This window comes from Aegilops tauschii, chromosome 2 (genome assembly GCF_002575655.3).
Source record: "Aegilops tauschii subsp. strangulata cultivar AL8/78 chromosome 2, Aet v6.0, whole genome shotgun sequence".
Taxonomy (NCBI): domain Eukaryota; kingdom Viridiplantae; phylum Streptophyta; class Magnoliopsida; order Poales; family Poaceae; genus Aegilops; species Aegilops tauschii.
The window spans coordinates 27901916-27974004 of NC_053036.3; the positions used below are offsets into that span (position 1 = coordinate 27901916).

Consider the following 72089-nt stretch of genomic DNA (forward strand, 5'->3'; position numbering starts at 1 on the left):
AGACGAAAGAGGGGATGCCTTCCGGGGCATCCCCAAGCTTTGGCTTTATGGTGTCCTTAGATTATCTTGGGGGTGCCATGGGCATCCCCAAGCTTAGGCTCTTGCCACTCCTGGTTCCATAATCCATCAAAAATCTTTCACCCAAAACTTGAAAACTTCACAACACAAAACTTAACAGAAAATCTCGTGAGCTCCGTTAGCGAAAGAAAACAAAAGACCACTTCAAGGTACTGTAATGAACTTATTATTTATTTATATTGGTGTTAAACCTAATGTATTCCAACTTCTCTATGGTTTATAAACTATTTTATTAGCCATAGATTCATCAAAATAAGCAAACAACACACGAAAAACAGAATCTGTCAAAAACAGAACAGTCTGTAGTAATCTGTAACTAATGCAAACTTCTGAAACTCCAAAAAATCAGAAAAAATAGGAAGACCTAGGAAATTTGTTTATTGATCAGCATCAATTGGAATCACTATTTTATCACGTTCTGGTGATTTTTAACAATTATTTTCGTGAACAGAAAGTTTCTGGAAATTACAGCAAGATCAAATAACTATCATCCAAGAAGATCCTATAGGTTTAACTTGGCACAAAAACTAATTAAAACATAAAAAACACATCTAACCAGAGGCTAGATCAAAGATTTATTCCTAAATAGAAGCAAAAATCAAAAAACTAAAAATAAAATTGGGTTGCCTCCCAACAAGCGCTATCGTTTAACGCCCCTAGCTAGGCATAAAAGCAAGGATAGATCTAGGTATTGCCATCTTTGGTAGGCAATCCATAGGTGGATCTCATAATAGATTCATATGGTAATTTTATTTTCTTCCTAGGGAAATGTTCCATGCCTTTCTTTAATGGAAATTGGAATCTAATATTCCCTTCCTTCATATCAATAATTGCACCAATCGTTCTAAGGAAAGGTCTACCAAGAATAATAAGACATGAAGGATTCCAATCTATATCAAGAACGATAAAATCTACGGGCACATAATTCCTATTTGCAACAATAAGAACATCATTAATTCTTCCCATAGGTTTCTTAATAGTGGAATCCGCAAGGTGCAAGTTTAGAGAGCAATCATCAAAATCACGGAAATCTAGCAAATCGCACAAAGTTTTGGGAATAGTGGAAACACTAGCACCCAAATCACATAAAGCATAGAACTCATGATCCTTAATCTTAATTTTAATAGTAGGTTCCCACTCATCATAAATTTTTCTAGGGATAGAAAATTCCAACTCAAGCTTTTCTTCATAAGATTGCATCAAGGCATCAACAATATGTTTAGTAAACGCTTTATTTTGGCTATAAGCATGAGGAGAATTTAGCATGGATTGCAACAAGGAAATACAATCTATCAAAGAGCAATTTTCATAATTAAATTCCTTGAAATCCAAAATAGTGGGTTTAGCAACATCTAAGGTTTTAATCTCTTCAATCCCACTTTTATCAATTTTAGCATCAAGATCTAAAAACTCCGAATTTTTGGAACGCCTTCTAGGCAAAGGTGGATCATATTCAGTCTCATCATTATCAAGATACATATTGCAAAACAAAGATTTAATAGGGGACACATCAATAACTTTTAGATCTTCATCTTTATTTTCATAGAAATTTGAAGAACACGCTTTCATAAAGGAATCTTTCTTAGCACGCATCGTAGCGGTTCTTTCTTTGCACTCATCAATGGAAATTCTCATGGCTTTGAGAGACTCATTGATATCATGCTTAGGAGGAATAGATCTAAGCTTTAAAGAATCAACATCAAGAGAAATTCTATCAACGTTCCTAGCCAATTCATCAACTTTAAGCAATTTTTCTTCAAGCAAAGCATTGAAATTCTTTTGTGAATTCATAAATTATTTAACACTAGTCTCAAATTCAGAAGGCATCTTATTAAAATTTCCATAAGAATTGTTGTAGGAATTACCATAATTATTAGAGGAATTACTAGGATAAGGCCTACGATTAAAGTTTCCCCTATACGCGTTGTTACCAAAATTATTCCTACCAACAAAATTCACATCCATAGATTCATTATTATTCTCAATCAAAGTAGACAAAGGCATATCATTAGGATCAGAAGAAACACTGTTAGTAGCAAATAATTTCATAAGTTCATCCATCTTTCCACTCAAAACATTAATTTCTTCTATCACATGCACTTTTTTATTAGTAGATCTTTCAGTGTGCCATTGAGAATAATTAACCATAATATTATATAGGAGTTTCGTAGCTTCTCCTAAAGTGATTTCCACAAAAGTGCCTCCTGCGGCCGAATCTAAAAGATTTCTAGAAGCAAAATTCAATCCGGCATAAAAAATTTGTATAATCATCCACAAATTCAAACCATGGGTAGGGCAATTACGTATCATTAATTTCATCCTCTCCCAAGCTTGTGCAACATGTTCATGATCAAGTTGCTTAAAATTCATAATATCGTTTCTAAGAGAGATGATCTTAGTGGGAGGAAAATACTTAGAGATAAAAGCATCTTTGCACTTGTTCCAAGAATCAATACTATTTTTAGGCAAAGACGAAAACCAAGCTTTAGCACGATCTCTAAGCAAAAAAGGAAATAGCTTCAATTTAACAATATCATCATCAACATCTTTCTTCTTTTGCATATCACACAAATCAACGAAGCTATTTAGATGAGTAGCGGCATCTTCACTAAGAAGGCCGGCAAATTGATCTTTCATGACAAGATTCAACAAAGCAGCATTGATTTCACAAGATTCAGTGTTGGTAAGAGGAGCAATCGGAGTGCTAAGGAAATCATTATTGTTGGTATTGGTAAAGTCACACAATTTGGTATTATCTTGAGCCATCGTGACAAGCAAGTAATCCAACACACGAGCAAACAAGAAGCAAGCGAAAAAGAGGCGAACGGAAAAGAGAGGGCGAATAAAACGGCAAGGGTGAAGTGGGGGAGAGGAAAACGAGAGGCAAATGGCAAATAATGTAATGCGGGAGATAAGGGATTGTGATGGGTACTTGGTATGTTGACTTTTGCGTAGACCTCCCCGGCAACGGCGCCAGAAATCCTTCTTGCTACCTCTTGAGCACTGCGTTGGTTTTCCCTTGAAGAGGAAAGGGTGATGCAGCAAAGTAGCGTAAGTATTTCCCTCAGTTTTGAGAACCAAGGTATCAATCCAGTAGGAGGCTACGCGCGAGTCCCTCGCACCTGCACAATACAAATAAATCCTCGCAACCAACGCGATAAGGGGTTGTCAATCCCTTCACGGTCACTTACGAGAGTGAGATCTGATAGATATGATAGGATAATATTTTTGGTATTTTTGTGATAAAGATGCAAAGTAAAGAAAGTAAAATAAATACGGCGCCAGAAATAGCTTGTTGTAGGGAGATTAATATGATGGAAAATAGACCCGCGGGGCATAGGTTTCACTAGTGGCTTCTCTCAAGAGCATAAGTATTTTACGGTGGGTGAACGAATTACTGTTGAGCAATTGACGGAATTTAGCATAGTTATGAGAATATCTAGGTATGATCATGTATATAGGCATCACGTCCGAGACAAGTAGACCGACTCCTGCCTGCATCTACTACTATTACTCCACTCATCGACCGCTATCCAGCATGCATCTAGAGTATTAAGTTCATGAAAATAGAGTAACGCCTTAAGCAAGATGACATGATGTAGAGGGATAAATTCATGCAATATGATAAAAACCCCATCTTGTTATCCTCGATGGCAACAATACAATACGTGCCTTGCTGCCCCTACTGTCACTGGGAAAGGACACCGCAAGATTGAACCCCAAAGCTAAGCACTTCTCCCATTGCAAGAAAGATCAATCTAGTAGGCCAGACCAAACTGATAATTCGAAGAGACTTGCAAAGATAACCAATCATACATAAAAGAATTCAGAGAAGATTCAAATATTGTTCATAGATAATCTTGATCATAAACCCACAATTCATCGATCTCAACAAACACACCGCAAAAAGAAGATTACATCGAATAGATCTCCACGAGAGAGGGGGAGAACATTGTATTGAGATCCAAAAAGAGAGAAGAAGCCATCTAGCTACTAACTATGGACCCGAAGGTCTGAAGTAAACTACTCACACTTCATCGGAGAGGCTATGGTGTTGATGTAGAAGCCCTCCGTGATGGATGCCCCCTCCGGCGGAGCTCCGGAACAGGCCCCAAGATGGGATCTCGTGGGTACAGAAGGTTGCGGCGGTGGAATTAGGTTTTTGGCTCCGTATCTGATCGTTTGGGGGTACGTAGGTATATATAGGAGGAAGGAATACGTCGGTGGAGCAACAGGGGGCCCATGAGGGTGGAGGGCGCGCCCTGGGGGGGTGGGCATGCCCCCCTACCTCGTGGCCTCCTCTTTTGTTTCCTGACATAGGGTCCAAGTCTCCCGGATCATAATCTTCCTAAAAATCACGTTCCCGAAGGTTTCATTCCGTTTGGACTCCGTTTGATATTCCTTTTCTGCGAAACTCTGAAATAGGCAAAAAACAGCGATTCTGGGTTGGGCCTCCGGTTAATAAGTTAGTCCCAAAAATAATATAAAAGTGAATAATAAAGCCCAATAATGTCCAAAACAGTAGATAATATAGCATGGAGCAATCAAAAATTATAGATACGTTGGAGACGTATCACAACAGAGCCAACAGCTGCCTTGACTTTCAATTTCATCCATTGCGTCATAAGGTGGCAATGTTGAGACTCCGTGATAGCATCCATGGGGTAGCTAGCAGGAGCCGTGAAGACAGGCTCCTGAAGCAGCTCGGTGGAAGCCACGCTGCTTCTCCGCTGAGATGGCGGGGTAGCTTCGGCAGGTCGCAAGCTGCGAACTGCGTCTCGTTCCTCTAGCGCTTGTACCCTTGCGTGCAGCGCATGTATTTCGGTCAACTCCACTTTCCTCTTCCTCCCCCGGCCTTTGTAACCGCCTGACTCGGGAAACCCAGCCTTCCATGAAATGGAGCCTGGCGTGCCTCGTGTCTGTCTGGGGTGCTCAGGATTCCCGAGGGCCTGTGTGAGCTCGTCGTTCTCTCTGTCCGGAACGAACGTCCCTTGCTGCGCTTTTTCGATAAACTCCTGAAGCCTCGTGGTGGGTGTTTTTAGCTGCTCGTCCGTCCAAACGCACTTCCCTGTTTCAGGGTCCAATGTTCCCCCAACCCCGAAGAACCAAGTCCTTGAACGGTCTGGCCAGCGCATTGTCTCTGGTTCGATCCCTTTATCAAGTAGTTCATTCTCAGCCTTGTCCCACAACGGCCGGGCTTTCAGGTAGCCACCTGACCCCGTGCGATGGTGATGCTTCTTCTTTGCAGCATTTATCGTGTTTGTCGCTAACATCTTCTTGGCCTTCTCAGAATTTTTTTGGGCGACAAATGCGGGCCAGTGATCTTTGATCTTCTCAAATCGGCCGATGAATTATGGAGTCTTCTCATGGTCGACAAAGGTTTATTTCAGCTCATTCTTCCACCTCCTGAATAGCTCAGCCATCTTCTTAAGAGCACGAGCCTTGATCAATGGCTCTTTAACTGGCTTCTCCGGATCCTCCTCTAGCAGTAGGGTGAAATTTGCCTTCAGCGCGGTCCAGAGATCAGCTTTCTGCCTATCGTCGACATAAGACACCCTAGAGTCTTCGTCCTTAGGCTTAAACCATTGCTCGATGCTGATCGGGATCGTGTCCCTAACAAGAACCCCGCACTGAGCAGAAAATGCTTCCTTGGTCTGGAGGGGTTCAATCGGTTGGCCATCGCGCGATCAATTTCGGTGATCGTGTACCTTTCATCCGAGCGCAACTTTCTCTTCGAGCCTCATCTCGTTACCAAAGTTTTGCTCGATCCGGAGGGCTAGAAAAGAAGAAAGAAGAGAGTTAATATGTGTACATACCAAAAACAATTAATGCATCAATTAGCTGTAGTCAGCACATGCTTAATTAATATATATACCTGGCCGGACTCCGTTCGGTCAGCGGAGCCGTCATCACAGTGTCCTTCTTCCACTGGCATTTGTTCACCGGAGCCATCATAATCATGTCCTTCCTCCTCCATTCTTCGATCACCGTAGCCTGCTTCTTCACCCTGTCCTTCCAGACCATCGGTGTCGTTGAGAAACGATAAGACGGCATCACTTCCGGCTGCGATTATGTCCCCCAACACCGCTTCTGTTGCTTCGTCTCGAGGGTGCTCCATAGTTTCTTCAAATATTTACAACATGGCAATTATTATTCAAACATGACATATGGATATATTAGTGGCAAACGTAGAACTAGCTAGCTAATCACAATAAGGAATCATATTAGTGGCCTTGACGCTCTTTTAACTTGGTAAATTTGGGTGGGCTCGAGAGAGTTTGTCGGGTAGGGGCGCGGCGGGAGGGGGTAGGAGACCGACATCGTTTTCTTCTAGGGTTTGGATGTCCTCGAGAGTTTTGGTCGAGCGAGAGGGCCGGGGGTGCTCCCGTGGTATAAGTTATCGCGGTCGAGAGGGGATATATATATCGACCACCCCTCATGTCGAAGTTATCGGGGAGGGGGTTATTTCGACAACGACGACATACATACATGGGAAGGGGGTATATCGACCCCCCCCCCCTCATGTTGAAGTTATCGGGAGGGGGTATATCGACAACGACATACCCGATAAAAAATAAGAAGACGAAGAAGAAATAAAAAGAGGAGAAGAAGAAAGGAATAGAGGAGAACATCGAAGAAAAAAAAGAAGAAAAAAATAGAGGAGAAGAAGAAAGGAATAGAGGAGAAGAAGAAAAAATAGAAGAATATTCTTCTTCTTTTTCTATTTTTTCCTCTTCTTATTTATTTCTCCTCTTCTTCTTTCTTCCTCTTCTTATTTACTTTTTTCCTATCCTTCTTTTTCTTCTTCTTCCTTCTTAATATCACTTAGCAACTTTTGCAACGATAGGGGGGGTGCTCCCGTGGTCTAAAATCGGTCTATGCACGATAGAAAATTCTGAAAAAATACATCTATGATCCCTCGACGTCCCCGCCTCTCTCATGAACAAAAAAAATCTATGAATAAAAAAACATCATGTTCTATGAACAAACAAACATCATATTTCATCCACATCCATGCATACATCATATATGTGATCATCTATGAAAAAAAATCATATTCTATAAAAAATCATCATATATATATATATGAACAAAAACAATTATGATAACAAGCATATATATAATCATATATATAAAAAAACAAGCATATATATATATATATGAAAAAACAAGCATATATATGAAAAAAATGCTAGGGAGGGCGCCGGCCGGACCAAGGTGAGGAGGCGGCGAGGACGGCGATGGGGCAGTGTGCGCGCGCTCGGGGTAAGGGGCGACGATGATGAAGGGCGGGGCAGGGCGACGGTGACAACGGGGGCGGGCCGGGATGGCGCGCATCGGGGCAGGGGCACGGGCGACGGCGACGACGGGGGCGAGCTGGGGCGGCGCGCGTCGGGGCAGGGGCGCGGGCGACGGCGAGGGCGCGGGCGACGGCGACAACGGTCACGGGCGACGGCGACGGCGGCGGTGGCGGGGGGCGTTGGGGCAGCCTGGCGGCGTCGATGCGTCGGCGTCGTCGGGGCGGCAACTTCGAGATGAGAGTGAAAATTTCCGAAGTGTGAACTTATATAGCAAAGCCTTTAGTCCCGGTTGGTGCCACGAACCGGGACTAAAGGGTGGCATTAGTCCCGGTTGGTGGTTGGTGCCACGAACCGGGACTAAAGGGGGACATTAGTCCCGGTTGGTGCCACCAACCGGGACCAAAGGCCTCTTTTCAGCAGCCGAAAGGGCGGGAAGCAGAGGCCTTTGGTCCCGGTTGGTGGCACCAACCGGGACTAACCGGGTCTAAGGGGGGGGCATTGGTTCCGGTTGGTGCCACGAACCGGTACCAATGCACACCTTTAGTCCCGGTTGTTGGCACCAACCGGGACCAAAGGCCTCTTGCTGCCCGCGTCGCGGCCAAAAGTTTAGTCCCACCTCGCTAGTTGAGAGAGCTCGAGAGTGGTTTATAAGCGATGCTGCGCCAACCCTCTCGAGCTCCTCTCAACTGCAGGCTTTCGGGCCAAATTCGTCACGATGTGCCTGCGGGCTTACTGGGCCATCTGCGGGCCTGAATCCTGGCCCATGGTTGGGTTTCTGGTCGTATTCAGGCCGTGGTGGCCCAGTAGTTGGCATTTTTTATTTTTTTATTTTCTTTGTTGCTTTATTTATTTTATTTTGTTTCTACTTACAACAAAATACTTACTATTGCTATTTTTATTTATTTTATTAAAGTTTATTTATTTTACTTTATTAAAGTTTATTTTGTTTCTACTTATTTATTTTATTAAAGTTTATTTTATTTTGTTTCTACTTATTTATTTTATTAAAGTTTATTTTATTTTGTTTCTACTTATTTATTTTATTAAATTTTAATTTACTTTATTTTGTTTCTACTTATTTATTAAAGTTTATTTTGTTTCTTACTACTTTTCATGTTTTGAACATAAAATACTTTGATAATTTTAGTTGCATAATTTTTTTATAATTTTAGTTTAAAAAACACTAGAGGTTTATAAAAGCTTTTTAGTTGATTCCTTTAGTACCGGTTCTAAGGCTGTTACAAAGGCATTTCATTTAATACTGGTTCATTTAGCACATTTAGTACCGGTTCGTGGCATTCTAAATGAACTCTGAAAAGGTTGAAAGTTGGCATGGTGTCATCATTTCATCCACATAGCATGTGCAAGAAAGTAGAGAGGGTTACGGCAAAAACTGGATTCACTTCGTGTACAAAACGGACAATCTCTTTCGAAGTATCAGGGTTTCATACGGAAACTCGTCTGCTACAAAGGGATTTCATTTTTTTGAACTTATTTGAACTCCAGACTTTTTCTGTGTTCAAAATGCACCATTCAAAGCCACATCATCAATTTTCAACCCTTTCCGACTTCATTTGTTATTTTTCATGCATTTACTGATTGTTTTGAGCTATAAGACCCTGAAATTGAAAAGCATTCCAAATGAATTCTGAAAAGGTTGAAAGTTGGCATGGTATCATCATTTCATCCACATAGCATGTGCAAGAAAGTAGAGAGGGTTACGGCAAAAACTGGATGCACTTCATGTACAAAACGGACAATCTCTTTCGAAGTATCAGGGTTTCATACGGAAACTCGTCTGTTACAAAGGGATTTCATTTTTTGAACTTATTTGAACTCCAGACTTTTTCTGTGTTCAAAATGCACCATTCAAAGCCACATCATCAATTTTCAACCCTTTCTGACTTCATTTGTTATTTTTCATGCATTTACTGATTATTTTGAGCTATAAGACCCTGAAATTGAAAAGCATTTCAAATGAACTCTGAAAAGGTTGAAAGTTGGCATGGTATCATCATTTCATCCACATAGCATGTGCAAGAAAGTAGAGAGGGTTACGACAAAAACTAGATGCACTTCGTGTACAAAATGGACAATCTCTTTCGAAGTATCAGGGTTTCATACGGAAACTCGTCTGTTACAATAGGCATTTCATTTCTTCATATGTAACTGTAGTGATATTCTAAATCAAAGGCATCATCATAATAGTTGTGGAGAGAAAGTCCTCACTTTTTCTTCGATCAAAGGCAACATCATGAATAGATAAGTGACCAAATTAATAGAAGTTCATCATCCACATTAAAACCAAAGTACATACATAGTTCTCATTGAACAACATATAGCTCTCCAGAGCATCTAATTAAACCACACACTGAAATTATGTAAAACATTTCAATGCAACAAGAAATGCGATCATAATCGCAACCAAGGTAACAATTGATCCAACGGCATAATGATACCAAGCCTCGGTATTAATGGCATATTTTCTAATCTTTCTAATCTTCAACCGCATTGCATCCATCTTGATCTTGTGATCATCGACGACATCCGCAACATGCAACTCCAATATCATCTTCTCCTCCTCAATTTTTTTATTTTTTCCTTCAAGTAATTGTTTTCTTCTTCAACTAAATTTAACCTCTCGACAATAGGGTCAGTTGGAATTTCCGGTTCAACCACCTCCTAGATAAATAAAATCTATGTCACGTTGGTCAGCATAATTGTCATAAACAATAAATGAACCAAATAGTTATAAAAAGATAATATATATACCACATCCGAATCATAGACAGGACGAGGGCCGACGGGGGCGGATACCAAAACCATCGCACTATATAATAACAAGGAATAATAAAAGTAAGAAAATTAGACAAGTATCTATCTGAAGTAATAATTTTTTTTAGAAAGAAGATAAGAACAAGAGGCTCACCACGGTTGTGCCGGCGCGAGCGATCGACGGCGGTGAAGACGGGGACGGGGCGTGACGGACCGCTAAACCTAGACAAATCTCAGGGAAAATGGAGCTCGGAGGTCGAGTTTCGAGAGGAGAAAGATTAACTAGTGTGGCTCAGGCATTTCATCGAACACCTCATGTGCATAGGAGGTGAGCTAGAGCACCCAAATGCCCTCCCCCTCGCCGGCGAGCAAAAAACAGAGCACTGTGGAGTGCTCTACTGCGGCGATGGGGTATATATAGGCAACTAATTTGTCCCGGTTCGAGCCATGAACCGGGACCAATGGTTGTGGGCCAGGAGCGAGGCCCATTGGTCCCGGTTCATGCCAGGAACCGGGACAAATGTGTCCAGACGAACCGGGACCAATGCCCAGGAGGCCCCGGCCGGCCCCCTGGGCTCACGAACCGGGACGAATGCCCCGATGGGTCCCGGTTCGTGAATGAACCGGGACTAATGGGCTGGCCTGGACCGAACCAAAGCCCTGTTTTCTACTAGTGGAGATACAACTGCAACACTGAGAGTGATTTCAAAGCAGAGTTGTTTACAGAATCGGTAATACTCTTCACTAGGTGATTCATGACTTCTCAATACAGACTGGCCCTCTTTGGAAAATCAGTTTACATGCATGCGTAGATGTGTTTGACATGCATTGTTATCTGTGTTACGATGAAGAGTGACTAAATATAATGTATGATCATTCATGTGTTATTATAACATTTAGTATAACCTATTAGATTTGTCCTAATTTGAAGGACTAAGAAGTAAGAGATAACAAGGATCTTCAATTTAACTTGGGACCTAGCGTTGGATGCATCGAAAGAGTTTGGTGCAGAAAAATTAGTACACAAAATATCAAAAGGTGCTCCTAAATTGGGACATCGCCATTTCTAGCTTTATGCCCCATGTTAGAATATACGAATTCTCACTTCACAGTGTCGCTTCTGTACCAATTTTAACCACACACCGGGTGGCCCTAAATACATCAACTTCATGCCCTCTCTATTAATTGAGTTCATCAGAAGAAATACGTATAAATATATATATATATATATATATATATATATATATATATATATATATATATATATATATATATATATATGCCATACACTCATACTAGCTCCATGATTGTCTGGTAGCTGACTACTATTTGTTTATAATGCTCCCTTGACCCCTTGGATCATATGATAAAATAGCTAAAATACGTACTTGAATGTGGAATTGTTATCTAGGAATGCACACAAAAATTAACAGAGAGAAATAAGACTTTTCTACCAGTATTGTTCTATATATTAATTAGATCTAATGTATTTATTATGTATTTCACACATTTATTTTTATATAGTTTCACATGTCTGACTCTTGTGCACATGTTTGTACGATCATCATTTTTCGTCATGGCTAATTATTTTTGTTTGCTCCACAAATAAGGTGGAGTATGGCCTGTAGGGGTCAAACGGAATATATTGTTAATATGCCGAAAGATCTGAGTACTAGTGGGCTAATTGATTTTGTCAAAAAATGCAAAGTATTGTGGAAACCAAAGGGGTATATGTTTTACAATTATTGGAGCGTTCACGATGGTGTGCATGGGTTAGGGTTGAGGAGTATTCTATTGAAAGTGCACTTTAACATAGGTTATTGTGGTGAAGTATTATATGTAAAAGTTCTATTGTTGCATTTGAAATATCTAGCAAAAATAAACCAGTTGTCACAAATACATGATAAACAATTTGAAATTTAAACTGTTGTATATCCTCATTTTTCCTTTTTGTGTATCTGTATTCGACACTACTATAAACTCTGTTTGTTATGAAGTGAACAAATGTATGTAGTTAAAATGTGAAACATCTAAACGTTATTATTATTGTTCATAATAACTTCATAGTTGTCTAACTAATTCCATGGCATATTACGACAGATTGAACACATGTTAAAAGCATATGCATTTTGTAATAAGTTTGGGTATATGCATCCTTGATACGGAGGCCAGAGCAAAAAGAAGCTTGCATTATCTAAACATATATTACGTCATGCATGATTCGTCTAAAAAATATATTAATTGAAGCAATATAATATGTATTTCCAAGTAATTCTGTTTTCTAATATATTTTGTCTGTATAACTTCTTCATATCTAACAATTGTTATTTATGGTATGGATGAAATTATATTTGACAATACCTAGCCCGCCTAGTTGAACGGGTTGATGATGAAGGGATAATGGATGTACATGATATAGATGAAATACCCAAACATAAGGATAATGGAAGTACATGATATAGATGAAATAGTTGCAGCAACGCCAGAGTATCATTCTTACTGCGAAAAATACGGTACAAAGCTAGATGTTGTCTCGGAGGCGGCTATTGCCTAGCCAGTTGTCCTCCCAAACATGAATCTCCAATCCTTCAGTTATCGCGAAGGATCCAAAACTAAAAAGATGCTTCTTTACCACCATTATACCAGCCCAAATGTGTGAGTCGCCCGGTTTCCAATAACCCTTAAACACAACTTTTGGCCTATATACTTATTGTGCGGAAGGGTTTGTCAAACGCCATCCTCAGTAAGTAGTTTGAACAACCATTTAATAAGTAGGGCATAATTCTTGACCTGCAGGTCATGAATGCTCAGGCTAGCCTGGTTTTTCTTTCTTCCTTTTCACTATCTTCTTGCCCAAAGAATCTGAATCTAAAATATCCAGCCTTTGTAAGAGCCCTTCCGGGATTTGGCACATTAATGAATCACTGTATTAAAAAGTAATTTGGGGGCTCGATTTGCTAAGGGGTCCAGTGAAATTGCACATTCCCATAGGGGCCTGTGCAGCACAAACATTTTTCAGAAGAATAGATATATCAACAACCGTGTAGTTGTTGGAATATAGCGAAACCTCAAACCCGAAACATTAAATCCTTTGCTATGATGTCATTATGCTCATTTTCATTATTAGCAATAAGGATCACAATATTTATCAATTATAAGCCTAAGGTCAGCTCCTCGTCCACATCAGGCACATTGTTGTCTGTCAAGCTAGTTCACATGGAAGATGCCGGGGCAGCGCCCCGTGGTCATGGTGGATGTTGCAGGTTTGTTCGCAACGGTGTGCAGTGGCAATAACTAGATGCACACCACGACATTGCAGCCCCCTGTCGGTCGAAGCGGTTGTCCAACGTGGAATGATGTCCCACCCATCCACTGGCGCCTCTCTGGCCTGGCATTTAGTTTTGGCTGGGGCGGCTAATGGAAGATTTGTCATCACGATGGTGACTGGGGCAGCGCTTTAAGGCCGGGATGAAAAAAACGCTGCTGAATTTTACTCGTCGGGCTCATCAGCGATAGACCTGCGGCGGTACATTGTTGAAGGTGTCATCTCGGTGTTGACGTACTCCTCTTTAGTGGTTGGCCTCGGCACTATAGTCAATGAAAAAAATAGTGGCTATGAAAAAATAGTGTATCCTTTAAATATGCTATTAGAGAGACATTGCAAATTGATTTATTTTGTGAGGCATTGCCCAGAACGCTATAACGTGCTATTAGCAACGCTATAGCGCGCTATTTTTTTCACTGATTAGAATTCTTGTCTTGACAAGTTCTCCAACCTGACATGGTAAGGGCGTTTATCCTTTGTTGAGTTTGTTGCTGTGGAAGAAATTGACTTAGTCGTAAGTGTTAATTTCGTATCTTGCAATTATTATGCCATAGTTTCTATGCTATGTACTCCCCTTGATTATAAATTTGGCATCGTTGCCTTGCATTTACTTCAAGAAAGATGACCGTGTAGATCACATTGATGCGGGCGGGCAGGGTCTCAACCACCTTTTTGAAAAAATATAATATGATTATAATATATTAATGGCTAACAGGGCTCGCTCGGATAAATAAAACACAATTACAATGGACTTCACATTTTCTATTTTTTGAAAATGTGACTCGTGAACTAATTAAGGGTGCTATGTTCTCGCTTTCACTATTTCAGGCAAAGAACATGGGCCAAGATCTTCACCTTTCTCTACGTGATGTGACCGGGCCATTGCAAGAATGACTACACTTGACCAATTTCATTGGGTACTTAGTTGCTATGCTTTAAAGTATAAGGCCTATAATTCTATGCAATTTTTACATTTTAAAACTTTGACTACTAACAATGTAAAGGTGGTTTAGTATTTTTTTAATAAGAAGCGTTTTTATTAACTTAAAGTGTAGCATCATGGAGGTAGAAAGCATGATGAGCAACATCCGACCTCTGCATAGCTAAGTAGCACACTATCAAAAGTAACGGTTTGAGAAAATAAAAAATATGACACATTGATAACAACTGCGAAGTCATATGAGATTAAAAATATGGCTATGTCGAAAGTGGTGATGAACCGATCCGGAGATTGCTCATGTTGAGTAAAACCTCTCTAGTCACCGGCTCCAACCGCCTACACAGTACCTTGAACAATGTTTGATACTCAATTCGGTATAGCGTAGGCCACGTACGAAAGCAATGCGTAAACAGTATAAAACTTGCATTGGAGAAGAAATTGTGCCATTAAAAACAATGTCGTTTCTACATAGTTAAACCGATCATAATAAGGCAGATGCTCGCACTTATGGGCATACTATACTTATTTGGTATTTCATGAAGCCAGTGATCAAATATATTGGGAGCACCTGTGGATAGGTATAAACTGAATGCTATTTGAATGACCGACATGTAGTAGACACAAACTTTCGTTAATGATGAGGTGTGAGATTGTCTCATTGTGAGTACAAAAACTATAATTCTTACTTCATCGCCAGTTCCGACTAGCGCGTTTTGCTTTATGCATATTGAGTGAAGAAGTTACGTCCCATGTAAGGTGGTTTACATGAACAATATTATCGTACCCCAGGCAAATTCTGATCGCCATCATTTTGTCGATCTTACGCATATTGGTATTATCCAAATTGTGCATTGCAGAGAGTAGAAGTAGGAGAAGAGTTCCAACTTAATAAGCACGTTAGCATGGGCGTCATCCAATCCAGGACGAGGGTTCTACTTGCCCGCTGTGCACAGAAGTAGCTTGACCAAAACGTGTTGCTGCACATGCAAATCTACTGTTCAATGGGGCTTCCATTTCCAGATAGTACATTCGGTCGTGAATGGTGGCCTACGTAGTACGCAAGATTTATCAATAGCCATGACGTCCGTATATCCATCAATGCAATTTGAAGACATTCTTTGCTATAGGTACACTGGCCGTCCAGATCATCAATACAAAAGTAAATTTTCAAAACGACAAAGGCAAATAATGTCAGACGTACAGAATGCATGTTGCCTGTTAGCATTGAACGAAGTCTTGCTGGGAAACTAGAGGGGGTCATGATCTTCTCCGCCATTGAGGCAATGTCGCTGACAATAGGCACAAGTGAGCCTGCCACACACCTGTTGAGATGCCGTCGGTGCCGCACACTAGACCCCACCGGTGAAGCTACTGTGCCCGGAGAAGCAGAAGGCTCCCCATGCATCCCACGGGTCTTCCGCATCACCGTTGACGGATCAGCGAGCGCCCATAACCATGCTCTGATTGTCATAGCTGACACATCTGCAATCTAGGCTTAGCTATTGATATACACATCAAGCCGGGATGAATAAAAAATTAAATTCTAATCGATAATAAATTGATGAGTAGTTGTGTCTCACTACTCAGTGTTGCCCTTAGAAATTACAACTACTGAAAAATATCATCTTTTCATGAGATGCTTCCTCAAATATGCCATTTAGACACCTTAAAAATGCCATCGTTCCATTAAATGTTTGCTCAAACATGCCATTAAACATCGTTATTGTGAGGTCAAATCCGTTGACCATGTTATAAAACCAAAAATAACCCTAGACCCCACATGTCAGCTCTCTCTATCTAACAATAATGTGGGCCTCACTTGTCAAGCAAGTGAATAATTTTAGAGAAAACAAGAGCGCTCTTGGGATCGAGTGGGAACCACACTTTATCATAGTTTGATAGAGTGAGAGCTGACATGTCGGTCCATGGCTATTTTGGTCATATAACATGGTAAATGGGCTTTGAGCTGGCGGTAATTGTGTCTCGTGGCATATTTGAGCATGCACCTAACGAAGCAATGTCAGTTTTGAGCAGCTGAAACTGCTAGTGACAAAACTGAGTAGTGGGACACAGCTAGTGGCATAAACGATAAAAACCCTAAATCAATTAGATATGTCATAGTTGTTTAGTATCATGCATGTGTGCACATCAATACATCATACTAATATAAGATGCTACCTCTCCAGCATGGTATCATAGAATAGCTTGCTAATATCATGTTGTCACTTCACTTATTTATTTATATAATTTCAAGATAAAATTGTAGTTATGATTTATTTCTATTAACTTTCTTGTTAGATGTCCTATGATACGGTGTCATAATATGATACCGAAACATTCCGTCATATTCTTAATTGTGGTGCCATGTTTTATTTTTAGTGCTAAGGTGGCAATGCACATGAAACTCTTATGATAGTCCAACTGCGAGAGGTCTTAATTGAGTGTACCAGATATCAATCATATTGTTTTGGTAGGCATAAGCATTATGCATGTTTAAACACTGGTTCCTTCTTGAGATATTAATTGGTAAATCCGACTGCGCAAAAATTCGGGTTCTTTTCTAAGATGCATTTGTTACGTAAACAGGTATATATGTTCCTTTACATTATGAATCGTGATTGTGTGGCCAGCCATTGTGGGTGGAATGCTAGATGCCCGGGACCACGCTAACTAATAAAGATGGTGTGTTCATCGCTTAATGCAGAGGCAGGAGGCAATCCTCCTTTTTGAAGAAAAAATCATCTATATATAGACGCACACTGAGTCAGACTGGCCTCCCAGTATATGTATATATACACACTATCCTAAGGTAAGAAATAACACAAACAAGCATCTCTTCCTCTCCAGCGCTCAAGCGCCGAGTTTGGCTAATCACTTCGATTCCAGCTGTTCGCACTAGCTATATTCCTCCCACTATACAAAGTAATGGCGCCGTCATCGTCCCTCGTCAAGAAGGCTTCGCCCACGAAGCAGCGCCGCCTGCCCCGCGCTCGCCGTTCTTCACAGCACATCACCGCTTTGAGCCCCCAGCCCGAGGCGCTCCTTGGTGCCACCCTTCATTGGGTCGACCACATTGTGCCGGTCTTGCAGGAGCAGGAAGACGCCGTGGTCGCAACCTCAACGGCACCCAAGACGAATCGTGCTACTCCCTCCGACGAGACCGTGGTGGTCCACGCTGGGGAGAAGGTAGGCAGCATGGCGGGCACAGATTCAATCACGACACCGATCGTGAGCGGCACGACACACTGGTTCAAGAACTCGGACGACCTCATCGCGTTCAAGGAAGGCAGGCGCCACAGCTTTGAGTATGGCCGCTACGGCAACCCCACCGTGAAGGTCCTGGAGGACAAGATCAGCGCGCTCGAGAGGGCAGAGTCCACGCTGGTCACGTCCTCCGGCATGAACGCCATCGTCGCCACGCTACTTGCGCTCGTGCCGCCCAGTGCCGGCCACGTGGTGACCACGACCGAGTGCTACAGCGAGGCGCGTGCCTTCATCCGCGACAAGCTCTCTAGGTTGGGCATCAAGGTGACATTCGTCGAGCTGAATGACACGGAGACGCTCAAGGCCGTTCTTGACAAGGGCGACGTACGTCAATTTCCAGAACACATATATAATAAAGGGATCCATGCATGCATGCATGTATATTGATTGTTTCTGACTCTGAGATGCTTGGCTATGATGCAGGTGACACTCTACTACACTGACTCTCCGACGAACCCCCATCTCAAGTGCATCGACATTAAGCTCGTCGCGGAGCTGTGTCACCACAAAGGGGCTCTGGTATGCATCGACAGCACCCTCGCCTCACCCATCAATCAGAAGCCTCTCACCCTGGGGGCTGACATCGTCGTGCACTCCGCCACAAAGTACATCGCCGGCCATCACGACGTGAGTAGCTACCCTAGGTCACATGTCTTTTAGTTTTCATATACATACAATTAATTGCACAGCCATTTTGCTCCTTTACTGCCAAGATCACTAGTATGTTCGTCAATTGACCCAAGACTTGTCACCGTACCATCCCATTTCAGGTCATCGCAGGATGCATCAGTGGCTCCGATGCGCTCATCTCCAGGATAAGAGTGTGGCATCACGACATCGGCGGCACCATTAGTCCCGTATGTACTTGTATCTATCAAGTTCATCTTAACACTCATTCTGATTCAAGAAAAACTAGACGTTAAAACTAAACACTCACAATGCAACTTAATTGCCCTAGGATGCAGCCTACATGATAATACGCGGCCTCAAGACGATGGCGCTACGTGTGGACACGCAGAACCGTACTGCGTTGCGTATGGCGCGCCTACTCGAGAACCATCCAATGATTGAGCGAGTGTACTATCCTGGGCTCACCACCAGCCCGTGGCACCACATCGCCAAGAGCCAGATGACCGGTTCTGGCGGCATCATAAGCTTCGAGGTGGCATCGGACCTTCACGGTGTCATGAGGTTCATCGATGCTCTGGAGATACCCTTCATCGCGATGTCACTCGGTGGGTGTGAGAGCCTCGTGCAGCAGCCAGCGGTCATGTCCTTCTGGTATGCCTTCGGATTTCTCTCGTTGCAACGTACAATATGCAACAGTAATATTGTCCGGAGAATTGGACACTCAATCGCATGGTTTTCTGTTTACATCAGGGGTCAGAGTGGCGAGGAGAAGGCCAATAATGGGATTAAGGACAACTTGGTGAGGTTTAGCTTTGGGATTGAGAAGTTTGAGGATCTCAAGGATGACGTTCTCCAAGCCCTCAAGAAGATTTAGGAGTATTTTTGTGGAAGGAAACTAGCTAGCTAGGTACAAGCCCTTTTTGTACCATTCATAGGTGGATAATTTGTATTGAACTTCAGAGGAGAGGTAATATATGCTTCGGTACCATATGAACCAGAAAGAAATTCAAATATCCAAGACACCGTACACTTCTCTTACGCTAATACAGTCATAGCCATTACTTATACACAATTCAAAAACCTTGTTTCCGACCGTTTTCCTAACCGCCTATCCATATTGGTCAGTTGGCTCAAGCCGGCATCGCCGATAGAAAAACTTTGGCCAGTCAGGCAGTTCCACATAAGCCACCTGCGCGCTGTGGTGTGGTTTCAGATAGAAGGTTTTACATACTTTCTGTGGAGATACATGCTACACTAGTGTATAGTATTAAATTTCTAGCACGTGAGCCTAGAACTAGAAAGTGAGGATGGAGCACCACTAACAGATCACGAAATTACCATTGTATATGCAAACCTGTACAGGAAGTTGAGGTAATGCAGCACCACTACAAAAAAAAAACCTTCCATGATGGATCAGTAGTGGCCCAAGTTTAGAGCCATTAGTGGTGACTCATTACCACTTGTAGACCTATGCCACAAACAGGCCCAATTTAGGGCTTGTCAATGAAGACAAAACCACCTTTTTTTTTACATCCCATAGGTAGTCAATTTGTGGTGAACTTGAAAGGAGTGATTATTCGAAGGACCTCCTATTTGTTGAATGCAGAAGCTCAAATTTTCTGATAGACATAAATATATGCCACGGGAACATTTGTAATTGAAATATACAACATATGTTACACCCTGATTCACAAGCATACTAGTTATGGCCATCAATTATCAACGGGTCAACAAAGAATCTTAAACATTCTTCTTGTCCGTGTGAATCCCGACTCCTTGCATTATACATCACAACTTACAGACTTAATGTAGGATAAGGGGATAGTTTAGAGAGTACCGCTACTCACCTCCCAAGACCGCCGCACGCCATGGTCCTCAATGTCGACTGCAAGGTCATTGACGATCAGATACCGTCCTAGTGTCAACCATAAACGATGCCAACCAGGGATCGACGGATGTTGCTTATAGGATTCGCCGACACCTTATGAGAAATCAAAGTATCTGGGTTCGGGGGGGGGGGGGGGGGGGGGTGGGGTATGGTCGCAAGGCTGAAACATAAAGGAATTGACGGAATGGCACCACCAGGCGTGGAGCCTATGGCTTAATTTGACTCAACACGGGGAAACTTGCCAGGTCCAGACATAGCAAGGATTGACAGACTGAGAGCTCTTTCTTGATTAGGGTTTAGGGTTAAGGCGTCTAAGCCCATCACATGTGAAGCCATGCTTGCATTCACACTGTCATTCTAAACTAGATCATCGATGTGGCGCGTTGCTGCGCCCGTACATTTTTAAATTAAAATGGTTGGTATTTATAAAAATAAATAGGGATGCAAAACATCTTTTAAGAAAATGTTATCCCCCCGTAGAATGAGGAAAAAACTTGAAGATTAAATTGGTTCCTTTCATGAACAATGAAACGTCAAGGTGATATAAACAACATGATGTAATAATTGGTACGCTTCAGGAGCAATGCAAGTCATCGTTGGCCAGAATTTTTGATAGCAGAAAGGTGTCGTTGGACAGAAATTTTATCTAGTACATGAATTTGTGCATAAAACTGGACAATATCGAACGCCTGAAATCTAATCTATAAGATAATTATCCTATAAGAAAAATATTCTATAACAATAGAATTTTTTTTATATATGCATGAAATTGGACAATGTTGACAGCCTGAGATCTAGCTTTTGTACAAAAAAAGTAACTCACATAAAAACCTTGAACCTTTTTGGGGTCTGAAATTATGGATATATAATGCTAATCTGTACAATTCAAATGTTCTGCAATTAAACCACTTTGTTTATATATATTTGAAGATGATAACATGATTTGTTGGCATCTGAGCGAGAGACCAATCTTTGATGCAGAGATAAGCTTGTAGAGATAGAGTTACCCATAGGGGAACACCACACAAGCTGATATTCGAGGAGATTGTACTACTACATGCAAAAAATGCATAACTTGATAGTAGCATCACGAAACTTAACATGACAATCCCAATATACAATAGCATTGATCAAATCCCCACATAGGATCGCAGTAGCAAATGCCATTTTTCTGATATGATGAAGAAACAATTATAATCAACCCACACAAGCAGAGAGGAAGAAGCTAGATTACAGGAGTGCAGAGTCACATTTTTGAGAAGTCACCCGACTGCGGACTTCAGTAATATATATAGCAGTACTTATCTTAAGGGCTGCTACACATGATTGGCTAGCTCCCAAATTAACCGGTCATCTCGGTGGTTTGGGTATACCAATTGGATCCTCTGACGTGCAATGAGCTCCTGCAGCTGGACATCGTTGCATGCCGTCCGTTCCTTGCGCAAACATAGGGTAGGAGTCGGCTCAAAAGCATGATACATCAGTAGACCAATCGTTTTCACTCCACTCTTTCCACTTCATGGAGATTATCACATACATGGTTGAAATCAAGAAGGGAGTGGCGACTTAGAGTAGTCAGTTCCACCTGGAGCAATTACTCCAGAATACCAACATATGAACCCATCTCGCAAGATAATTAACATGAGGCATAATAGTGCACAGATAATAACTTGTCCATTAGACATTAGAGTTCCACAGAATCTGCTGTTAGGAAGAATACCATGCGGTAGAAGCAGCAAACGAAGCAGTACCGAGCTTGAATTGAATTCCTCCAATAGCACATGCATTCATTGGAATTATGTTTGCATAACTGACGTTCATAGCAGTCATGAAAACACACTGTGTATATATCAAAATTGCTGTAGAAGCAGAGTCAAAATTACAAGTTTGAGTGCATCTGCTTTATCTACAATAGGGAAGCAGAAAAAAATATTAGACCACAACAAACAATTTAACCATTAGCGCCCTGTGCAATTGCAAACATGGTGCCATTCATGAATGAGCTCTTTTACGGTGATTGGGGAGTTACATCTTGTAATTTGATGTAACTCCTCCCTTAATTATTCTCCACCGTTGATTATAACTTGTTAACTAAAAAGGTTAAATTTAATCAACAAGGGTATTATGGTCATGCGTAATTGTTTTTTTAGTAACTCTGTCAATTCGCTGGTCAATCCCCCGCATCTGGCTAGACGGTTGCGCAGGAGCGACGACCTTGGCGACCAGGCCGGCGCGACATCCATTAGGCGAAGCCCCGGCTGGGCTTGGCCGTTGTGGAAGCTACCCCACGCCACCCACCCCCCGCGCCGCCGTGAGGTCCTGGCGGAGACAACGCTGGCGCGAGGTCCTGGAGGCTCCAGCTGCGGTCGGTCGTAGTCTTCCATCGCCCTGAGCAGCGCCTCCTGCTGCCCATAAGCCGACCAGCAACGCGGGCGACCAGTCCATAGGCACGTAGCCGCCACTCCTGCCTTCCTCCTCCCTGTTCCCTCAACCCCTGGCTGAATCTGAATCTATTTGCTCTATTAGCTCTGCTCTTTCTGAATCTCTTTGATCTGAATTACTACCACAGTGTTGGGGCAGGTATTCCAAATTCTGAATCTCTTTCTGTGGAGAACTGACAATATATGTTCGTCCAATACGTGTAGGTGTAGTTTACAGTGGAATGGGTCTGATCTCTCTGCACTTTCTGAATTTGTTTGCTATGTTCTGAAATCACTTATATAAAAATCAACAATTTTCTGAATTAATGTTCAAAAAATCATCTAGTTTCTGAAAATCAACAAGTCATGAGATGTTGTACAGCAGCTTTGTACAGCAGCTTTTTCTTTCTTCATATGAACAAAAACTATAATCATAAAAGGCATGAGATGTTGGACATTTTTTAACTTATTCTGAACCTCTTATCTTGAGGGGAATATGTGAGCATGGAAATTACTTTGCATCCAGTACATGATTGAGACCAGTTGATCATTTATATGTCATATGCAGGAAGTCATGGCCGATGTAAGTGCAGAGTGTATGGCTGAGTACGACGGCATTGTCAGCAGGATGTTTGATAGCGAGGAAGATGGTTTTGAGTTCTATAACAAGTATGCTCTTGAGAAAGGCTTTAGTGTGAGGAAAGGATATGTTGAGTGGGATGAAGCGAACGAGAAGATAATTCTGAGGAAACTTGTCTGTAGTCGTGAAGGTTGCCGTGAAGAGAAACACATGAAGAGGAAGAGAGAAGATAGGAAGAGGAAGCCACGGAATATCACTCGTGTGGGGTCTAAAGCGAAATTTGTCATTGCAAGAGTCGTGAAAACAGGGCGGTGGTTTGTGAAAGATTTCATCGATGAACACAACCATCCTCTGGCCCCACGAGACCTTTCTTGCTTTCTGCGTTCCCACAGAAGAATCAGCGACGAGAAGAAAGCGGACATTATAGAGATGGAAAGTGTTGGAATCAAGAAACACAAAATCATGGATGTGTTGTGCATGCAGTACGGTGGATATGACCATGTTGGATGCACGACGAGGGACATCTATAACTTCTGCCATCGCTACAAGCAGGAAACAGTCGCTGCCGGTGATGCTCAGACGGTGATCCGTCACATGATGGCGCGGCAAGAGAGAGACCCAGATTATTTCTTCAAATACTTGGTTTATAAAGCTGGGCATCTGAAGGGATTGTTCTGGTCCGATACTCAATCCTGCCTTGACTACGAGGCTTTCAGTGATGTTGTTTTTGATAGCACATATAGGACCAATAAGTACAATCTTCCGTTTGTGCCGTTTGTCGGGTTGAATCACCACCGCAGCACTGTTATCTTTGGATGCGGGATCATTTCTCATGAAACTAAGGAGGCGTACGAGTGGATGTTGCGGACATTTTCTGAAGCCATGTCGCAGAAGCATCCGATATCTGTAATCACCGACGGGGACCTTGCAATGCAGAGAGCGATCAGGGTGGTGTGGCCTGACTAATACCACAGGCTATGTGTATGGCACATTCAGCAGAACATTGTATGCCATCTGCATGACGACGAGGTTAGGGAAGAATTCAGATCTTTCATATATGACTCGTCTTCTATTGAAGAGCATGAGAGAAAATGGATAGAGTTCTTACGAAGGAATGAAGTGACAAGTGAGGAGTCGTGGCTGCATCAGATGTATCAAATGAGGAAGCTATGGTGTGCTCCATACCTGGTGGGGCGTTGTTTCTTAGGATTGAGCACCAATCAGCGTAGTGAGAGCCTCTACTCGGTGCTACATACACATCTTGAGGGTAAGATGACATTGTTTGATATGCTAGAGCACTATGAGCGTTGCCTTTCGGGACGACGCTTGAACGAGGCGATCCTAGACATCGTGGCCTTACAGTCCGTTCCATTTACAGACGCGGATGCTTCAAGTCTTGAGAAACATGTTGCCCGGGTTTTCACGCCTTGTATGTTTGAGTTGGTCAGATGGAGCATAAATGCCGTCGGCAAATGTGTTATCAGCGAGATATTAGACGCATGGGAGTTGACTACATATGTTGTCGCTAAGATCGATAGAAGAGAGAAGAAGTTCGAAGTGCGCTGTGAGGTGAAGGAAGGTTCTTTGTACAGGATCAGTTGCTCTTGTCGTAAGCTGGAATGCTTGGGAACACCATGCTCTCACATATTCTACATCTTGGGAATACGTCAAGTGGAACTGCTGCCTAGGTGTTGTGTTCCCATGAGGTGGACGATGAGTGCGAAGTCAGCATTCCCTCCGACCAGAAAGAGCGAGATGTATGACTATTCAGAAAGCCTTGTGAGGTACCGTGAGTTGCGGAATTTGAGTCACGCGGCATGTTTCCGGTCATGTCAATCCAGTGAGGAGTATCAGCGTCTGAAGACGGTTCTGAATGCACAAGATGGCAGCAAGGAATCAAGCTGTGGTCAGGAGGAATGCATTAGGTTTGGTCCGGTGCTGCCATAGACGATGGAAATTGATTGTGCAGATTTGGACAAGGTTCTAGACCCAGTGCATGTGCAAGGCCGAGGTGCACCGAAGAAAAGGTTGCAGGCAAAGATGAAGAAGCAAAGATCAAAGAGGAAATGTGGCTACTGTGGGGTGGAAGGTCATGATCGGCGTATATGCACTAAATTGGAAGAGGTGTCAAATATGTCTATTTTTTATTTTGCGTCTGCTTTACTCATTAATATAGTGCACTAATTATATTTGTTGATGTGTAGGAAGTGATGGGCTGATGGCAGCAAACTGTTAGGTACAACTCTCTATACAAGGGATGTCTTGGTAGAAAACTGTTGCGCTTGTGGTCCTGTTATGAAGTATTAATTACTGCAAGTATGACTGTGCTTGAATAACATCAGTGTTAGTTGTCAATTAATGTATCATATTTGTCTTTTAGTAGTATTATTAGGTTGGCTTCCATATATTTCTAATATAAAAACAATTGTTGGTTGGCCAAGCACATAATGAAACTATCTGCATGTTACTTATTAATAACTTACTGAGGATTTCACACAGGTCTGCCGAACACTAAATTACATTTGTTATCATGTTCTACCTATGCTTCACCGCTATCCTAACCTATGCGTCGCTAACTAATTCAGGCAGAAATACATATTTTCAGCTGGAAAATATGTTCAAGCCTGCTGCGTTCGGATTGCAACAAGCTTCGGAAAAAATCATACAAGAATCCTATAGAGGTAAGTTCTACACAACTAGCATTTCATGTCATGTAGTTCCTAACTTTCATGATTGCATGTAACGCACCACTATTTCCTCTACAGAAGGACGAGTACGAAGCCAGCATTCCAGAGGAACGAAAAGGTGCAGACGACGACGTCACGATTGTCAGCAACCCTGATGTTACAAACAAACCAGACACATCCGGTGCCCCAAAGCGTAAACGTGGACGCCCGAGGAAGAATGCCCCTTCTAGTAATCCAGTGAAACAACAATTTGACACCGAGACTATCGCTAAACAAGTGGAGTCAAAAAGACGCAAGCGCAAACCATCAAACGCCGTCTCCAGCCCATTCGTACAGCCATGAATGGGCTACACGGAGAGGCACTTCAAGGGCAGATCCAAATGATTGATCTTCATGGCATGTTCTTTGAATTAAAGACTACACTTATGTTTTAATGTTTTTGCATATTATTTGTATGCTTATGTCCATCCAAATGCTTGACTTTTCATTGGTTCTTCTTTTAAAAAAACCAACTAATGAGCTGCATGTTCCACTTCTATCATTTGCACCATCTGATCCAAACCTATCTGCATCGGAGTATCCTTACATGTGAAACACTACCATAAGTGACTACTTACAAACGCATGCTCCCCATTCTATACGGCACCATACACTGCGTAAGTATACAGTTCTGGTTTAAGTCGATGATGATTATGGCTGAGGCAGGGTAATTAAGGAAGAAAAATCATAGCATATAGAACACATGAGCAATGATGTAAATATCATGGTTACACTACTATCTCTCACATCACGAGTTGAGTGGGAGATTATTACCTCGCCAGCAAAAAGAACAGAATCAATAATGCCGCTAGCTTGATGAATTACTTCGGTCCGCTCCACAAGAAAAATTTCAGGCTGCAGCACCAGCAGTCAATGCACACACAGAACCGTATTGTCAAATGCCAGCCTCTCCTGCAGAAAATAAGAAAGAATAGCATCAGGAACACCATGTACCATTTTTATACTGACATAGACATGTCGACAAGAGTTGGTACATTGTAGCTTATGTTTTGCATCGAAACTAACGCGATACATGGAGCTAACAAATTTACAACTAATAAGTAACAATACTGCAACAGATGTCCCAGCTAGCTTTACTCTAACAAAGTTCTGCTTACTAACTGGACAGGTAGGACAACAATGAGAACCAGGCAAGCAGCATAAGATCATCGAAGAACAAACAGATGCTAAACTTGCTCATTGGCAAAATAGGTTGTGCACGCGAACATGATAGAGAGGACTAAAATAGGGGTCACACTTCTTCTGTTCCATATTTGTCGACAATGATTATGGCTGAGGCATGATAATGCACTTGTAGCAACGTGCAAAGTGGGTAAGAAGTTCATATAAAGTAGGCATTCTTCCAAATTGAGCCAATTCTGGTTTTCGGAGATATACTATACATAATTACTGTCCATTTTATACGGCGACATACATTGCCTAAATAATCAGAACTATGTTTGAAGCGCGGGTCATGTACGTCTTGAGCTCCCGATTCACCTTCTCCTCGTCCCACATGAACCCCTGGATGTTCTGCACCCACTCGAAGTAGCTCACCATCACTCCGCCGGAGTTGGCCATGATGTCCGCTAGGACCAGCATGCCCTTCTTTGCCAGAATCTGCACCATGAACATGTACATTTGTCTACTATCAGCCAATGTCTGAAATGTGTCAACAAATGCAGCTTAGTTTTGTGGCAAAATATTGGTGTTCTTGCCTCGTCGGCCTCGGGGTCTGTTGGGTGGTTAGATAAACGGTACAATTACAATAGGCAGGTATTGCAGATTTTCTTAACAAACCAAAGTGTCAGACTCGACTGGCAACTTTCATTAGAGATGTCTAGTCCATTCTGAGAAAGCTTTCCATGTTAATTAATGTGTGGACTGCTGATACATACTACGTACTAAATGTGCAAGTTCAGAAGATGGTGCGTTCTGAATACTGAAGATAAATGTGGCACAGACAGAATAGTCAAGTTTTGCGAAAAATAGTCAGGTTTTGCAGATTTGCTTAATAAACCTAGGTTTCAGACATGTCTGTCAACTTCCGTTTGGGATAATAGTATATATATTGAGTCCATTCTGAGGAAGCTTTGCATGCTACTGACAGTGTTCTGAATAGCTGAGACATTATCTAATCTCTGAATAGTTGTATTTGAATGTTTGGCAAATGTGGTAACAAGCACCGAAACGACAGACTCTGCGAGCGGGGTATACCTTGAGAGGCTCGGCGCTGCCCTCCACCACCGGCACATTGGGACGGCCTGCCTTCTCACACTGCCAAGCCAATCAAATAGCGGTTTAGCTTTTCAGCAGAGTTGTCAGTTAAAATTCAGCAAAATATAAATTGCAATGTGGGTTGCTATGCTGCCTGGTAGTATTTGCCAAAATCCGAAAATCGAACGGACTTTTTTATTAACAAAAATGTTTTCAGATACAGAAAAAAAATAACAGCCATGTTGACAAAAAAAAGGAGTACTGAATCTGCCTCATAACAATCTCAGTACTTAAGCTTTCCCAATACTCGATTCATCGACCGACCAACCAACCAACCAACTAACTAACTGATAAAAGCAGCTTCCTATATTTATTCTTGTTGATGTATGAGAACATGCGTTTGATACTCTGAATCCTGGAAGAACAGACGTGCCTGAATGCAGACATATGAGATCAGATGGTTCCATGAAGATTCTTACCATCAGCTCAAAAGCACCACCATCATCATCAGCCGTAGCAGCCGCCGCCGCAGCAGCAGCGATGTGCCTACTGATGCTACTGACATCATCAAGCAAAGAGAGCCTTCGATGCGCCAGACATCTTCTGCCCCATCTTGGCACTGGCAGAATGGCGGAATCACCCGCCGGCGTCCCTCCCTTTCCCTGGAAATTATTCAGGGAACAAAGGCAGAGTAATTGTTATGCATGTATACTAGTAGGTACTAGTAGAGGACCAAAAAGAAACACACATATAGTCTAGTAACATAGAAAATGGATGCTTTCAGCACGTATTTGTACTGTCGCTGCAGTGCCAATGAGATCAACAGAGGGGGATGAAGGGGGGAGCAAGAGACCGTACGAATCATGTCCTCGGATAGGATGAGCTGCACTCCGGCGGGGCCGGTTGCAACTGGGCGACCTCAACCAGCAGCGGCGACTACAGTGTAGTTAAGGTCGACGACTAGATGCAGGCGTTGGGGACGACCTACTCCGGGCGCGGCTGCTCCCCCTCCTCGGCGGCACGGGCGGACTAGACCTCTTCTTTGTGAGGCCGACGTCAGCGAGGGGACGTGGTTGCGCGGGCCCGTGGAGATATCTCCCCCGCGCGTGGAGCTCGTCCGGCGACGGCGCTGAAGATGCCGCCGCCACGACCATCCGCCTCTCCGCTCAAGATGCGGCCGCCGCTGAAGATGGACGCCGATTTGGTCGAGGACTCAGCTATGAGGAGAGGAGCGGGGAGGATAAGACGCAGGAGATGCGGCTGAGCCGGCGGCGCAGCGACCCGGGAGAGGAGGAGGCGAGCGGAGAGGGGATCGACAGAACGGGGAACAAGCGTGCGGGCCTAGGTTTTCTTTTCCTTTTCTCCCAGCGCTGACACTAAATTGGACAGATCTACCCTTTTAGAAGTTGATTAGCCCCACCATAATCTTGTAATGGTCCCACAAGTATTTGTAATTTCATGTAATTCTAGTATCATAACTGCTATTTCTCCACCGTTTGATCGCAGTGGATGAACGGCTCCTAAATTTGCCATGTATTCATGAATAATATACTCTCAGGGAAGAAACAATTGAAAGTGAAAGCAGTGCCTCACGTTGCAATTTACGTAGAGGAATGAACAATCCAGTGAACCCCGTGGAACACAATGAAACCTGCATTCATTTGAGAGCACAAAGAAGAACATCACTTCAAAAAAATCCATGCAGAATTTGAGGGAGAGTGGAGGTACGAACGAGGGAACACTTGTGGAAGGCCAGAGGTGGGGAGTCTAATTATCGATCTGACTGTCAGGTGCCTGCCCACGAAGGATTTGTGTGAGGAGAAGCTGGACAACGGAGATTATGTAGATGTGATAAATCGATATTGTAACTGATGGTCCATTGATTTGCCACTAATGGTCCATTGCAACTACTCCCCTAATGGGGTACAAATTAATTCCTTTTTTTAGGGTGTATAAATCTCTCCCTAATAATATCGAAATCACTAATTAAAGAGTATTCATTGCAAAGAATGCTCCATCTTCCCAGGTCACGACAAGTGGCGCACATGCAGCGCGCCACTTGTCGCAACCTGGGAGTTTTCCCTTTTTTCATAGATTCGTTTATTCAAAACGTTTTATCTGTTAAACCGTGCGTCCAAATCTCAAACCGTTTTCATCATTGGATTCCTCGCGTCGAGATCTTTAAAACTAGATCCCATGTTGATAGGTTTTGACGAACTTTTTTTCACGAAAAAAACCAAACGAAAAAACCAAACCGGGAGCATGTTTTTTCCCTTTCCGAAAGAGGCACGCCCGTGCCTCTCGCGAAATCACAACCGTGCCTCTCATGGAAGCAAAACCGTGACTCTCGTGGAAAGAAAAAAACAGAAAACGCGTTTTTTCCTTTCCGAAAGAGGCATGCCCGTGACTCTCGCGAAAGCACAACCGTGCCTCTGGCAAAAGCAAAACCGTGACTCTCGCGAAAGAAAAAAAAAACAGAAAACGCGTATTTTTTTTCCTTTCCGAGAGGCACGGCCGTGACTCTCGCAAAAGCACAACCGTGCCTCTCGCGGAAGCAAAACCGTGACTCTCGTGAAAGAAAAAAAATACAGAAAACGCGTTTTGTTCGAAACGCTAAGGAAGACCGGGGAAAAACCAAAACGTCGAAAAAACCCGGGAAAAATCGTTTAAAAAGCCGAAAACGCGTGCGGAAAGAAAAAACAAAATCTGGTGGGAGCGTCCAGAGCGCGACACGTGGCGAATGGCTGAGAGCGCGCCAAGTGGCGCTGATCGTTGTGAGGCTCCCGAAGGAGCGCTCGTTAACTAGTTGCTAGTTGCTCCCGCTTACTAGGCTCAAATTGTAGCGCCCCTGTTAAAGTAGTTTAGCGACAGGTCCGTCCACCCTATAATATTTTCGTCCGTCTCCGTATGGGCTGAACTGGGCTTGGTCCACAATTCTTTTTTAAACACCAACTCAGCTGGTCTGCTATTGCTGCGAAACAAAGTTGCTATCGGGATAATAGCCCCACCTCGTCAGTTCGAACCTAACCACACGAACTTTTATACATCGGCGGGCTTGCCGTAACAGAAGTCCACAAGCAGACGATCATGACCGAACAAAGGAATAAACCCCAGAAGTGAGAAGAGGGAGCAAAGGAATAAACTCCACAACGGGGGAATAGTACAATCGGCATCAGCCCACGGCCCTTGAAGCAACGGCAACCTTGAACGCAAGAGGAACTTGGCAAGAAGAAGGGCAGGGCGCGGGGGGCCAAGAGCAGGTGTGTGCGGGGAAGAAGGGTGGGATGAGCATGGGCTGGCCGAGCGCAGGGCGGATAATCCATTCACTGCCAGCGGCAGTGAGCAAAATGCAGCAGGCTATGACGATGTGTACAAGTCGTCCACGACGTGGAAGTGCAGAGGAAATCAACTCAAGCCTAGCAATTAGCAGCGCTATAAGCTAGCTAGCTAGCTTGCACGTCTACTAGATATGTTTATAATCTTTTTGTGCAGTCATTTTTGCCAAAAGCTTTGAGTTTGTGATAATGTCAAACTTACAATACTTGTAAATTTGTGATTGATAATTGATTTAAATTATAATTTACCACTTACACATTTGACATTTCTGTAACTAAAAAGTCTGCGTTTTCCAGATGCACCGTACTATATACATATCTAGCCTATTTCTAGGGTGATATGAGCGGTAAGAAATACTTGCAAATGTATGTCTTGTGTATATAAAAGCGTGCAAAGTAACATAAATACTGTCACAATAATTTATTTGGTTGTTTTGTAGTACAATACTCAAACTCGGCAAAATAGATAATTACTATTTGTTTTTGTGTAGTTTTAATATCTGACTTAAGTAATGTTGCCTTGCTTTCCAATTAATTGGATTAACTAAATTGCGGTAATGATGGATTCGACCAAGTGTGGGCGATGAATAGATCTATGTATGAAGTTGCGCTTGCTATGCATATGATTCGTATTTGCGAATTTTGACAAAATTAGTTTATCCAAAAGAAATATTGTAATGGTACAAAAGAGCAGACTAAGTTTTCTTGAAAATATATTGTCGAACGTGAAGGATCTTTCAAGCACATGTTTGACTAAATTGATATTTATAAAAAATTGAATTAGATCTACTATAATTAGAATATATGCATGTAAAGTCAATCACCGCCTTTCTCCTATAGCAACGGACGGGCCATTGTGCTAGAGATACTTTAAACTAGCTACTTTTTTTAGTGAGTTTAGCTATTAATTTTAACAGATTCGATAAATCTTTGTCGACTGAGATTTAATGGAGTCTTAGTCATCTTTTCAAGCTGTTGGATACAGGCATGTTAAGATTCTTTGCTAGGAAAGTTTTTTTTGTGATATGGAACGGAAAGAGATGCGTGCCTTCGGTTCTGGTCTCTTCAAAGCGTGCGTGATTTTTTTAGAGAAAGAACCTAAAATCGTTAAAAAATCAAAATAAATATTCGTGTTTTTCAGAAAAGCAAAACACAAAACGGATTGACAAACTATTTCATGCACCACTACTCTTCCAACAGACGAAGGAAGTTATGATGGCTTCTTTACGTCCACACTTAATGCTCCGAACAACAATAAGAGAGTAACCTTATTACTGATGTTTATTAAAATTGGATCTCGCGGGTTCGGTCGGCGTTTGTCTTCGGTGGATCCACGTGAATCTTATCTTCGTTCGTCTGTGTTTGTGTTTCTACAAGTTGGATTCTTCTGGTCTACACTACTCTTCATCGGTGGCGGATGTTGTTCTGGTGCGCTGGTCCAATGGGGCCTTAGCACGATGACTTCCGACTGTCTACTACAACAAGGTTTACTCGGCTCCGATGAGGGAGGGGCGAATACGGCGGCGCGCCTTCGGCTCGCTCCAGTGTAAATAGTCGTCGCTAGCCGCTAGGTGATCTACGGACCTAGATGTATTTTTTACTTTTGATGTTCTTTGTACTACTTTGACAGTTGATGAATAGATCGGAAGTTACACTCGCAAAAAAAGGCACAAGATGGCACACAAAGCAGGTTTTGTAGTTTTTTTACCCATTGCAACGCACGGGCATTTGTAGTAGTTAATTACTGAATCGGCAACTATTGGAGGCGAATCGACACGGGACGATCGGCTGCCCTGGGCACCGCCCCGTTCCAGGAAGGCGCACAAACGGAGACTGTTCTCAAGCCCATTAGGCCCAGTTTAACAGGAAAGGACCAAAATTGTTACGGGAGCAGCGGCCCGCTACGTTTAGAGCTCCTGGTTAGCGAAGGAAGGACACGCGGGACTGTAAGAAAATCTGATGGCCAGAAACACACAAAACTAAAAATCGAATGGCGGAGAAAGCAAGTGGCGTGAGAGGGCAGGAAAACTGCGCAGTTATAATATCTTTAAATAATGTTATTTGAATAGGTGTCAAAAAATTTAAAATCCTTTTCATATTGTAAATCAAAACAATTAAAATAGTTCAAAAAACACGTTGAAATATTTTAAAAAATCAAAGACTTCAAAACAAACAATTCCAGACATATTTTCATCAATTGAAATAATATTGGCATCCCATGCTGGTAAGACGCTCGGAAGGTGAAGGAGCAAGCAGTTGCCAAGTTCGGCCAAAAAGAATCATCTGATTATTCTTTCTGAAGAGCCAGACGCGTGGTTATCATTTTCGTTGGAACTTTGACGTGGATGTGTTTTTTTTTTATTCAATGGTTGGACGTGGGGCAGATAACTTTTTTCGGTACGTGATTGATTTCATTTTTTGGCTACAACTTGGACGTGGTATGGAGGACTCATTTTTTGTACATCTACGTGGTGTGTTGTTTACTTCAATTCAATGGTTGAACGTGGGTGCTAAGGACTTTTTTTTATGTGATGTATTTCATTTTTTTCACAATATATTCCCATGAAAATGGCATAATACAATTGTAACAGTAAGGACTTTTTCCAAGCATGATTACATGTTGTGCTAGTATCTTTGCATTTTGAAAGAAATAGATTGGTGAGATCAACTATTTGGTTATGTAGGACATCTTCCGTTACCCATGGTTCATGTGGACATATACCATTTGACCAAGTCTTCTGGCCAAACTAATGCACACCAAGATCGGGCATGTACTTTCAGATTTGGCTCCTTTGACATTTCACATATGTGATGCACTTCTCTTACATTATATGCACTTTGTCTTCCAAAAGCACCATATCAGCTTATGTAGGGCATCTCCTGGAGTAGTTGGTCGTATTTGGTCGACACATAGATCATGTTAGACATGCTTGTCTTACCATCCAACCCGACTAAAAAATAGAATGTGCTTGAACATGTGACGGCAGTTGCCTTGATTCCGGATATGAAGTGAATGACCCCGACAAGGACGAAGCCGTTGGACTTGCACAAGACCATGTACCATGATCCATCGATCATTCATGATCGAGATTGTCACTGAGGGTTACCATTCTTCGGTGAAGCACTGTGTCAATGATCCGGTCCATGGTTCCATTCTCTCCACTGGCCACCCATGCATTCTCCACCCGCAGGAATAGGTTTTCCACAACCTCTCTCGAAGAACATGTAAAACAACCCTTGTCCCCGACAAGCTGGGCCCGATGAGGGGATCGTCCACTTCGCAATCGACGCAATATCAATGCCAGAGTAGCCATAAGTGAGTGCATCACACACCCGGTAAGATGTTGCCGGTGATGAATAAGACCCCACTCTGCCCAGAGGCGGCAAGTCTCCACCACACACATCTTTCCATTGCCAACAACCGGGCGAGCACCCATAATCACCCTCCGATCGCCATAAATGTCACCTCCCACTACTAGGAAAAGGGCTATAGATGAAATGGCCACTAATGGCGCACCAGACATGTGGTGCGCCACTACTATATAGCAGTGGCGTTTCACACTAATGGCGCACTAGCACATGGTGCGCCACTAGTAACAAAATTTTCTTTTTCAAACATACTAATGACATACCAGGGCACAGTGCGCCATTACTAGTTCTAACTAGTAATGGCGCACCAGCCTCGTAGTGCGCCACTACTATAATTTTGTTGTTGCAAAACTACTAATGGCGCACCATCAGCAGGTGCGCCATTAGTAACCAGGGTTACTAATGGCGCATTTGTAGGTGGTGCGCCATTAGTAACCTGGGACCAGCTAGATATTTTGGACAGCCACACCTACCCACTCACTTTCCCCACTTCATTCTCTCCACCTCCTCCTCCAAGCTTGTCTCGGCTGCCTCCTCCTCCTCACCTCATTTGCACCATAAATTCATCCAAATTAAGTGGTTAAATTACCTTTTTTTGATAGGTAACTAAGAGGGAAACTATCTTTATGTTGTTCTCCCTCCAACAACGTGCACATGCACTTTTTCTGGCATAGCTAGATCTACGTATGTTTGTGGTGTTGCATATATGTTTGTGGTTGCAGGTACCGGTATTTGAAATGCGATAGTTGCCAATATTTTGCCAGAATGTTGATTCATTTCCGTTTCGGCGAGAATTTTGGCACTATGCATTCTTTTTGGTCCTATTTTTAGGGAAAGTCATGCCAAATTTTTTCTTGGTTCTAAAATATCGTTTTGCTCTACCCCGTAGGCGACCATGGTCCGCACGATGACCGAAGGCATCGTGAATAGGTTTTTGAACTCCGCGAAGGCCGAGATGCTTGAAAAGAACGAGACGGAGATAAGATGTCCATGTCGAAGATGCAAGCTGAAGAGCCTTATTGCGGACCCGGATTCCGGGCAGGTGCGGGACCACCTGCTCTTGCTTGGTTTCATGGATGGCTATCGGTGGCAAGGTGATGAAGATGACGATGAAGTCGTCCATGGGGGCCGGGCAAGAAATGAGGAAGGGCAGCAAGACAACCACCGCGGCTCGGGCAGGCGAGAAGACGAAGAATCTCCAGGACATGATCACGACGGTGATGCTGTACACAGTCATCATGTAGAAGATGCCGGACATGATGATGAGGAAGATGTCGGAGCAGACGAAGGGCATGATCATGAAGATGAAGATGCCGGCGGAGCAGACGACGATGGACCATCGATGGGCTGGGTGCAGGACCCTCATATTCAAGAGCTGCTTCTCAAGCAGACGGATAACGCAAGAGCTGCCGCCCGAGAGAAAGCCAAGCTGGATCAACTGGAGATAGACGCGGTTACTCCATTGTATGAAGGATTCAGGCCCGAGGATACCCGCCTGAAAGTAACGCTCATGGCTCTGGAGATGAAGGTAAAACACAAAATGACCGACGCATGCTTCGACGAGAACATGTCATTCTGGCACGAACGTCTTCCCAGGGGAACAAGTGCCCAACCAGTTTCGAGGAGGCGAAGAAAATCGTGTGTCCTCTGGATTTACCGCACGTGAAATACCATGTGTGCATGAACAATTGCATCATTTATCAGGACGAGCACGCGGAGTCTACCATATGTCCGGTGTGCGGCGTCACTCGATACAAGAAGAGGAAGAAAGCTCCTCGAAAAGTGGTGTGGTACTTTCCGATCACTCCTCGTCTGCAGCGGTATTTCGCGGACCCTAAGGTAGCAAAGCTCCTGCATTGGCACGCGGATAGGGAGGAGAAGAAGCGAGAAGATGATGCAAATGATCCGGAGATAAATAAAAAAGACAAGATGCTGAGTCACCCTAAGGATGGGAGCCAGTGGCAAGCGTTGAACTTCGAACACCCATAATTTGGGAAGGATCCAAGGAACATCGTGCTGGGCGCGAGCACCGATGGAGTCAATCCGTTTGGCAGCCAGAGAAGCACACATAGCACCTGGCCTGTGTTTGTGTGGATGTACAACCTTCCCCCCTGGTTGTGCATGAAGAGGAAGTACATTCACATGAGTATACTAATTGAAGGGCCGAAACAACCAGGGAACGACATCAATCTGTATCTGGGGCTGCTGAAAGAGGAGCTAGACACGCTGTGGAAAACACCAGCCAATACGTGGGACGCCGCAGAGAAAGAATATTTCCCTATGAGAGCCGCACTGCTCACGACGGTGCACGACTATCTCGGTTACGGATATCTCGCGGGGCAGGTGGTCCACGGATTTTCTGGATGCGTCAGGTGCATGGATGACACAACGTATCGCCAGCTAGATAGAGATCCCGGGTCTTCGAAAACCATGTTCATGGGACATCGAAGGTGGCTTCGCGACGATGACCCGTGGAGGAAACGCAAGGATCTGTTCGATGGTGAAACCAAACCCCGAAGACGCCCGCGTACGAGGAGCGGCGAGGAAATAGACGAGCTGTTGAAAAATTGGAAAGATTGCCCACTACCGGGAAAGAAGCAAAAGGCGCCAGAGCCGGGAAAGAAGCGAAAGGCGCCAGAGCCGCTGCTGAAGGTATGGAAAACGAGGTCTGTTTTCTGGGACTTGCCGTACTGGAAGATCCACCGTGTGCCTCACAGCCTTGATGTCATGCAAATCACGAAGAACGTGTGCGAGAGTCTACTTGGTACCCTGCTCAACATGCCAGAGAGGACCAAAAGATGGGTCGAAAGCAAGGGCAGACTTGAAATCAATGGGCATCAGGGAGGAGATTCACGCTAATGATGATGATGATGAGGCGAAGCAGGACACGGAAAGTCGTCGCAAAGGCAAAAAGGCCAAGAAGACCGGAAATGACTTCCCTCCCGCGTGCTTCACTCTAAGTCAGGAGGAGATCGATCAGTTTTTCACCTGCCTCGTAGGAGTAAAACTTCCTTACGGTTACGCGGGGAAGATAAGCAGATACCTAGACTCAGCGAAGCAGAAGTTCGGCGGGATGAAGTCTCACGACTGTCACGTGCTGATGACGTAGATACTTCCAGTTGCAATCTGTGGGATCATGGACGCACACGTCCGTGAAACGCTATTTGGCCTATGCAACTTTTTCGACGTCATCTCTCGGAAGTCGGTTGGCGTGAGGCAACTCAGAATGCTACAGGAAGAGATCATGGTGATACTATGCGAGCTTGAGATGTACTTCCCGCCCGCATTCTTTGACGTTATGGTGCATCTGCTGGTCCATATCGTGGAGGATATCATCCAACTCGGGCCGACGCTCCTGCACAGCATGATGCCGTTCGAAAGGATGAATGGTGTCATCAAAGGATACGTTCGCAACATGTCATGTCCAGAGGGAAGCATAGCCAGGGGCTTTCTGACCGAAGAGTGCATCTCCTACTGCACGAATTATCTAGGCATCAAGAACCCCGTTGGTCTGCCCGTCAACAGGCACCTCGGCAGGCTCGCTGGATGGGGTCACCGTGATGGTCGCCGCGAAATGCATGTCGACTTCGAGGGTCGACTCGCCGACTTTGAAAGAGCAAACCTAGTCGTGCTACAACACATAGACGTGGTCGATCCTTGGGTGGTAGAGCACAAAACCTTTATTGAGAAGACGTACAATGACCGAGGCCAACAGAGGACGGATGGAGATATAATCAAAGAGCACAACTCATGTTTCACGCGTTGGTTCAAGCAGAAGCTTCTGTCGTACCCTTTACATGAGGATTATTGACTATATGGGTGTTCGATTCATCACAATGTAACTAGATTATTGACTCTAGTGCAAGTGGGAGACTGTTGGAAATATGCCCTAGAGGCAATAATAAAATGGTTATTATTATATTTCCTTGTTCATGATAATTGTCTATTGTTCATGCTATAATTGTGTTATCCGGAAATTGTAATACATGTGTGAATACATAGACCACAACATGTCCCTAGTGAGCCTCTAGTTGACTAGCTCGTTGATCAACAGATAGTCATGGTTTCTTGACTATGGACATTGGATGTCATTGATAACGGGATCACATCATTAGGAGAATGATGTGATGGACAAGACCCAATCCTAAGCATAGCACAAGATCGTGTAGTTCGTTTGCTAGAGCTTCTCCAAATGTCAAGTATCATTTCCTTAGACCATGAGATCATGCAACTTCCGGATACCGTAGGAGTGCTTTGGGTGTGCCAAACGTCACAAGGTAACTGGGTGAATATAAAGGTACACTACCGGTATCTCCGAAAGTGTCTGTTGAGTTGGCACGGATCGAGACTGGGATTTGTCACTCCGTATGACGGAGAGGTATCTCTGGGCCCACTCGGTAATGCATCATCATAATGAGCTCAATGTGACTAAGGAGTTAGTCACGGGATCATGCATTACGGTACGAGTAAAGAGACTTGCCGGTAACGAGATTGAACAAGGTATTGGGATACCGACGATCGAATCTCGGGCAAGTAACATACCGATTGACAAAGGGAATTGTATACGGGATTGATTGAATCCTCGACATCGTGGTTCATCCGATGAGATCATCTCTGAAGATGTGGGAGCCTACATGGGTATCCAGATCCCGCTGTTGGTTATTGACCGGAGAGTCGTCTCGGTCATGTCTGCATGTCTCCCGAACCCGTAGGGTATACACACTTAAGGTTCGGTGACGCTAGAGTTGTAGAGATATTAGTATGCGGTTAACCGAAAGTTGTTCGGAGTCCCGGATGAGATCCCAGACATCAGAAGGAGTTCCGGAATGGTCTGGAGGTAAAGATTTATATATGGGAAGTCCTATTTTGGCCACCGGAAAATGTTCGGGATTTTTCGGTATTGTACCGGGAAGGTTCTAGAAGGTTCCGAAGTGGGGCCCACCTGCATGGGGGGACCCACATGAACGTGGGTAGTGGGGGCAAGGCCCCACACCCCTGGCCAAGGCGCACCAAGATCCCACCTTAGAAGGAATAAGATCATATCCCGAAGGGATAAGATCAAGATCCCTAAAAAAGGGGGATAACAATCGGTGAGGAAGGGAAATGATGGGATTTCTTTCCCCCACCTTTTCCAACGCCCCAATGGACTTGGAGGGCAAGAAACCAGCCCCCTTCACCCCTATATATAGTGGGGAGGCGCATGGGAGCAGCACCCCAAGCCCTGGCACCTCCCTCTCCCTCCCGTGACACCTCTCCCTCTCGCTGAGCTTGGCGAAGCCCTGCCGAGATCCCCGCTACTTCCACCACCACGCCGTCGTGCTGCTGGATCTCTGTCAACCTCTCCCTCCCCTTGCTGGATCAAGAAGGAGGAGACGTCTTCCCCAACCGTACGTGTGTTGAACGTGGAGGTGCCGTCCGTTCGGCGCTCGGTCATCGGTGATTTGGATCACGACGAGTACGACTCCATCAACCCCGTTCACTTGAACGCTTCCGCTCGCGATCTACAAGGGTATGTAGATGCACTCCTTTCCCCTCGTTGCTAGTATACTCCATAGATGGATCTTGGTGATGCGTAGGAAATTTTTAAAATTCTGCTACGATCCCCAACAGTCGGCTGGCGTGAGGCAACTCAGAACGCTACAGGAAGAGATCGTGGTGATACTATGCGAGCTTGAGATGTACTTCCCGCCCGCATTCTTCGACGTTATGGTGCATCTGCTGGTCCATATCGTGGAGGATATCATCCAACTCGGGCCGACGTTCCTGCACAGCATGATGCCGTTCGAAAGGATGAATGGTGTCATCAAAGGATACGTTCGCAACATGTCATGTCCAGAGGGAAGCATAGCCAGGGGCTTTCTGACCGAAGAGTGCATCTCCTACTGCACGAATTATCTAGGCATCAAGAACCCCGTTGGTCTGCCCGTCAACAGGCACCTCAGCAGGCTCGCTGGATGGGGTCACTGTGAGGGTCGCCGCGAAATGCATGTCGACTTCGAGGGTCGACTCGCCGACTTTGAAAGAGCAAACCTAGTCGCGCTACAACACATAGACGTGGTCGATCCTTGGGTGGTAGAGCACAAAACCTTTATTGAGAAGACGTACAATGACCGAGGCCAACAGAGGACGGACGGAGATATAATCAAAGAGCACAACTCATGTTTCACGCGTTGGTTCAAGCACAAGCTTCTGTGGTACCCTTTACATGAGGATTCTTCCGCGGAAGAACAACTCATATTCGCCTTGTCATAGGGCGCCGAGCACAACCTGATGATGTATAAGGCGTACGATATCAACGGCTACACATTCTACACCGAGGACAAGGACATGAAGAGCGATGGTTATCAGAACTCCGGGGTAACGATGGAATCCTACACCGGTAACAACAAGGACAGATACTACGGAAGGATCGAGGAGATCTGCGAGCTGAGCTACGCTGGAGAGAAGGTCCTGATGTTCCGTGTCAGATGGGCCAAGAGCGTCATAAAAGAAGACCGGTATTTCACCACCATGGTTATACCCGAAGCCAAATCCAAGACCGCAGGCGCGAACGTCACCGCGAAAAATGAGCCATTGGTACTGGCTTCCCAAGTGGACCAATGCTTCTTCATTACCGACCCGTCAAAGCCCAGTCGTGTTGTCGTGAGGAGAGGCAAAAGGAAGATCATCGGAATGGATGGAGTCGCCAATGAGCAAGACTTCGACAAGTACGGCGACCCGAAGATGGAACATGACGACGACGATGAAGTATCAGCATACACCACAAGAAGAAGCAGGACCACCCTACCTAAAGGACGTCCGTTCAAGAGAAGAACTCCATTTACGAAAAATATGGGCAAGAAGATTGTGAACAGATAGCTAGCTAAGATCGATTGTATTTAAATTGTAGCCTTCATTTCTCGATTGTATTTCATGGGCACTTTTTGAACTCATGAATATTTTGAAATTTCATGGACACTCGATCTCGATCCCCCTCCATCTCGATCGCTATCCCACCTCGCCAGATCCGGTCCCCCTCGCCGCCGAGCACCCCCCGCACCCTCTACCCCGCTCCACCGGCCGCCGCCGCCGACCCCCCGCACCCTCCCCCGCTCCACCGCCGCCGACGACCCACCGCACCATCCCCTGCTCCACCGCCGCCAACGACCCACCGCACCCTCCCCGGCCCGCTCCACCGCAGCCGACGACCCCCCGCACCCTCCCCGCACCCTCCCCGGCCCGCTCCACCGTCACAAATGAATGCAACTAAAATTGCAAAAAAAACAAATTTGATTATATTTTCAAGTAAAAATTTTGATGATATTTTCAACTAATAAATTTGATGATATTTTTTCATATTCATAAATGTTTTCAAATAACAAATTTGATGATATTTTTAAAAAAATTATTATTGTTTTTATAAAAAATTATTACTGTTTCATATTCATATTCATTTTCTAAAAAAATATTAGATGCAACAAAAAATAATAATAAAAAAAATTACTTATGGCGCACCTCTGGCTGGTGCGCCATTGCTATATAAAAAAAGATTACTAATGGCGCACCGATCGTGGGTGCGCCATTGCTATCTAAAAAAACATTCTAATGGCGCACCGCTTCGGGGTGCGCCATTAGTAAGTTTCCCCCCTAGCTAATTCCTCCCTCTCCCTCGCCAGATCCCCTTCGTCCCTCTCCCTCGCCAGTCCACCCGCGCGCTCACCTGACCCACGACGCCCCCGCCCCGACCCCCGCCGCCCCCGCGCACCCCCACCACTGCAGCTCCCCCGCGCCCTCGCGCCCCCCACCACTGCAGCTCCCCCGCGCCGCCGCCCCGCGCCCCCACCACTGCAGCTCCCCCGTGCCGCCGCCCCCGCGCCCGAGCCGGAGGAGGAGGACCACGAGGAGGTCTACCCGGACGAGCTCGGACGCCCTCGAGCCATCCCTTCGACGCCCGCCGATTTCCTCCGCCTCAGCCACCATCGCCACCGCTCGACGCCGAATTCCGCCGCCTCGACTAGCTCCGGCTACCCCGAGTCGCCCTCGACCTCTCCAGTGAGCACCCGAGCCGCTTCCCCCTCTTCCCCCTCTGTGTTCTTGTGACGCATTTTGTTGTTTGTAATCCTGGAATGTCAACGAATGGTTTCTTTGCTGAATCCAAGGTGATTGTCAAAGTTTCTTGTGATTTAAGCCCAAAGTCTGAACCAAATCTTCAGTTTGTTCCATCTATGTCATACTTTGGTTACTCCCCTGTCATGCTAATCTCACATTCCAGTATACTTTAGTTCGAGACATGGATGGATCATTATGTATGTGTGCATTGGTGAAAAGAGAAGGAAAAAGAATTAACAAGTTTAACATTTGGGCAATTAGAATCTGGCCAGATAGTAAGGGACAGAAAGTTGTGCAATCTGAAATCCTGTCTGAGTGGCACATATAGAAAGCCTAGATTTATTTTTCTTCTCCTTACTCTACTGTATGCTAGGAAAATGTGTACTAGTGCATCCGTAGTACTACTAGTGCCACTTAGTGATGCTCTGTGTGCTTGTTTTCTCGATCCAAATGGGGTACCAAGTTGGAAGTTAACTGCAGACAGATGAGGAAGTTGAAGTATTCAGTGCTATCTTGTGGTCATTTCCTTCACACCATCCTGTAGGATGTTTAAGATGTTTTTAAAATGGGCAGTAAAATGACCAAATAATCAGATGTACAGTTTTTCACGATGTACACTCAAAACTAGTGACTTTGAATCTCTGCTATTGAACATCATACATTTCAGATATGACACTGTTTGGACATTTGTAAAATCCAGTGCTTGTGTATCTGCTATTTGGATTAAGAATTATGAATAGCACATCCTAGGACATGAACTAGAATTATGAACAGGACATCCTAGGAGTAGATGAACATTTTGTGGTTCTGCTAGGACTTGCTCCAGATTTTTTAACCCTAGGAGTTCTTTTCTTACAGAAAATTTACTGAAAATTCAGAAACTTGGAGTAACCTGTGGACTGTACTTTTATGATCTCCTACTCCTGAATCTTACTACCACAAGCACAAGTAGTACAAATAAGGCTAGAATTTACTCTGAATTTTGACAGTAAGAAGAAGAATGAAAATGCAAGGAGTAAATAAGAATAAGAATAAGAATTTTACTTATGATATGATGATGAGGCAAATCACTAGCAGACAACTGCCAAGAATGCAGGACTATTTTACTCTGCCTAAGAATATGCATGTCTTGTTTTCTGGTTATGGATATTGTATAGTACTACATATCTTGTTTTTTTGTAATATAATGCTTACCAAAGGTTTCAATATTTGCTGTTACCATTGTTCTTTGAGCATAATTCTTTTTCATTTCCTACTATCCTTATTCTAATTCTCTTAAATTGCTATGTTGTGTGTAATAGAATTAGATCTTGGATCTGCTAGTGGACTTTGGGAGTTTGTTTACCTGGCACCATTCAGTCAAGTAGCCATTCATGTGAACTTTTATTTTGTCCATATGAAAGCAGAGGACCATATGGTCTGTGGCCTTTTCATCCATCATTTACACTGTGAATCCAACACCAGTGGTGCTGCTTTGTTTCTGTGATCACATTGTGGTGCCTGGCACATTTGCCCCATCACTTTGTTACCCCTTTCTCCTGAAATGTTGATTAATTTCCGTTTGATTGGGGCCCTCCTAGGTCAAGAAAATTAGCAAAGGTCATGCCCAATTTTCTTGACCTAGAAGGTGCCCGATTCTCAACCGAAACAAAAATTAATCAGCATGTATCTTGACATCAACCAATAGTAGTGATCTAGTGCTTTAGTGGTTGGATTAGTTTAGTATTTTTTCACACACTCAGACACCCTTGCTTGCCATGTGTGTGAGAGAGATAGTGAGAGGAGACAAGAAGAAGGGGGTTAGGAAGATGCTGCCTGCTCATCAAAGCTAACCATCTCCCCCTTTTCACCCCTTTTCCTTTGTCTTTTGTGGGTTGCAGGGAAGCTACTGGTTCCATCCCACAACACCTAGCAACAACACACTAACAGGTTCCATCCCAAAACACCTAGGCAATATCACAAACATCTCTTAATTGTTCCTTGACAATAACCAACTTTTTGGCGATATTCCTCGAGAATTAGGTTATTTGGTCAACTTAGAGATCTTGTTCCTTGACAATAACCAACTTTTTGACCAAACTTTTTTCCTATTTAGAGCGAAACATGGCCCACAACGATGAGGCCGATGGTTCGGGCGGCAAGCAATTCTGGGAGCTGTCCCAGGAGCTGGAGGAGGAACCTCACCGCTATGAGGATGATGCCGCGGAAGACACCGATCCTGATTACACAACCCCTAGTGGGGTCGGGGATGACACCACTGATGGTGCCGCCGAGGATGCCACCACTGATGATGGCGGTGCACGCACAGATGGCAGCCAACCGAAGAGGCAACGGAAGGACCGGCGCCCGAGCGTGCTCGGCACCGTCAAGGAGGAATTTACTGAAGTGAACTCCGACGGGCATCCAACGGCGCCCAAACAAGTAGTCAAGGGGTACTCGGTTCAGCTCGGGTGCATTCTCCGGAGCACCGTCTCGATCAACACCGAGAACCTAAAGCATAAGGACCGAGGGAATTTGCGCAGCCTCCTCTTCACGAAGTTGCATGAACGATACAAGTTCCCCGCTGAATTTGCAAACACACGCCTCTCAGGGAATAAAGTGAACAGTGCCGCCCTCACGAGGATGAGCACGGCCCTCTCTACTTGGAGAAGCATGGTGAAGGCAATGATTGAAAAAGGTGATAGTTATGAGAAGATCAAGGCGAAATATCCTTTGATGAGCGAAGATGACTACAAGGAGTTCAAGATCAAGTGCGAGAGCAGCGCAACCTCCGAATCAAGTCAGTGGGGGAAAGAAATGCGGCAGTTGAACTTAGGGGTCCACCAACTCGGTCCCGGCGGTTACAGAGTGGCGGAGCCTATATGGGACAAGGAGGACGCGGAGCGTGCCGAGCAAGGCCTACCGCCCCGCTTCGAGAAATTCCATGACAAGCAGACCAGGAACTTTGTCAGGGCCCGGTACAAGGAGGACCCGGTAACAAAGGAGCTTACCACGGATCCGAAGACCAGGGCGCTTGAGCTTGTCCTGGTAAGGAATGTACCCCCGCGTAATTAGCTCCATATGGTTGCATTCTAATTAATGAAGCCAAATTTCTAAATGGTTCACATTCCTTCCGCAGGAGGCTGAAAGCAGTAGCGCGGGGTCGTCTCAGAGCTCCCCTTTTGACACCCCTTTAAATAGGGCGTTGAACGTAATGAAAAACAAGGATAAGCTCAGTAAGCCGTCGTCAGCTGGTCGTGTGGTCGGCAAAGGCTTGTCCACAAAATGGTCGTCATACTATACCGCTGGTGGGCGAAAGGAGAAAAAGACCAGCTCGGAAAGCCAGTCGCGCGAGGTTCAAGAACTCAAGGCACAAGTGGCGCGGATTCCGGAGATTGTCCAAGAGCAAGTGCAACAACAACCGGGAACGACGCTCACCGCCATTGTCCCTACCTTGATTCAGGGGCTGATGACGTGGATTGCGGGCGGCCAACAGGGGCCTCCCCCGGTTCCCAGCTTCACAGCCAGCAACTCGCACAACGCGCAGACGACGCCATTGGTGTCTCCGGCGGAGGCGGTATTCGTGTCTCCGGCGCCTGCACGGGCATTGGAGCTTAATGCACCCGGGTGTACGCCGGCCAGCACCTCGCCAGCAAGCGGCCCCTCCGTCAGTTGCACGCCCGCCGTTGGCGGTGCCTCGACATTAGCCGAGCTCGACGGCATCACGGTAACTAAGCCTCTCGGCCGATGACTTCATCTCCTTGCCTTTGACTGGGCATCCCTGACGCCCTACATGTTTTCGCAGGGCGCCGCCGACGTTCCTTGCACTCTCCTGCACTTCGTGGGCGGCGAGTTGGTCGATGTCGCCAAGGGCAGAATCGTTCAAACGGGCAATCGCGTGTTCCACGGTAATCCGATGCCACCCACCTTGTATAAGGTTGAACTGGTTCGGGTGTTGCCAGGCAGCGATGAGTTGTTACCTCCGATTCGACCCGCTGGGGCCAACGAAGATGATGTGATGACCCTCAGCGCCTGAGTAAGCTGGCCCCTGCTTTGGCCGAAGAGCCAGATTCGTTTGGGGGCGGGGGACACCACCCCACAGACAAGACCGCCAGTCGTGCCAGCGCCAACCCATGGCAAGAACGCCGCAACGCTACCGGACATGCCGGACATCCCTATGGCACAGGATCCGGACATGCATATGGCACAGGATCCGGACGATGACGACAACGACAACGGTACATTTTCCAACGTCGATAAGTACTTTGCCGAACATGGGTACGGTGACGAGTTCTGCGGGCCTCCTTCTCAAGAACCCAACCCTGAAAAAGACGACCGCGATCTAGCTGCTACGGCGGAGAAACCCAATTGCAACAGGCGTCGTCTGGCGTTCAGTTCTCAGGAGACGCCTCCAGCTGCCGCCTTCACCGAGCCTCAGATAGCTGAGGTGCGGAATATTATTTGCCCCAACACGCTCAAGAAGGCGGTCTGTGAGCAGAACTCGATCCCATTACAGCAGATCAGGAAGAAGGGACGGAAACGAAAGACTAACAAGGGCGCCGGTGCGAGCCAGCCGGCACCGAGTACGATCCGTGCTCAGGACGGGCCACCTTCACCTAAGGATATCTCGAGGAGGGTGCATGTGGCGGGTAGGGCGATGCTACCAACAAATATGCTCAATGCTGCAACGGTGCTATGCGGAGTCTGCATGACAGTGTTCTTTCTTTGAAGAAGCGGCGTCTCAGAGAGAATGATGTGGCATACCCGGTTTTCGTGGCCAAGGTGCCAGAGGGCAAGGGCTTTGTGGATAGCGCCGTCGGGGGTACGATCGTCCTGCGGTTTGATGACATCTTTGCTATGTTTAACCTTCATCCGCTGCACTACACCTTCGTTCGGCTGTTTTCGCTGAGTATGGAGATGCGGATCATTAGAGACAAGACCCCGGACATTGTGATAGTCGACCCCTTCTACATGCGTGCCAAGATCTTGGGCAGCGCTGGGGACCGGCAAGTCGCGAGTTCACACCTCGAAGGCGTCATTCTGGCAAACCCAGATAAGGATAACTTCCTCGTGCCTTACTTTCCCGAGTAAGTCATCCCCTAACCGCCCCGTAACATATGATTTCTTAGATTTCGATCGTTTTTTTCTAACATTCCGTGTTCTGTGCAGTGACACACATTGCACACTCATCCTCTTAAGCCCGAAATATTCCATGGCCACGTATTTTGATCCGGACCGTGACTCCAAGATAGATTACACAAATATCAAGAAAGTTCTTGATGATGCTCTCCCCGGCTACGCCGCATCTGGAGGCACCTTTAAGAGGCCAGCTCGTAGGTACGGTAGGCACGTGTTCACCCACAATACGACATTCCCCTGCCTCAAGCAGCTGCCTGGCGGTCAGAAGGATGCCTACTACGCCCTCCATCACATGCGGGCGATCGTACGGGACCATAATCACCTTCTGCTACCAAATAATCTCAAAGATTGGGCCGCAAGCTTGGCGGCAATCCAGGACGCGGACATCCGACAAGAATTCTTTCGCATCCAGTCGGAGTTTGCAGAAATCATCCATCAAGATGTCCTTCGTACCTCGGGGCAGTTCTACCTCAAATACACCGTCCAACAGTGAGATAGACACAACGCGACAAATGCAGGCTGACAACGCCCGCGACTTCATGACCATCACGACAGACGGCGGCTTCATCCATGCTCCGGTCCCATGAGTCGAGTCGAAAGTAGTGATGCTATGTGTAGTTCTGAAACATCGATTAGCTCATGTTGTAATTAAACTTTAATGAACTTGTATGTCTCTTTGGTTTGGACAGTCGTTCAACTTAGATGTAATCGATGCTATTTATTAGTAGGACCATGAATCGTGTTATTAATGTCTTGCTTTTCTCTTCCGATCCTTTTGTTGCATACTTATATATTGCTTATGTATTGTCTGTTGTTTGGCTAGTGCATAGAGATGCCGTCATATGTCGTGTATAAGGGTAAGGTTCCCGGAGTCTACGACGACTGGGAGGAGTGTCGGAGATAGGTTCACCGTTTCAGCGGTAACAGTTACAAAGGGTACACCACTAGGGCGGAGACGGAATCTAGATACGCGTGCTATCTAGCGGGAGAGAGGAGGGAGCGTTGGAGGAACCGGATGAAGACCAGTTTCATCGCGATGATGCTCATCGTGATGACCGCAGCTCTCTTCTATGTGATGGTAGTTTAGATGATCGATATCGACTTGTAGTGTGAAGACAAACTCGCTACTCGCGGTCTCGAGACTTGTAATGTTCTATCTTTGTTCGGTCTTTTGAATTCGGAGACTAATATGATGAATTGTATTCGGAGACTAATCTTCTATTGTATTCGATGAATCTGCTGTTGCTGTGGGGTGCTGTCTATATTCTGTCCAATAATATATTTTGTAATCTGTGCAAATATCAGAAAAGAAAAAAATATCCCTAATACACATAGTAATGGCGCATCACCCCAACGTGCGCCATTAGTATGCCAAAGGATACTAATGGCGCATCACCCCGCAGTGCGCCATTAGTATGGCAAAGCACATGTGTAAATATCGCCCCCTGGGAGGCACACTAATGGCGCATGTTGGTCTATACTAATGGCGCACGGCATGATGCGCCATTAGGATACCAGATACTAATTGCGCACCAGTGCGTCATTAGTATTTAATACTAGTGGCGTGGTACTAGTGGCGCACCAGTAGTGCGCCATTAGTAGGCAAAACTGGTGCGCCACTAGTAGGCCTTTTCCTAGTAGTGTCCGCAATATACATTTAACTTAACATGTAGATGTGCATTAGTGCAAGCATATACTTGTCAATCATTTGAGAAAAATCAACATACTAATTAAATTCTACTGTATAAGCAACTTGATTAATTCAGGAGCGGACATCAATCATATTGTTCTAGTAGGCATAGATATTCATCAGGCATGCTTGCATACTATTTCTGACTTAAGACGTTGAATTGGTAAATCTGGCTGCACAAAACTTGGAAATGACTTTAAAGCGGTATGACTCCACCTTCTGGCGTGTCACCTGGTGTTAAAAGTTTGATGGGTGGCTCTTGGATCCAATTGAAGAACGTCTTAGTGATTAGATTAGCTAATGTGTACGGATTGCATAATTGAATATTGCCAATTTGCCACACTTGTTCACTTTGACCATGCAGCAACCAATTGTTCAGGCCCGGTGGTTAACCTCGATGGTCACATTCCCTGCACCTCAAGGTGTCAGCTAGCGTAAAATACATCAACTGTAAGTAAAATAATCCAAATGGGTATTACTATAGTTGGTTAGCACGAATTGTTAGGTGGCTATTACAAATATATCACTAATCAAATCTTAGAGACTCAATATAAGTGTGTATAGATGAAGACGTATATGGGGACCATAGCTCCCAAGTTAGCAAAATGATATTCAAACTTTGAGAGTTCAGGAGCTCGTTTTGACATTTCGCATATGATTCAATGCACCTCTCATGCATCGTACGCATTAGCAGGTAGGAGTACTACCGTACTAGACTGCTAGGTAGTTCATTGGATTGGGTTTATATATTTTATTTGCCGTCCCATTCTATGATTAATATTTTATCTTCGCAAACAAGTCCTAGGTAAGGATGGAGCCTTCCTCGCAGCTCCAAGGTAGAACATTTCGTCCTGGAAAAAGGTACTGTATATATTTTCACGTGTTGTGGAATTTGCCCATGCCAGCTGCACGTTTGAGAATTTGCTCTGGACCATCAATTTCACGTGTAACACGAAGCAATGCAGATCACAACACAATAAGACATAGAGGATAACCATCTATAACACAATATGCATATGTCTCACATGAGAGATGCCAACATGTAATCCCATTGGATAAACCATAGAAAATAGTAGCATTTGAAATTTCTGGAGTATCTCTAACAATAGCTCCCATTTTAGAGCCCCAAAAGCCAAATGAGCGCCATCCCGATTTTCTGAGGCCCCAAAAGTGCCTCCATCTCCAGCAATAGCCTCGGATTCCTTGGGTGGTGTTGGCCAAAGCCCAACTGTAAATATTTGTAAAGATATGTACTTTGGGGAGTCTTTCCCCCTCTTCTCTAATGAATGGTACGCATGCTTGTGCATATTCAAGAGAAAAAAGCCCCCGATTCCTTAGTTGCTATTTTCCATTTTGTACTCGGTGTCACAACGGACCGAGCTATAATTGGCTCATTATTTTTTTCCTTTTATCTTCTCTTAGCGCACTGCCATGTGCCACATGGATCCTTCACCCGCCGCACAATCCACTAGTTTGTGCCTTGTCATCGCAGGGTGCGCAAGGAGGCTGAACTGCCTTCGTGTAGGCGGGCGGCGCGCCGATTTGAGACGACATGAGGCGAGGCAAGGGGGAACTCTGCTCGATGAGGCTAGAGGTGGACAGCGGCGGCATGGAGGTGCACAAGGAGAGGCTGGAGTTTCCCGATGATGCTGGACATGTGTGTGTGTGTGTGTGTGTGTGTGTGTGTGTGTGTGTGTATGTGTGTGCGTGCGTGCGTGCGTGTGTGTGTGTGTGTGTGTGTGTGTGTGTGTGTGTGTGTGTGTGTGTGTGTGTGTGTGTGTGTGTGTGTGTGTGTGTGTGTGTGTGTGTGTGTGTGTTGGGGGCTGGGAGGGGGTCTCGAGGACATGATAACGGCACGGCGCCAGTTTAGCTACGATTTTGGTGACAGGGATAAGGTTGCAGCTGAACACGGCAGTCATATTGATTTGCGGGCATTGCTGCATAAAGGCCCAGGTCAAAAAAGCTATGAAAAATGAGTGACGCTAATCAAGATTGTGATTACAGAACGTGAAGAGACTTTGCTGGGCCTCATCCATTTATTTTTCTTTTTTGAGTTGGCCACAAGAAGAATATTGAGATGAAAAATGATGCCTCAAACTTTTAGCTTGCGTTTGGAGACTGATTGTTTCTGATATCTTCATGTTTTCAAGATAATGGCGATAGCGAAGTAGCATCGTTTTCTGTTGATTTTACTGACTTTGTTCAAACTGCTGGCAGTTCCCAACGGCAGGGTTCCTCCCACTAATTTCAGCTAAGCCTGCATGCTAGTTTTCCGTTTGATTTTGCCGAAAAAGGGTTCCCTCCCTGCATTATATTATAAAGCACCACATTCAGCATACAACAGGCCATACAACAAAAGAAAAGGAAAGAGCGAGAACGGTAAAAGATACAAGACGCCAGGGGAACCCCTAACTCGGCAAACCCGATCCTGCATACGGCATGACTAGGACAGGGCAGTAACACGCAGCCGGAGGAGGCCTCGCATTGTCAACTCTGCCGAGGCCAACCGATGTTGATCCACAAGCCGTCTCTACCTCCGAAGAAGGCCACCTGCCCTCTTGCCCCAGACTGTAGGACGCCACGCCATCGGCAGGTAAAGCCGCTCACCCGAGCGGAAGGCCGGGCCAACAGGATGCCGGGGAGAGGACTGCAAGCATGGCCGCCTCACCTCGCACCGCAACAATCCATACTTCGTCACCGCCTCAGCCCGAATCAACGTCAACCGAAAGTAGCCGAGCAGGAACACCACTGAGGAAGACAACCCCCATCTTGCGAAGCCTCGACCGCCCATCCGCCAACCAAATATGGCACCTTCAAGAAGGACAACGACGCCAATGCGCCATCACCACCCAACCGGAAAGTTTGGGCTTTTGCTCAGGTCGCGGAAGAAAAAGGTGGGGAAAGGACCTCGATGCCGCCCCTAGAGGTGACGTTGGAGCGCCTCCGACACCGTGGACGCAGCCGCAGACCAGGGGTTTCCCCCGGTCCATACCCACAAAACCCTCCATCCCTAACCAGCCACGAGCACCAGGCAGACGGATGCCCGCCTCGCAGACTGGCGAGGCAAGACAAGACACAGGGGAGGGGGCCGTCGCCGTCAGATCCGCTCCAAGGGGCCAATGGGGAGACCCCGGAGCCAGCTCTGTGCCCGCCGCCAGCCCGCCGCCCGCGCAGCCAGACATGGCGGCCTTCCGCATCAGCACCAGCCACGCACCGCCTCTCGGTAGTGGCCGCCACCACAGATCCGGCGCGGCTTGAGCAGGCACCACCGCCCGCGCACGCACAAGAACCACCACCACAGGGCCCTTCGGACGGCCGCCAAGCACCAGTCCCGCCGCCGCCGCCCACCGCCGCGCCCTCTGCTAGCTCTGCGCCACCACTTGTCCTCGCCCGCCCGCGCCAGCCCTCGTCAGAGTAGGGGAAGAGACGCTCCGCCGACGCCGACGCAGACAGGGCTTCGCCCCTCCACGCGAGCCAACGGTGGCGAGGAGGTGGAGGGGGGAGGGGAGGAGGTCGGCGGCTAGGGTTTCCCCTCCGCGTGTCCCAACTCTGTGAAAGATGAGATGAACGAGAGCTTTAAGTTTAAGTTTTCCGTTTGATGTCACCCATTCTACGGTGTAGATCCTATCGGACTAATTTTGTTTCTTCTGGAAAATCTAGTGAGCTCAAACAGCCCAACTTTGTATAGTGAGCTCCTGTCGAGTGCATATGTAGTGTTAGCCCCAACTTTGTACCACTCCATCCCACAATATAAGACGTTTTTTTATATTATGAAACGGAGGGACTAGATACTAGATACAAACACACAGCTCTTCTTGACGTAAACTTTTTGTATTTGCTCAGAGATAGAGTCATCCTGGCCCATAGGTCTTTCTTAATCTCACTGCCACGTTTCAGCTAACAAATCACATGCCTTACTTGTACTAGAATAATTACCACGCGGCCTTATTACACGCTTGCGACACTGAGCCACATGTGGGATTGGATGACGCGCACAGAGACAGACTGATCTGACAGTATCTATACACACCATTGTATACAGATTGCAGCAACATAAACGGGCAGTTCTCCCTCTTCACATATCTGCACACAACTTATTTCATTGGTCTGAGCTTGGCTGATCACTTCGATTCAACCTATTTTCACTAACTTTACTCGATCATAGTACTTAATAATTAATGGTGCGGTCGTCGTCTTCTCTCATCAACAAGTCTTTGCGGTCGCCACGCACAAACTGAAGCTTGCTCCTCCCTCCGACAAGACACGCGCATGGCGGGCATGGACTTGTTGGGCGAATAAGCCACGGCGTGCGCGCGGTCTGTGCGCATGCGCGAGCCGGTCCAGCCGGGCACGGTCGGTGGCCGTGTTGGGCTCGTGGCGGGTGCGTGCGTGTGTGGCATGCATGCATGAGTGTGTGTGTGCGTGGGTTAGTCAGCGAGGAGTCAGGAGAGGTGACCGGGTCGGGCGTGCGGTGCGGCCGTGGCGACCGCGTGAGTTCGCGATGGGCGCGCGCGAGCCGGAGCACGCGGGACGTGGCTAGTGGGAGGGTGGGCGTGTCGGAGCGTGGCCTGGCGTGTCATAGCACGCGGGTATAAGACCCCCTTCCCCCCTGTGTGCGAGTTGAAGAAACAGAAAAGGCCGTTCGTGCGGCACGGTGTTTGTGCGCCCGGAAATCCTCTGTGTCCATCTTCTGCCTCTCTGATTGTGTCTCTGGTGATCCTCATCGAGTGCTAGGGCTAGCCGCGCCAACAAGTGGTATGAGCCTCAAGATGAGGGGCCTGCATGGAAAACATTATTCCTATAAACGGGCACAACTATTACTTTGGGCAGGAAGTGCCTCGTATGTGGACGGCGATCTGCCAGCCACGGGAGCTTGGAGGACTGGGGATCTCAAATCTCTTCTTTCACGGAACTGCACTTCGTGGCAGATGATTATGGCAAGAAACAAGACTCGAGGTCAAGACAAGGAATGACCTTCCTTTCCCCCAAAGACAAGCTCTTCCTTGCTGCCACTAAGCTATAAGTTCGGATGGAAAGAACATTCGACTCTGGCATGATCATTGGTTCACGACATGCCTCTAAAAATGTAGCTCCAAATCCTCTTCAATCATAATAGGTGCTCAAAACTGATAGTCAATAAGAGGCGCTTCACAATGACAATGCATCTGCTGCATTACGAGTACTTATGGCTCTATCAATAGTTACTCTGACACCCCTCCCAAACGGATAACATAAGAAGGAAATGGACCACTCTGCATATCGCACGATCTTGCATGGCTTGACAAGAACAAATCATGAAGTTCGGATTTGGAACTCCAAAGCCCTTGCCAAGTGCCAGTTCCATGCCTACCTTTCCAACCAATCATGAATCCAGTAGGGCAGGACCCCCTTGTTAGGAGCGTTCGCAACTACCTACTGACAGTGTTCGGCTCACAAGCCGCTAGTACGGCGCCGCTGGTAAGTCCTTACGAGCGGCATATGGGCAGCACGCCACTAGTAACTACACAACCAGTGGCGTGTGCAGCACACATCGCAAATCAGAAGTGGACCCAGTGGCATGCTCGGATAAGGGCACACCACTACTAATGGAAACATAATTTCCGTGCAAGCATGTGTGAACGCCACTAATAACAGAATGAACTAGTGGTGTTTGACCTTAGGCTAGTCATAGTGGGGAGTAATTTAGACTAGGAGTAACATACATATGTTACTAGTCTATGTTACTACCTCCATAGTAGGAAGTGTCATAGGTGTAGTAACATACTCCCTCCGTCCCATAATATAAGAGCGTTTTTGACACTAGTGTAGTGTCAAAAACGCTCTTATATTATGAGACTGAGGGAGTACATATCTACATTTATTGTTTCATAGACTCATTTTGCATTGAAAAGCGCTATGTGATGGTACTCCCTCCGTTTTTATTTACTCCACATATTAGCCTTGCTCAAAGTAAACTTTGTAAACTTTGATGAAGTTTATAGACAAAAATATTAACATGTACAATAAGAAATCAATACCATTAGATTCATTATTGAACGTACTTTCACATCATATAGACTTGTTATGGTAAATATTTATATTCTTTTCTATAAATTTGGTCAAACTTTACGAAGTTTGACTTCAATCAACTCTAACATGCAGAGTAAATAAAAACGGAGGGGGTAACATATTATGTTACTCTATTTGTCTCTCTCCTCTTTAATTACATGACACATCATCGTTTTTGCTTATGTAGCATGTATGTTACTACTATGTTACTTCCATTATGACTAGCCTTATGCGGGTGCCACTGGTAAAAACTTGCCCGCATTGAAAAGTATGAAATTCATTTATTAAATTTGGCAGCATTAAGTACTAGTTTTGCTGCCATGCATCATTTATGAGCAAAAGGCCTCCTTAGCTTCCATGGCGGCAAAAACGGGATAACATGTTGTCATGCAACCTTTTGTAGCCCACGATGGTGCCATGACGGCATTTGAGCCAAAAGGGTTCATTATGCTGTCGTGGCATCATTTTGGGCTACCAAAAACTAATAAGAAGTTTAAAACTTCAACTAACAATTACTAGCATTCATAAACACACATGTTCAATACACATAACAACCATAGTAGATACACCACAGAAATTCCAAACATGGTACACCATAACAATTCCAAAAAAAATCTATACATTGGTGGGTGTCTAAAGAGTACTCCAGTTCAAGTATTGCGATATCTCCTTCCGTCGCTGAAACTCTATGGTTTGACCAACCATCTTGTAGTAATATCTCACATTCCCATAACTAAAAAGAGTCCGCTAGTGATCACCAAACCATAAGTGATGGCCCCCACCTAACTTCATAAATGCGTAAACCAGGCCTGGGTGGGACCAACATTCACCTGCATTTGTCAGCACAATGACGTGCATTGAATGTGATTGAATCTGAGGTTAACCGAACAAATCACCAAATCTGAAGAACCCTAAACCTAGGGCGCAATAAACTTACAAAATGCTCCACATCCATGATATTGATGTCGAGGTCTTCGTATGCGCTCTCCTCCCCGTCCTTCCATGAGAGCACTAGATATGTGGCACCATCAAGCTCAGCGGAGACAGAGAGAGTGAGCGACAGACGAGAGAGTGAGCTAATGAGGGATAGAGAGTGACGACTCGGTCTGTTTTGCCAGGGAGCAGACCGGTCACTACTAGGAAATGGGCTATAGATAAAATAGCCACTAATGGCGCACCAGACATGTGGTGCGCCATGCGCACCATGTGCTGGTGCGCCATTAGTGTAAAAGACACTAATGGCGCACCAGACACAGGGTGCGCCACTAATAACAATTTTTATTTATTTTTCCAAACATATTAATGGCGCACCAGGGCACAGTGCGTCATTGCTAGTTCTAACTAGTAATGGCGCACCAGCCTCATAGTGCGCCACTACTATATTTTTTTATTTCTATTTTTTTCCAAAACTACTAATGGCGCACTGTGCCCTGGTGCGCCATTAGTGTATTTTTTTTTATTTTTTTGCGAAACTACTAATGGCGCACCACCAGCAGGTGCGCCATTAGTAACGAGGGTTACTAATGGCGCATTTGTAGGTGGTGCGCCATTAGTAACCTGTGACCAGCTAGATATTTTGGACAGCCACACCTACCCACTCACTTTCCCCACTTCATTCTCTCCACCTCCTCCTCCAAGCTTGTCTCGGCTGCCTCCTCCTCCTCACCTCATTTGCACCATAAATTCATCCAAATTAAGTGGTTAAATTACTTTTTTTGATAGGTAAGTAAGGGGGAAGCTATCTTTATGTTGTTCTCCCTCCAACAATGTGCACATGCACTTTTTATGGCCTAGCTAGATCTATGTATGTTTGTGGTGTTGCATATGTTTGTGGTGTTGCATATATATTTGTGTTTGCAGGTACCGGTATTTGAAATGCGATAGTTGCCAATATTTTGCCGGAATGTTGATTCATTTCCGTTTCGGCGAGAATTTTGGCACTATGCATTCTTTTTGGTCCTATTTTTAGGGAAAGTCATGCCAAATTTTTTCTTGGTTCTAAAATATCGTTTTGCTCTACCCCGCAGGCGACCATGGTCCGCACGATGACCGAAGGCATCGTGAATAGGTTTTTGAGCTCCGCGAAGGCCGAGATGCTTCAAAAGAACGAGACGGAGATAAGACGTCCGTGTCGAAGATGCAAGCTGAAGAGCCTTATTGCGGACCCTGATTCCGGGCAGGTGCGGGACCACCTGCTCTTGCGTGGTTTCATGGATGGCTATCGGTGGCAAGGTGATGAAGATGACTATGAAGTCGTCCATGGGGGCTGGGCAAGAAATGAGGAAGGGCAGCAAGACAACCACCGCGGCTCGGGCGGGCGAGAAGACGAAGAATCTCCAGGACATGATCACGACGGTGATGCTGTACACAGTCATCATGTAGAAGTTGCCGGACATCATGATGAGGAAGATGCCGGAGCAGACGAAGGGCATGATCATGAAGATGAAGATGCCGGCGGAGCAGACGACGATGGACCATCGATGGGCTGGGTGCAGGACCCTCATATTCAAGAGCTGCTTCTCAAGCAGACGTATAACGCAAGAGCTTCCGCCCGAGAGAAAGCCAAGCTGGATCAACTGGAGATAGACGCGGTTACTCCATTGTATGAAGGATGCAGGCCCGAGGATACCCGCCTGAAAGTAACGCTCATGGCTCTGGAGATGAAGGTAAAACATAAAATGACCGACGCATGCTTCGACGAGAACATGTCATTCTGGCACGAACGTCTTCCCAAGGGGAACAAGTGCCCGACCAGTTTCGAGGAGGCGAAGAAAATCGTGTGTCCTCTGGATTTACCGCACGTGAAATACCATGTGTGCATGAACAATTGCATCATTTATCGGGACGAGCACGCGGAGTCTACCATATGTCCGGTGTGCGGCGTCACTCGATACAAGAAGAGGAAGAAAGCTCCTCGAAAAGTGGTATGGTACTTTCCGATCACTCCTCGTCTGCAGCGGTACTTCGCGGACCCTAAGGTAGCAAAGCTCCTGCGTTGGCACACGGATAGGGAGGAGAAGAAGCGAGAAGATGACGCAAATGATCCGGAGATAAATAAAAAAGACAAGATGCTGAGTTACCCTAAGGATGGGAGCCAGTGGCAAGCGTTGAACTTCGAACACCCATAATTTGGGAAGGATCCAAGGAACATCGTGCTGGGCGTGAGCACCGATGGAGTCAATCCGTTTGGAAGCCAGAGAAGCACACATAGCACCTGGCCTGTGTTTGTGTGGATGTACAACATTCCCCCCTGGTTGTGCATGAAGAGGAAGTACATTCACATGAGTATGCTAATTGAAGGGCCGAAACAACCAGGGAACAACATCAATCTGTATCTGGGGCTGCTGAAAGAGGAGCTAGACACGCTGTGGAAAACGCCAGCCAATACGTGGGACGCCGCAGAGAAAGAATATTTCCCTATGAGAGCCGCACTGCTCACGACGGTGCACGACTATCTCGGTTACGGATATCTCGTGGGGCAGGTGGTCCACGGATTTTCTGGATGCGTCAGGTGCATGGATGACACAACGTATTGCCAGCTAGATAGAGATCCCGGGTCTTCGAAAACCGTGTTCATGGGACATCGAAGGTGGCTTCGCAAAAATGACCCATGGAGGAAACGCAAGGATCTGTTCGATGGTGAAACCAAACCCCGAAGACGCCCGCGTACGAGGAGCGGCGAGGAAATAGACGAGCTGTTGAAAAATTGGAAAGATTGCCCACTGCCGGGAAAGAAGCAAAAGGCGCCAGAGCCGGTAAAGAAGCAAAAGGCGCCAGAGCCGCTGCTGAAGGTATGGAAAACGAGGTCTGTTTTCTGGGACTTGCCGTACTGGAAGATCCACCGTGTGCGTCACAGCCTTGATGTCATGCATATCACGAAGAACGTGTGCGAGAGTCTGCTTGGTACCCTGCTCAACATGCGAGAGAGGACCAAAGATGGGCCGAAAGCAAGGGCAGACTTGAAATCAATGGGCATCAGGGAGGAGCTTCACGCTAATGATGATGATGATGAGGCGAAGCAGGACACGGAAAGTCGTCGCAAAGGCAAAAAGGCCAAGAAGACCGGAAATGACTTCCCTCCCGCGTGCTTCACTCTAAGTCAGGAGGAGATCGATCAGTTTTTCACCTGCCTCGTAGGAGTAAAACTTCCTTACGGTTACGCGGGGAAGATAAGCAGATACCTAGACTCAGCGAAGCAGAAGTTCAGCGGGATGAAGTCTCACGACTGTCACGTGCTGATGACGCAGATACTTCCCGTTGCAATCCGTGGGATCATGGACGCGCATGTCCGTGAAATGCTATTTGGCCTATGCAACTTTTTCGACGTCATCTCTCGGAAGTCGGTTGGCGTGAGGCAACTCAGAAGGCTACAGGAAGAGATCGTGGTGATACTATGCGAGCTTGAGATGTACTTCCCGCCCGCATTCTTCGACGTTATGGTGCATCTGCTGGTCCATATTGTGGAGGATATCATCCAACTCGGGCCGACGTTCCTGCACAGCATGATGCCGTTCGAAAGGATGAATGGTGTCATCAAAGGATACGTTCACAACATGTCACGTCCAGAGGGAAGCACAGCCAGGGGCTTTCTGACCGAAGAGTGCATCTCCTACTGCACGAATTATCTAGGCATCGAGAACCCCGTTGGTCTGCCCGTCAACAGGCACCTCGGCGGGCTCGCTGGATGGGGTCACCGTGAGGGTCGCCGCGAAATGCATGTCGACTTCGAGGGTCGACTCGCCGACTTTGAAAGAGCAAACCTAGTCGTGCTACAACACATAGACATGGTCGTTCCTTGGGTGGTAGAGCACAAAACCTTTATTGAGAAGACATACAATGACCGAGGCCAACAGAGGACGGACGGAGATATAATCAAAGAGCACAACTCATGTTTCACGCATTGGTTCAAGCAGAAGCTTCTGTCGTACCCTTTACATGAGGATTCTTCCGCAGAAGAACAACTCATATTCGCCTTGTCACAGGGCGCCGAGCACAACCTGATGACGCATGAGGCGTACGATATCAACGGCTACACATTCTACACCGAGGACAAGGACATGAAGAGCGATGGTTATCAGAACTCCGGGGTAACGATGAAATCCTACACCGTTAACGACAAGGACAGATACTACGGAAGGATCGAGGAGATCTGGGAGCTGAGCTACGCTGGAGAGAAGGTCCCGATGTTCCGTGTCAGATGGGCCAAGAGCGTCATAAAAGAAGACCGGTATTTCACCACCATGGTTATACCCGAAGCCAAATCCAATACCGCAGGCGCGAACGTCACCGCGACAAATGAGCCATGGGTACTGGCTTTCCAAGTGGACCAATGCTTCTTCATTACCGACCCGTCAAAGCCCAGTCGTGTTGTCGTGAGGAGAGGCAAAAGGAAGATCATCGGAATGGATGGAGTCGCCAATGAGTAAGACTTCGACAAGTACGGCGACCCGAAGATGGAACATGACGACGACGATGAAGTATCAGCATACACCACAAGAAGAAGCAGGACCACCCTACCTAAAGGATGTCCGTTCAAGAGAGGAACTCCATTTACGAAAAATAAGGGCAAGAAGATTGTGAACAGATAGCTAGCTAAGATCGATTGTATTTAAATTGTAGCCTTCATTTCTCGATTGTAATCGTAGTCTGAATTTATTAATATTTTTTGAACTCATGAATATTTTTAAATTTCATGGGCACTTTTTGAATTCATGAATATTTTTTGAAATTTTGATGATATTTTTTCATATTCATAAATGTTTTACCAATTCACAAATGAATGCAACTAAAAATCCAAAAAAAATATTGATGATATTTTTAAATAACAAATTTGATGATATTTTCAAATAACAAATTTGATGATATCTTCAATTAAAAATAAAAAAACAAATTTGATGATATTTTCAAAAAAAACAAATTTGATGATATCTTCTGTTTTAGTCCTCATGAAAATAATAAATTTGATAAAAAAACAAATTATTAGATGCAACAAAAAATAATGAAAAAAAGGTTACTAATGGCGCACCAGAGGAGGGTGCGCCATTGCTATCAAAAAAAAAGTTACTAATGGCGCACCAGAGTGGGGTGCGCCATTGCTATCAGAAAAAAAAAGTTACTAATGGCGCACCCCTAAATGGTGCATCATTACTAACCTTCCCCCTTGTGTGTGTTGTCCATCTCGCGTTCGTCCTTCTCTCCCAATCTCACATCTCTCCGACCCACTGCGCCGCCGCCCCTACTACGCCGCCGCCCGTAAGCCCCCCTCCTCCTCCGCCCGTCCTCCTCTGCCCGTAAGCCCCCTCCCCCTGGCTGACTCCCCTGGCCTCCGTGCGCAGTTCACCGTCCTGGATCTCCGACTGCATCGCCTTCCGCGGCGGCAACATCCACAGCGTCGACGTCTTCGTCCCCGACGACGCCCCCGCGTCCACCAGGAGAGGAGGCCCGAGCACCTCGCGACCTCCCCGCCGTCTATCCCCGCCTCACCCAAGCTCGCGGTCTCCGCCCTCTGTCATCTCCGCTCCGGCCACCACCTCATCGTGGTCAAGTAATCTTCATTGCCCTCCTCCCTCTGCCTCTCTTCCTCCTCTCCTCCCTCCCGGCCATGCCCTCTTGTTCTCTCTTTTGCTAGGTTCAGGTCAAATCCCTCTCGAATTTAGGTCAAATTAGGTTCAAATCCCTCTGAAATTAGTATGTAAAGCTCACTGTTCTGAAGTTCTGATCAGTTCAGTACCTTAGTAAGCAATAACACAAGCTTCCATACAAGCCAACAAGCCAAGAAGATACCTGCTACTACTATAGTGTTGATTCTGAATTTGTGGAGAGAGGAGTGCATTCAGAGAAGAGAAGAGAATACAAATGAATTGGCTTGTTTATGTCAAATACAAATGAATTGCTATTTGTGGAGTTTACGCTCCTTTGAATCAAGGCAGCACTGTCAAATGAGCTCCTCTTCTTTCTACTCCTTACCTAGACATAAACTTGGAAAGTTTTAGCAACAAGAATACAAATGATAGTCACTGCAGCTGCACATGATCTCTGCTAGTTATAGAAATTCATTGCTTGTCCTATGTTTTCTGTCAGGGTATTGTTCAGGAAGCTTTCTTGAGTTTGTGTCCTTTAATTTGTAAATCTGCAGTTCTAGCCACTGTTTGTAGTTCTAGCCACTCCTTGCTGTTAGTTCCTCAAGGAGTTCTGCACAAAATTAGCTCAACAAGTTGCATCTGGCTTTTACAAAGTTGTTTTGGCTTAAGAGGATAAGTTGTTGTATATACTGTCATAAAGTTCAGCAAGAACAGGGCATCAACAGTGCTACTCTAGTATCTAGTTGGGGAGGGACAAATGGACAGGGCATCACTGTAGCTGTACTGCACAACAAACTATTAGTCTTAGGATTAACACTCCTCATATGAGATGAGAGGATTTTTTTTAAATGGCTTCTTGCAGTTTTGAAAATTCAGTTTATTCGGTTACTGAAAATTCAGTTAATTCAGTTAGGCACACAAATTTCAGAACTTTTGTGTGCCCTACTACTTGGTGTTTGTAGAAAACCAGGAGTGTCAATGTGACTAGAATTCACTTGTTCTTATATGGGTGAAACTTCACTTGTTTTTAGGCTAGTGCAGGGTGTTGATTTATTCTGTCATCATTTGTAACTATGTCACAAATAAATTGTTCCTTCTTCTGTATTTGACAAGTAATGATTGTTGATAAGCTGAGGCATGGATTAAGCTGTTTCTTTGCTGTAACATACTGTATATCACTCCACAATGAAATACAGTACATATTGATGTGCTTTGTAAAACTTGTTCATGTACTGAACTACTAATGCCTTGCGATGCTCTGAATTACTTGTGATGCCTCTGAATTACTTGTGATCCCATTGAGAAAGACTTGTAAAGATGATGATCATCTTTTACAGAAAACAATTTCTGTAAACACATCAGTAACTTCGCTAGTTTGCTGGGTTTTGTCTCCGACCATCGTGTCGTGATGATTTTGCAGGTACCCCGAGAGGCCCTTGAGTTTGCTGGAATGTCGATTAACTTCCGTTCTGGCAAATTCGGGTACTCCATATGTCCTATTTTCAGCAAAGGTCATGCTGAAATTTTCCGTGAATTTTAGCATGACTTTGCTAAAAATAGGACATATGGGGTACTTATGACTAATGCATGGGCCGGGGTCTTAGTACTTAATTAAGTAGGATCAAGTGCCCTTTTATTCTTGCTGCATTAAACCATAGGTGGCAATAGAGCCAAGTGATTAGGCCCAACTTAGAATTCTCCTTCCCAGCTTAGCTTTAAGGGTGCCTCGGTGTCGATGAGAACCTAAATGATGTACGCTTAGGCTTTTAGGGTGCCTCGGCGTCGACAAACCCTAAATGATAAAAGCCTAGCTTTTAGGATGCCTCGGTGTCGACAAACCCTAAATGATGAGACCATGATCTTGTTCCTTGACAATAACCAACTTGTTGACCAAACTTTTTTCCTATTTAGAGCGAAACATGGCCCACAACGATGAGGCCGGCGGTTCGGGCGGCAAGCAATTCTGGGAGCTGTCCCAGGAGCTGGAGGAAGAACCTCACTGCTATGAGGACGTCGCGGAAGACACCAATCCTGACTACACAACCCCTAGTGGCGTCGGGGATGACACCACTAATGGTGCCACCGAGGATGCCACCACTGATGATGGCGGTGCACGCACAGATGGCAGCCAACCGAAGAGGCAACGGAAGGACCGGCGCCCGAGCGTGCTCGGCACCGTCAAGGAGGAATTTACTGAAGTGAACTCCGACGGGCATCCAACGGCGCCCAAACAAGTAGTCAAGGGGTACTCGGTTCAGCTCGGGTGCATTCTCCGGAGCACCGTCTCGATCAACACCGAGAACCTAAGGCATAAGGACCGAGGGAATTTGCGCAGCCTCCTCTTCACGAAGCTGCACGAATGATACAAGTTCCCCGCTGACTTTGCAAACACACGCCTCTCAGGGAATAAAGTGAACAGTGCCGCCCTCACGAGGATGAGCACGACCCTGTCTACTTGGAGAAGCACGGTGAAGGCAATGATTGAAAAAGGTGATAGTTATGAGAAGATCAAGGCGAAATATCCTTTGATCAGCGAAGATGACTACAAGTAGTTCAAGATCAAGTGCGAGAGCAGCGCAACCTCCGAATCAAGTCAGTGGGGGAAAGAAATGCGGCAGTTGAACTTAGGGGTCCACCAACTCGGTCCCGGCGGTTACAGAGTGGCGGAGCCTATATGGGACAAGGAGGACGCGGAGCGTGCCGAGCAAGGCCTACTGCCCCGCTTCGAGAAATTCCGTGACAAGCAGACCAGGAACTTTGTTAGGGCCCGGTACAAGGAGGACCCGGTAACAAAGGAGCTTACCACGGATCCGAAGACCAGGGGGCTTGAGCTTGTTTTGGTAAGGAATACACCCCCGCGTAAGCTCCATATGGTTGCATTCTAATTAACGAAGCCAAATTTTTAAATGGTTCACATTCCTTCCGCAGGAGGCTGAAAGCAGTAGCGCAGGGTCGTCTCAGAGCTCCCCTTTTGACACCCCTTTAAATAGGGCGTTGAACGTAATGAAAAACAAGGATAAGCTCAGTAAGCCGTCGTCAGATGGTCGTGTGGCCGGCAAAGGCTTGTCCAAAAAATGGTCGCCATACTATACCGCTGGTGGGCGAAAGGAGAAAAAGACCAGCTCAGAAAGCCAGTCGCGCGAGGTTCAAGAACTCAAGGCACAAGTGGCGCGGATTCCGGAGATTGTCCAAGAGCAAGTACAACAACAACTAGGAACGACGCTCACCGCCATGGTGCCTACCTTGATTCAGGGGCTGACGACGTGGATTGCGGGCGGCCAACAGGGGCCTCCCCCGGTTCCCAGCTTCACGGCCAGCAACTCGCACAACGCGCAGACGGCGCCATTGGTGTCTCCGGCGGAGGCGGTATTCGTGTCTCCGGTGGCGGCACGGGCATTGGAGCTTAATGCACCCGAGTGTAAGCCGGCCGGCACCTCGCCAACAAGCGGCCCCTCCGTCAGTTGCACGCCCGCCGTTGGCGGTGCCTCGACATTAGCCGAGCTCGACGGCATCACGGTAACTAAGCCTCTCGGCTGATGACTTCATCTCCTTGCCTTTGACTGGGCATCCCTGATGCCCTACATGTTTTCGCAGGGCGCCGCCGACGTTCCTTGCACTCTCCTGCACTTCGTGGGCGGCGAGTTGGTCGATGTCGCCAAGGGAAGAATCGTTCAACCGGGAAACCATGTGTTCCACGGTAATCCGATGCCACCCACCTTGTATAAGGTTGAACTGGTTCGGGTGCTGCCAGGCTGCGACGAGTTGTTACCTCCGATTCGACCCGCTGGGGCCGACGAAGATGATGTGATGACCCTCAGCGCCTACGTAAGCTGGCCCCTGCTTTGGCCGAAGAGCCGGATTCGTTTGGGGGCGGGGGACACCACCCCACAGACAAGACCGACAGTCGTGCCAGCGCCAAGCTATGGCAAGAATGCCGCAACGCTACCGGGCATGCCGGACATCCCTATGGCACAGGATCCGGACGACGACGACAACGACGACGGTACATTTACCAACGTCGATAAGTACTTTGCTGAACATGGGTACGGTGACGAGTTCTGCGGGCCTCCTTCTCAAGAACCCAACCCTGAAAAAGACGACCGCGATCTAGCTGGTACGACGGAGAAACCCAATTGCAACAGGTGTCGTCTGGCGTTCAGTTCTCATGAGACGCCTCCAGCTGCCGCCTTCACCGAGCCTCAGATAGCTGAGGTGCGAAATATTATCAGCCCCAACACGCTCAAGAAGGCGGTCTGTGAGCAGAACTCGATCCCATTACAGCAGATCAGGATGAAGGGACGGAAACGAAAGACTAACAAGAGCGCCGGTGCGAGCCAGCCGGCACCGAGTATGATCCGTGCTCAGGACGGGCCACCTTCACCTAAGGATATCTCGAGGAGGGTGCATGTGGCGGGTAGGGCGATGCTACCGACAAATATGCTCAATGCTGCAACCGGTGCTAGGCGGAGTCTGCATAACAGTGTTCTTTCTTTGGAGAAGCGGCGTCTCAGAGAGAATGATGTGGCATACCCGGTTTTCGTGGCCAAGGTGCCAAAGGGCAAGGGCTTTGTGGATAGCGCCGTCGGGGGTACGATCGTCCTGCGGTTTGATGACATCTTTGCTATGTTTAACCTTCATCCGCTGCACTACACCTTCGTTCGGCTGTTTTCGCTGAGTATGGAGATGCGGATCATTAGAGACAAGACCCCGGACATTGTGATAGTCGACCCCTTCTACATGCGTGCCAAGATCTTGGGCAGCGCTGGGGACCGGCAAGTCGCGAGTTCACACCTCGAAGGCGTCATTCTGGCAAACCCAGATAAGGATAACTTCCTCGTGCCTTACTTTCCCGAGTAAGTCATCCCCTAACCGCCCCGTAACATATGATTTCTTAGATTTCGATCGTTCTTTTTTTTCTAACATTCCGTGTTCTGTGCAGTGACACACATTGCACACTCATCCTCTTAAGCCCGAAATAATCCATGGCCACGTATTTCGACCCGGACCGTGACTCCAAGATAGACTACACAAATATCAAGAAAGTTCTTGATGATGCTCTCCCCGGCTACGCCACATCTGGAGGCACCTTTAAGAGGCCGGCTCGTAGGTACGGCAGGCACGTGTTCACCCACAATACGACGTTCCCCTGCGTCAAGCAGCCGCCTGGCGGTCAGAAGGATGCCTACTACGCCCTCCATCACATGCGGGCGATCGTACGGGACCATAATCACCTTCTGCTACCAAATAATCTCAAAGATTGGGCCGCAAGCTTGGCGGCAATCCAGGACGCGGACATCCGACAAGAATTCTTTCGCATCTAGTCGGAGTTTGCAGAAATCATCCATCAAGATGTCCTTCGTACCTCAGGGCAGTTCTACCTCAAATATCAACCGTCCAACAGTGAGATAGACACAACGCTACAAATGCAGGCTGACAACGCCCGCGACTTCATGACCATCACGACAGATGGCGGCTTCATCCACGCTCCGGTCCCATGAGTCGAGTCGAAAGTAGTGATGCTATGTGTAGTTCTGAAACATCGATTAGCTCATGTTATAATTAAACTTTAATGAACTTGTATGTCTCTTTGGTTTCGACAGTCGTTCAACTTAGATGTAATCGATGCTATTTATTAGTAGGACCATGAATCGTGCTATTAATGTCTTGCTTTTCTTTTCCGATCCTTTTGTTGCATACTTATATATTGCTTATGTATTGTCTGTTGTTTGGCTAGTGCATAGAGATGCCGTCGTATGTCGTGTACAAGGGTAAGGTTCCCGGAGTCTACGACGACTGGGAGGAGTGTCGGAGACAGGTTCACCATTTCAGCGGTAACAGTTACAAACGGTACACCACTAGGGCGGAGGCGGAATCTAGATACGCGCTATCTAGCGGGAGAGAGGAGGGAGCGTTGGAGGAACCGGATGAAGACCAGTTTCATCACGATGATGCTCATCGTGATGACCGCAGCTCTCTTCTATGTGATGGTAGTTTAGATGATCGATATCGACTTGTAATGTGAAGACAAACTCGCTACTCGCGGTCTGAAGACTTGTAATGTTCTATCTTTGTCCGGTCTTTTGAATTCGGAGACTAATATGATGAATTGTATTTGGAGACTAATCTTCTATTGTATTTGATGAATCTGCTGTTGTTGTGTGGTGCTGTCTATATTCTGTTCAATAATATATTTTGTAATCTGTGCAAATATCAGAAAAGAAAAAAAATCCATAATATTCATACTAATGGCGCATCACCCCAACGTGCGCCATTAGTCTGCCAAAGGATACTAATGGCGCATCACCCCACAGTGCGCCATTAGTATGGCAAAGCACATGTGTAAATATCACCCCCTGGAAGGCACACTAATGGCGCACGGCGTGATGCGCCATTAGTATACCAGATACTAATGGCGCACCAGGGGTGCGCCAGTAGTATTTAATACTAGTGGCGTGGTACTAGTGGCGCACCAGTAGTGCGCCATTAGTAGGCAAAACTGGTGCGCTACTAATAGGCCTTTTCCTAGTAGTGGGTTGTCGTCTAACGGCCATTAACTCCGTGCCTCCCCATCCACATGGCAGGGCTGGTGGGCCGATTGTGTTAGAAAATGGCTCAATTTTTAAGCACATGACAGTTTAGGTTTCCTGAAATAAAAAAAAACACTTTTTTGATAGGTATAAGTCATGTTTAAAAGTTTCTGGGAAGTCTAATCTGTAATGGGTAGTTTCTGGGAAGCCTAACTTGTTTTTTTTTTACGATTAACGGCAGGAGCTCCGCTTTTCATTATAGGCGAGGGAAAACTGTACAGACTGAAATCAGTCAGAACAAAGGATAGAGAAAAAAGAAAAGAGAGGAAAAACTACACCTCGCAAAAAGCCTGACCAATAGTCAGGAGGTCGTCTCTAATCAAGCTAACTAAGCCGGAGAGAGCCAGGGTCGTACTTACAAAAATCCTGCGATTGCGTTCTTTCCAGATGTGCCAGGCAACCAAAACTGGCAGGACAGACTTGTGGATGGCATGTTTCTTGGAGAGAAAACAGGAGATCTTCTTCCACCATCCAAGGGCAGTTGTGGTCGTGCGAGCAGCAGCCGCTGTCCCTGGGTGGGAAGAGTTGAAGGCGAACCATACTTGCTTGCTGAATGGGCACTCGAGCAGAAGATGTGTCAATGTTTCCATGGATTGATTACAGAGTGCACAAGTTGCATTGCGCGGCCATCCACGCGTACAGAGTCTGTCCGCGGTCCACAGCCGATTTTGGACGAGCAGCCACATGAAGAATTGAACCTTTCCATCTGTTTTAAGCTTCCAGACTTTGTGCAAACTTGGGTTGTGGGTGTGAGCGATGAAGTGTGTAAAGTGGTAGTTTTATGTTAATTACTTATTTATTTCTTGAAGTAAGAAGCTCAAATTTGCTTATAGACAGAAATATATGTGTCGGGGTCAGATTTAATTGATAGAAAGTCAGATATGCAAGATGTGTTACATTCTAATTCAATAGCATATAGTAGTCAGGGCCATCACTCGGTAAACAAGCTTTAACATCCTTCCTGTTTGTATGAGCCCAGACTCCTTGCAATACACATCACTCTGTATACCCAAACCCCTATTTCCCGGGACGTTTTCGTTCTCATGTTTCACCACTTGTATGAAAATGACGCCTAGGTAACTTGGTACATGGCACGTGTATTATTTTGGTAGATGAATGTGTACGAATGCGTGGTGTGCCCTGGTTTTGTTTTGAAATTTTTTGAACGCGCGTGCGGGATGCGTTGGTTCGTTTAGCATTTTTTTTCTTATCGCATTGACCAGTTCATCCGATGGAACTTGTGCACTGACACATTCCTCCTGCTTCGTTGCTTCTCTGCCCTTATATTGGTTATCGGGCTGTGTTCCAGCCGCTCTTGGGCTAATCGATACGTCGATGTCTGCTCCTGTCGCTGTTGGCCCAAACGTTGTCTGGCTTCCTCTCTTCTCTCCGCGTGTCCAACCATCATTGAATCGGGATTATTAGAGCGTCTACAGGATGTAATGCACCACCGCCGCATGCGCCTATAAAAGGATCCCTCCTTCGCCTCTGAACCTCACGCTGCGGCACCGGAACCGGAACTCCTCCTACTCGCCCCTGCCCGTCGTGAATACCGCCTTCTTCTTCCACAACGTCGACCTCGCCACCGCCTGCTTCGAGAAGGCCACGCCGCTGGTCTCCGCCACCACCACGGAAGAGGAGTGGCGTGTCTTGCTCCAGCCAAACCTTGCGCGGGCGAGGAAGAGCCGATCCAGGCGCACACGGAGGCCGTGGGGGGCGCAAGCTCTGCTGATGGGGTCTTGGCTAATGGCATCGACGTCGTCCGATAGGATCATCCACGAGCGCCTCCCGTCGAGGGATATGGCGTCCCTGGCTGGCGTCGGCCCGCCATCACGGCGGCGGACTGTGCTTTGTTGGGCAAATAAGCCACGGCTCGGACGGGTCAGGCGCGGTGCGCGTGCGTGCGTGCGGTGGCCGCGTCGGGTCCGACCGTGGCGGGCTCAGGTGTGTGTGCGCATGTGTGTAGCGTGTGTGTGCGCTCAGTCTGTTGAGCTGCCCGCGTCCGGCGCGTTGTGCGCGAGGCCGAGCGGATCGCTCGGGTGCAGCAGCCAGGCGCGCGTGTGTGCGTGAGTCTGTTACGAGCCGATCGCGGTTGTGCGTGTCGTGGGCGCGCGCATGCAGCTCGTGGGCATGCAGCAGAGCGGGGTGGGGTGCAGCGTGTATGAGCACCAGCCCGGGTATAAAACCCGTAGACTGCTCCATGTTTGTGTTGGTGAAGAGCCAGCCATGTAGCCATTGAAAGATAAAAAAGATTAGGGCGTGCGGGTGCCCAGGGCGCCGTTCGTGCGCCGGCTCGGAATTTCTTGTGTCTTGTGTTCTTCTTCTTCCTTCAGTCTTTTTCTTTCTCGAGTGCAAGGCGAGTGCAGTGGCTAGAGAGAGGGCGGCAACAACATGCTTGGTGCAGGTGGTGCCGTCGTGCCGGTTGTGTCGTCGAGCCAGGCGTAGCAGAAAGCGGCAACGATGTCGCGGTGCTCGGCAGCGTTGAGGGCCAGGTAGCAGGCAAGCAGCTCCTTGAGGCCCTGCGATGACGCCCGATCGTACGTCGTCCTTCGCCGTGATTATCTCCGCCATACTCTCCACTTCTCCAGGAAGTCCGCTTCCGGGTACATCATCACGAGGCCCTCCTGCAGCCAGCGCCGCCGCCTCGCGCGTCGCCTCTGTAGCACGGCCACGGTGGTCTCCAATGGAGGCTGCACGTCCGCTGGCCTCCTCCTCTTCAGCTTGGCGCTCAGCTTCACGAGTTGTCGCCCCGGCCGCCGCGCCCTGGCCGTCGGCAACTCGCTGCCGCTGCCCCAGGCCTCCTCATCTCTGTTGACCTTCTCTGCGGTGCTGGCGGGTCTGGTGAGGATCGGCCACAGCTTCGGCTCCGGCATCGCCCTGAGCCCGTCGAACCGGTCGTCCACGGCCGACGGTGACTACGTTGAACAACACGTTGTCGATCGGCTACGGGCTGCGCGGAAACCGTGTGTCTCTGCGGCCGGCGCTTGCGTATCCCCTTGGCGGGGCCACGGTCTCCGCTCGGGCGTAGTAGGACACCCTGTTCGGGGAGCACGGATGCTGCGGCAACAACCTCTGCGACAACGACGACGACATCACCACCGCCGGAGCATGATCACTTGCCAGTGCGAG

At 46.2% G+C, this 72089-nt stretch overlaps 2 protein-coding genes across 2 annotated transcripts; both read left to right on the forward strand.

The window, feature by feature from the left end:
- Positions 1-17344: 17344 nt before the first annotated feature.
- LOC109769350 (probable cystathionine gamma-synthase 2) lies at positions 17345-19187 on the forward strand. Its single transcript, XM_020328100.1, has 5 exons — positions 17345-18007; positions 18107-18310; positions 18454-18540; positions 18642-18964; positions 19064-19187. The coding sequence occupies exons 1-5, from the start codon at positions 17345-17347 to the stop codon at positions 19185-19187; spliced, it is 1401 nt and encodes a 466-aa protein (XP_020183689.1).
- A 4008-nt stretch (positions 19188-23195) lies between these two features.
- On the forward strand, positions 23196-24167 carry LOC109769346 (protein FAR1-RELATED SEQUENCE 5-like). Its single transcript, XM_020328095.1, has one exon. The coding sequence runs from the start codon at positions 23196-23198 to the stop codon at positions 24165-24167; it is 972 nt and encodes a 323-aa protein (XP_020183684.1).
- The last annotated feature ends 47922 nt before the right edge of the window (positions 24168-72089 follow it).

Excerpts from the sequence above, each read along its gene's own strand:
- LOC109769350 (XM_020328100.1), top strand. The coding sequence starts at position 17,345 with ATGGCGCCGTCATCGTCCCTCGTCAAGAAGGCTTCGCCCACGAAGCAG. Across the intron at positions 18,008-18,106 it reads CCGTTCTTGACAAGGGCGAC|GTGACACTCTACTACACTGA; the intron begins GTACGTCAATTT and ends GCTATGATGCAG. Across the intron at positions 18,541-18,641 it reads TCGGCGGCACCATTAGTCCC|GATGCAGCCTACATGATAAT; the intron begins GTATGTACTTGT and ends TAATTGCCCTAG.
- LOC109769346 (XM_020328095.1), top strand. The coding sequence starts at position 23,196 with ATGGCCGATGTAAGTGCAGAGTGTATGGCTGAGTACGACGGCATTGTC.